The following is a 72089-nucleotide window of genomic DNA, read 5'->3' on the forward strand; positions in this document are numbered from 1 at the left end:
CCAAACACAACAGAGAACTCAGGCTCCAGAGCAGGAAAGGATTTTAAAGACCATCTAGTCAAAATCTTTCACTTTACAGATGAAGAAACTGAGGCTAACAGGTGAAGTGACTTGCCCAAAGTAACACAGGTAGCAGTTAGGATTTGAAACCAGATACTCTGACTCTAAATCCAGTAACCTTTCCACTAAAGCACACTGCCTCTCCCAACTTAAAAAAATAATAGATAGATTTCCTAACATGAAATTTGTAAACCACCTTTATAAAGAATTAAATAATATTCACAGAAAAACACAAAGAAAGAAGGATCCTATAGTTGAAAATCCTAAATTCCTTGTGAGTGTCTTTTCCATATTATAGCTCAAAATCCATTTTAGCATAATTACTAATGAGTATAGTCTGGGAAAAAAAAAAGCAATTTCAATGAGAAGCAAGCTCTCTTGGAAAAGGCTCTGAAAACAGCTGGGATACCACAGTACAAACTTATTTATTCTGTTAAGTGATTTCCTAGTACAACATACTTATATCAAACTGTTTACCATTCAAGTTAATGACAATTCAGGACAATATGATAGCCTTCTTGAAATTATTGTATATGTATCGTCAACTTTAGTGGATCAAAGTAATTAGTGTCTACCAGAAATTTAAATAAAAATCTCTTATTTTTTCAGTTTCCTAGGATTTTTGCAATTAAAAAATAAGCAATGATGCCTGCAGTGCCTACCCCCTTACTTTCTTCCTCAAGTGAAAGTCTGTTAACAAATGCAATTCAGAAAGTGCTAAATTTAGAAGTCCAAAATCCCAGTATGTTTAAAAAAAATTAAATTCCTTTTAAGGGAAGGACTTTTTGCTCAAAAGAAGTAGCATCCAATAAAAAACTATAAACAGCACACAAGAGCTGGTTTCCTTAGAATTAAAGTATGTCCCATTTGTTCTTGTAGTTAAAGAACATTTCTGTAATATGATGGAAACACCATGGAATGGTAATTTACAAATGGTAAACTGGTTTGATCTGGTTTTAATGTGCTTAATGTTAGAAATTGTGATTTGTTGTTGATCATCTGTTATTTTCTAATATGCTGATTGCTTATTACAAAACTCACCTATTTGTATCCACTAAGGGGAGACTAATGGTCAAACAGCTTAGATACTTGGGACATTATATAGAAACATAAGAAAGGAAGATCAAAATGGAGGTGATTTAAGAAATAAAAATGAAATCATAGTGAAGCCTTAAGTGGGTGGTGTACCAAACAAACCTTTCCCAGGAGTACAGACTTTTTGTAATTCATTAAGACCTGTTAAAGTATTCATTTTAATAATAAACTAAGACTGTTAAATGCATAATCATCATAGTTAATAAATATGTATTCTATCTCCTGAATTATAGAAAAGCAGTCTTTAGCAAAGGCCATAAAATATTCTAACAGGCCTCCACCCCAGCTATGACATCATAGATAATTTGATAACAAAAAAGAAAACTAGCTGAGATGAATTCCAACTTGGGACTTTTACCTGTGTTGATAAATATGTTTTATGGAAATTGTTAGTTTATCTCTCTCCAAAACAAATCATGAGAATAGCTATTAAAGATCACTTAAAACATACGTTGTAAATGGGATTTCCAAGTTAGGTATTACTGATACAAATATTATGAGTAGACAATTATGAGTAGGTAGGAAAAATTTTACTTTTGTTGGGTTAATTACTAATAAAGTATAAACTCATTATATTGGACGGATGCAAAAAGAGCAAACTTGTGCTTTATTAAGCTAAGATTCTTACTCATACCTTAGACTTAATTTAGATGTCAAACTCCCATAAGGAAATAGATATTTTTCCATGCTACGCCTAAATGTATTTTAATTTCACTGAAGCCCAAGGCAACAGTTGCTTAAAAGAATTTTTAACAGTCAAATGATAACTACATAGTACATTAAAAAATAAAACAAGGACAGTGATATCTGTATAATGTTTCAAAAATATACAACTGGGAAAAATAATCACTGTACACAACAACTTAGAGGTTGTTAAAGTGACCAATCAGAAGATTGAACAGTGCAAGACATGCTTTTCCAGTTACAAGTTTAAAACAGGAGTGCAAAAGAAATTAAAGCTTTTGTTTAAAGTTTTAGTATAAGGAAAGCTTGAATATAGTTATTAGTATTAAAAAGCTTCCCCTGACTCTTCTCCCTTCCCCCAATGAAACGATGTAAATGTCTTTTCATTGTACAACCATTTTCTTGAATGGACTTTCTTCACTGATGAAAGAGTTATACAGATAAGCAGTGTCCACTACTCAGTCATCATATTTTGACCTATGGGCTGACACAGTAGTGTGATAAGACAGTACGAGTAACCAGAGATCCTACATATACAGAAAGAGCCTGGAAAGTTGGATTTCTGCCTTAACTAGAGTACCTGAACTCGCCAGAGAATGGATAATACAACAGGCATCAGTACTGTTCAACCCTCATATAAATAGAGATCAAATGAACTAGTAGCATATTTCCCTATTAAAGGCCCAAGCTCACCTCTGCCTGCTGTAATGAGGGCAGATGTTAATTAGGGTACTAAGAACTTAGAAGCTTCTTTATTTATCAGTGGGAAATCTAGAGGTTCAAGGTAAACGCCAGTGCAAGTGCTCTTGAGTGAGCTAAAAAGGCAGTGCATGCATCTATCCATGCAAATGTAGGACTTGGTTCCATCAGAGAATCGAAATTATGTATATAATAGCTGGATGAGTCCCTTGCCAGTAGTCTATAAAAATATATAGTCAATACTGTAGAGGTCTCTTCTGCAGTCAATACTGTAGAAGTCCTTTTCAATCACCCATTACTTCAATACTAAAAAGCATTAACTACTTTTCAGACATTCCAGACAAAGGTCACTTGTAACAAAAAGTCGACTTGTTTTTTATACAAGATAGTGTCCATTTAAAAAGTAGGTCTTTTCTTTCAAGTGAACAGGACATCTGTACTTAAACTTAATTTCTAGTCTGTCAAGACAGGGTTTATTTAAGATCCTTATTTAATGTGCATATATGCAGAAACACAAATAAATTTACTTTAACACATCATCTGCACAGAAAAAAAGGTTAACTCCTCAAAACATGATAGAGTGTGAGTCTAGTTATAACAAATCTATTGCAAATTAAAAACATCCTGTGCATCAGTCCACCCAGACAGAAGGGGGGGAAAATGTCCCAACAATGAGTAAATGTCAAAGTCTAAGTTGTATTCTGAAGGCTGTGAAGCCTAAAGGACACCACGCTGCTAAACCCAAGTATCCATGTGAGCATGACTGCATGGGCTGCTAGGCCATGCCTTTTTGGAGCTATAAGCGAATTCCAAGTTATTTTCTATTTCGAAGGCGTTTAGATTTCCTAAGAGAGTCTATGGCTTCCACTGCCTTTCTCCGTTTCCGAGGAGACTCCTCATTTGGCCCAGACCCTGAGGAACTTCCTACTGCGCTTTCCATGACTTCCCGAAGCTTTCGTTCCAGCTCTGCCAAACGAGCATTCTGTTCCCCTATGATCTGGGTTTGCTCTAGCAGTTTCTGGTCCTGATCTTGAAGCTGTTTCTGTTGTTCCTGGACTTTAGTGCGAAGCTCAGAAATTTCACGCCTGAGTACAGTCACACCAGCACCGTTTGTTTTCACTTGCTGCTGAAGTTTAGTCACCTCCTGTCTTGAAGGGTTTTGTTTGGAGAAAAGCTGCATGGTTGTTAGGGCTGCAGAAGGTCCCGGAACTGTGGCAGGAGAGAATTATAAGAGAAACAAATTAATTATTTTTTAAAAATTAGTTTCTATAGAATTTGTACTTGATATAACCAAAACTCTTTGAATACTATATTCTACTCTTACTGTTTTTCTAGCTCTATATGCTTATATTTAGCCTATATAATGCAGAGAAGCTGGTAACCTGATTTTGTAAATTAATTTTTAATTCTTAAACTCCAAACTATCAAGGCAATATTTAGATTGTACAAAAACATTTAATTATATATACATATATATTTGTGAATATAAAAATTGTAAACATTTTTCACTACTTTAGTGATTGTTAAATATTATAAAAACTACAAGTAAAATTGGGAAATCACCATCTGAGAAATAACTATTTAGTAAAAGTAAAATGATTTGCTGAAATGGACACACAAGTCTTTAGCGATGTCTGCAGGATGCAATAAGAATTATATCTGACGACTCTAGCCAACTTCTAAGCCAAGTGAAAGGATATATAATGGACAAGTTATACAGGACCACAACATTTTTTGACATCTAGGGAGGTTTGGGAACACATTTTAGCATTGGAATTATTGTTATAAATAGGTGAATACCATAAAACACAAACATTACACTACTTTTATACTACATAATCTCATTTAGGTATAAATTCCATTAAACTATAAGGCTGCATTTTTACACAAACCTTTCAATTATGGAATTAGTGACTCTTAGGGTCAGATGTGACCTTAGAGAATACCTCACCCACACCACTCCTCTTATAGATATGGAAGAAGAGACAGGAGGGGTGAAGTCATTTATCTAAGGGCACATGGCTACTGAGGGAGCTGGGACCAAAATGTAGCTCTCTAAGTTTAGTACTCTTTTCCTGCTTACCTACATTGCTGTTTATGTAGACCACTTAGGTCAGGGAATGCTTTCTGTCACCTTTCTGAATCTGGTTAAGATTATATTCAATTCAGTAAGTATTTATTAAGCAATTGTTATGTGCCAAGAGCTGAGTATACAAACAACCACTGTCTTCAAACAGCTTTTTGCTTTTTATGTTTTTTAAGCAGAGTGAGGAGAACAACATGAAAACAAACATCACAGACTAAGTCTGGAAGGATGGGCACCAGTAATCCAGGGATGATAGGCTTCCTCTAGGAAGTACCCTTGACCTGAGCTTGGAAGGAAGCTGAGGCTTTCATGAGGCACTGATGTGGAGGGAGGGCAGACATTCCACAGATGGGGACAGGATAGGGGAGATAGGAGAGATGGGAAAGCAGTACAGAAGAAGAGCAAGGAGATCAGCTTGGCTGCAGCCTAGGAATACCTGAAGGGGAATGATGTGTAGTATACCTGGAAAGGGAGGCTGAAGGCAGACTGGGAAGGGTTTTAAAAGCCAAATTGGGACATTTGCATTTTATCTTAATGGAAATAGGAAGTTGGAAATTTCTTGGGCAGGAGAATAATAAGGTTAGATAAAAATTTCAGTTCGGTTATACCAATCAAACTACCATGGGATTATTTTGAAGAACTAGGAAAATAATTAAATTCATTTGGAGGGAAAAAAATGTAAAAAATCTGAAGAGGAATAGTGAAAAAATGAGGGAAGGGAGGATACTAGTACTAGATCATAAAATATAGTACAAAGCAGTAATTAAGTGATTTAATACTGGTTAAAAAAGAGAGGTCAATAAGTGGAAGAGATTAGGAATATGACACACTGAAGCAAACATGGGAGCATAAACCCAAAGAAGCCAATTACTCTTTGACAAAAATTTCTGAGAAAATGGGCAGAAATTAGGTATAGACCAACATCTCACACTAAAACAAGTTAAATTACAAAACGATACATGACTTAGATAAAAAAAAGTGACAATATAATCAAAACAGAGGGGCAAGGAATAAATTACCTTTCAGATTTTTGGATAGGGGAAGAATTCATGATTAAATAAGCATTAGAGAAGATAAAATCAACAATTCTGATTATATGAAATTTAAAAGTTTCTGTACAAAAAAATTTAATACAGTTAAAATTAGATAGGAAACAGGTAAGAGGGGAAAAATATCTCCTTAGCACGTTTCTTTATAAAGACCTCAAATCCAAGATATTTAAGGAACTAATTCAAATTTGTAAGACTAAGAGACATTTTTCTTGGATCAAAGGATATGAAGATGCAGTTTTCAAAAGAAGAAACCCAAGCTGTCAACCACCATATAAAAATGCTACAAATCACTAATAATTACAGAAACTTAAAGCAACTCTGAGGTTCTTCCTAATATCCATCAGATGGATGAAACTATCCAAAGAAGAAATTGACAAATGTTGGAGGGGCTACAGGAAAACAGGCAAACTAGTACACTGTTGGTGGACCCGTGAATTGGTCCAGCTATTCTAGAAAGCCATTTGGAACTATGCCCCAAAAGTTATTGAACTCTTCATACCCTTTGACCCGGCTATATCACTACTAAGCCTATACCACAGAGAGATCAAATAAAGAGGAAAAGAACTTATATGTACAAAAATACTGATAGCAGATTTCTTCATAGAAGCCTCAAGCTGGAAACTAGGGAATTCCACCTATGGGGAATGGATAAACAAATTATGGCATATGAATATAATGGAATATCATAACAAAAAATGATTAACTGGACAGTTTCAGAGGAAACTGGGAAGACCTGTGAAAAAAGGAAGAGTAAAGAGAAAAGAACTAGAGTAATTTATACAATAACATAAATAAAAACAACTCTGAACAAAGAAACACCATTAGTCCAAAGAACTGAAGATAAAACACACCTCTTACTTCCTGCCAAAGAGATGATCAAGTTAAAATGCAGAGCAAGATACACATTTCAGATAAGGCCAATGTAGGTTTTTGTTTTGTTGGACTATTAATATTTTTTATGAGGGTTTTTTTTAAAAACAACTTTCAACTGGGGGGAGTGAGAGAAAAAAGATAATAAATGTTTAGAATAAGAAGAAAAGGAATTTCACTTTGACAGTTATGCAGAGGATGGACTAGAAAGGAATAGACTAAAGGTGAGGAGAACAATTAGGAGCCTATTGAATTGTTCCGAGTGAGAAGCAATGAGGGCTTTACTTAGGGCAGTGACTTTATGAACTGAAAGAAGGGATGGATATGAGATATTAATGTGGAAGTAAAAGTGACAAGACTTGGCAACTGATTGGATGTAAAAGGCTGGGGATGAAAGAATGAAAAGATTGAGGATGACCCCAAAACGGTGAACCTGGGTGACAAGAAGAATGGTGGTGCCCTCCACCAAAATGGCGAAAATAGGAAGAGAGAGTTTTGGAGGAAAGATAATGAGTTCTCTTCTGGAAATGTTAATTTGAAATGGAACAATTCAGTTGTGGGTGTCCAACAGACAGTGATGTGGGAGTGGAGTTTAAAAGAAATGCAAGGCTTCTGTATGGAGATCTGGTAGTGATCTATATCAATGTAATAGCTGAACCATGAGAAATCATCAAGAGAATGAGGTCCATTTGGTGTTGTTTTCTAGCCAGAAGCTTGAGAATGAAACCATTTGTACATTAACATGACCTGCTAGCAAGAGCTATTATTACTATCTTGATTTACCATATCAGAATTAATTACTTGTAAGACAAATTGAGGGTAACCTTCTAGCACCAACTTTCTTTCCTTTCCCTTAATGGTATTCCTTTAAGACTTTTCTGAGTCTACTGTTATTCCATGGTCTACTTCCCTTCTCTTCCAAAAACTTCATCTTTAATAAATTTGCAAAAGCACTGAAGTAAAAGTAGCAATCAAAAACATTTTTCATGCTATTAAAATAAGTCCAGAACACTTTTTGGATTTTTACCTATTATATCAAATGTTGACCAAAAGTCAAAAACTGACAGTTGTTCTTTAATCAGACAAATCACTACACATTTACTATATATCTCAAGCACTGTGTTAAGTACTGGGATACAAAGACAGGCAAAGACAGGCAAAAACAGTCCGTACTGCCAAGGAACTCAAATGTTAACAGGGGAAAGCTTTAAGAGGGATTAGGGAAGGCTTCTTGCGGTAGGTGAGATTTTATCTGGGACTTGAAGAAAGTCAAGGAAACTAGGAGGCACAGCAGAAGAGCATTCTAGATATGGGGTATCATCCAGTGAAAATACAGAGTTTAAAGATGGAGTGTCTTGAATAAGGAACAAGGAAGTCAGTGCCACTGGATAGTAGAATATGTGAAGGAGAATAAAGTGTAAGGAGACTAGGAAGGTAAGAAGAGGCCAGGTTATGAATATATGGCCAGTGGTTACATTAAAATGCCATTTAGCTCTCTGCCCCTCCCCCTGCCATAATTAAATTCTAAACTATTCAAAATAATTACCTACCTTATTGTTATTATCATTGATGCTTAATACAAAGGTTGTTGTTGTGTTGTTGTTGTGTTTGTCCTTTGTTCTTGAAGAGGACCATGACATCAAGATGATGACATGACTTGACTTTGATTTGAATGAGGGAGGGCTGTGCAAAGTCACCAACCTCACTTTCCTCTCCTGAGCCATCTGGATCCAGTGACCTGATATTCATCAGGACAACTGGAGATGGCCTAGGATACAATGTGAGACCTTGGCCCTTTCAGGCTAAGGTCTTAAAGAAAAGATCAAGGTAGTGAAATGAGGAAACATTTTCATATTTAATGGTCAAAGCATGAAGGGTTAGATCTGATACAAGTTATGGGTAGATTCTATGAGGAGCGCTGATGGCTTAGTGGATTCAGAGTTGACCTTGGAGTCTGGAAGACCTGGTTTAAATCCTGGCAATTATGTACTGGTGTGTGACTCTTAGCAAGTCACTTAACCTTCCAGTGCTCTACGCAACTCCTCTACTGGTAGAGGAAATTTTCTTTCTTGGGAGTTCCTTATGCCAATGAAATCATAGATTCGATCTCTACTAAATCTCTAGTCTAATATTAATAATTAATGTCCAAAAGATTCTAAGTTGATTTGCTTTAGAATGGAATTGACCCATAGATAGTCTCTAGGGAAAACTGAATTAATAAAATTTTTGTTGATTTATTTATTAAGTCCTTACTATGTTCCAGGCACTGCTAGTAGGCTCTGAGAATATGATAAATAATCCCAAATCTCAAGAAGTTTATATTCTAATGAGAGAGACAGGTTATATAGATAAGTATACATGGGATAAATATAAAGAGAATAAATGCAAATATACACAAGGTAGTTAAATAGAATATACAGTGAGGGTAAAAAGATAGATCAGGGCTAAGTTATAAAAGGCTTTAAAAGATAAATGGAGGAAGTGATATTTTATCCTCTGGGCAATACTGAACCATTGAAGTTGTCTGAGTAGTGAGTGATATGGTTAGATCTGCCTGAAAGTAAAATTATTGTGACAGCTACAGAGAATAAACTAAAATGGTGAGAAACCTTTGAGGCAGGGAGTCCAATTAGGAAACCATTGCAATACTCTAGAGAGGAGGTGATAAACTGAACTAAGAAGGTAGTGGCTGAGAAAGGATCTGAAATACAAGATATTATGGATGAAAAATGGCAAGAGTTAATAAGTGAACTGAGAAATGGGGTAAGGGAGGGTGAGGAGTTAAGGACACCATTAAAATTACAAATCTTGAAGAGAAGAATAGGGAAATTTGCAAGAAGGAGGAGTTTAATAGGATAGATCATCATCATCATGGGTTCTGTTTTGGACATGTTGAGTTTGAGATGCATATGGGACTATCCAATGTCCAGTAGATGGTTAAGATGCCCAAGATTAAAGCTCAAGGGAAAAACTAGGGCTGCCTATATAAGCCTGAATTTTATCCTAAAGGGGATAACTAAATCCCATAGGAGCAAATTTGGTCACTAACAGTGAGAGTGTAATTAGAATAGACAAGAGAACCCAGGTCTGGGCCTTAGGGAAACCCATAGTTGACAGTAAGGATAGATTATCCAGTGGCACCAAGATAAAAACAGACGAGGATTGGGGAAAAGACTGTCAAATTTGTCAATTAAGAAATCAACGGTAATTTTCAAGAGCAGTTTCAGTTAAGTGATGAGTTTAGAAGCTAGACTGCAAAGGACTGAGAAGTGAGAGGAAAGAAAGTAGAAACAATGAGTGTAGACAAGATTTTCAAGGAGTTTGGGTGAGAATGGAGGAGAGATATAGGATGACAGCATGATAAAGATTTTTTAAGGTGGAGAAGACTTGGGCATGTTTGATGACCATATGGAAGGACCTAGTAGAAAGGAAGAGAAGTTAAAGATTAGAGAGAAAGATCAAAAGAGAATAGAAGTAATGGGGGACAGGATAGGATGGAGGGAAATATAGTTAGTGCTATACAACACAACTATTATGGAAGTCATTTGCAAAACTACACAGATATGGCCTATATTGAATTGCTTGCCTTCCAAAGGGAAGGGGTGGGGAGGGAGGGAGGAAGAGAAGTTGGAACTCAAAGTGTTAGGATCAACTGTCGAGTAATGTTCTTGCCACTAGGAAATAAGAAAAACAGGTAAAGGGGTATAGAAAGCTATCTGCCCCTACAGGACAAAAGAGAAGATGGAGACAAGGGCAGAGAGGGATGATAGAAGAGAGAGCAGATTGGTCATAGGGGCAATTAGAATGCTTGGTGTTTGGGGGGGGAGGGGATAAAAGGGGAGAAAATTTGTAACCCAAAATTTTGTGAAAATGAATGTTAAAAGTTAAATAAATAAATTTAATAAAAAAAAAAAAAAAAGATTAGAGAGAAAGGAGATGTTTGAGAAGGCAATCTGCTGGAATAAGACAGGAGGGGAGGGGATCAAAGGTACACATTTTGGGGTTGACCCTGCCAAGTTAAGAGGCTATCTCATTATGAGAAACTAGTGGAAAGGAGAGTAGGGGATGAAGTCAAGTGGTTTTGAGATGAAGAGGAGAAGATCATAAACAGCACATCACTTTTATTTTCAAGAATATCCCTTCCCACTCCCCTACGTAGAATTTAAGAAAAGATATAAAAAGGCAATTCAGCAAAATTAACAAGTTATCAACCAAGTCTTATTTATAATGGTCCATATCCATAGTATCTTCCCCCATCCCCAAAGAAGGGAGAGAAGTTCATTTTTTCTTCTCTGGGGCCAAGCTTAGTCATTATAATTACACAGCATCCATTTTGGTTTGAAAAGGCTGCTTTTAAGTGAAATTTTACAGTTAAATATTAATGGAAAATTTGATACAATATAAATAGTATATACCTGGAGGAGAGCCTATGAGTCGCCCAGACACATCTGATCCTGGTAACTTCTTCTTTAGAACTGGGACAATCTTCTCATCAAAGTATTCCATTGCCATGGAGGAAATATCCCTTAACTCTTGGAGGACTTCATGAGCCCGCTGTGGGGCTCTGGTAGAATTTACATATCTCAGCACACGATAAATTTCATCAATTACCTAAAATAATGAATTTTCATTAGTTTTCTAAATTAAAAAAAAATAAATTGAAAGAGAAATTTGCTCCAGAACTGCTAATGTGATTAATGGATTGGCCATTTATCATACTGTCACCCGCTAGTTTCCTTATTTTAATAAGACTGTGATAAAGTTATACTTTTAAATGAATTTGTGCTGACAGCACAAACCAGTTTTAAGTATTCAGAATTAGCAAGTATATTTCAAAGAATTAGAGGGTCACAGATTTAAAGTTGGAAGGAACCTCAGAGTTCATGTAATCAAGTTCCTTTATTTTACAGATGAAGAAACTGCGGACCAGAGAGGTTAAGAGATAACAAATTACAGAGCCAAGATTATTCTTTTATAGCAGGGATTCTGTGAAATGGTTTTAAAAAAATAATTGGAGAATTTTAATGTAATTGGTTTCTCTTGAAATCATATGTATTTTATGCTACATATTTTTATCATTCTGAGAAGGGACACCAGACCTTCACTAGATTGCCAAGAAGATTTGACACAAAAGGATAAGAATCCTGTTTTACAAGGGCATTTAAAATAAACGTGAGAAGAACTGAATGTGAACAAAAATTAATTTCAGATAAAGTTACAGGAAACTTATCAGATGTATATGCTATTTACCCTTCCCTACTCACTTAGTGCCCAAAGCAAATTTTATACAAACATTAAAAATTGGTATACTTCATGTATAAAATCAGTTGTCCAAGGATCATATGGGAAAGAGTATCAGAGATCATTCAAATGTCCTTGACCTTATAAATGAATGATATTCCTACTTTTTGATTTTCAAAATGAACATTATATATTTATGGAAGCTATACAAATTAGCAAGAGTTTAGAAGAAACTAAGCCAGATTTAGACGTATCAGCCAGTGTATGAGTATTAACAAAAATTAAATATAACCCACAAAGTCATTAGACATTTATTGGTCAGGTATTTATAGGTGTTTCATGTTTCTGCCCTTTAGGAGAGCCACAGATGCTGAGTTTTAATGTCGAGGAAAAGGAAAAGACTTAAAGATTTAGAAGAGCAGATGCCCTTTTTTTTAAAGAGACTTCCCCCCTGAAACTGAATGCTAGACTACAGGGACCATCAAATCTGACCCATTATGATAGTTCTTATGTTTTTATGTTCTCACCATTCAAGGCAGCACCAACCCTTCCAAAGCCGCAACTGAGAGGAGATTTTGGAAGGAAGGTCTGGGCTGCTAGGGGTGGGGGCATTTATGGCAAAGAGTCAAGAAGTATAAAGGTAAAATAAAGGAAAATAAATGATATCTGCTATTTTTACTTCAAATCTAAAGTATGTTCAAAGGCTTTAAAACAGTATCATAAACTTACAATTAAGTTTGGGGAAATAATTAACCAGAGTACTTTACCTACTACTATATATATGATACCATAAAATACAAACTATACCAAATATAATTTAATATTTCTTGCAAAAAGCATTTCAGGATCTTATAGTCTGTTCCTTAGACTTTAAGGATTTTTTTTAAAAATAAGCTTCTATATCAGACTTTTCTTGGCATTGGTGGGGGGAAACTATGGTCATTTGCCTCTCCTAAAAGCAGAGTATGAAGAAAAAAAAATCATTATTTGTGTTTACTGGCTAGATCCCAGATAAACTGAAATTGAAATTATTACACTGTTCTACTCTGGTAATTATCATTCCTTTACTTTAGCTTTCCTCCTGTTTACAATTTCCTTCATTCTACTGGAGGGCATTTTATGAAATATTTTATGATGCAAAGTAAGACAGCAATATAGCCAATTTCATAGGTTAGAATTTAGCATGCAAAACAGGCAAAAACAATAAAATGGAAATTCAACTTTACCACTTCAGTAAGATTACAGTTAAAACACAGAGAAGGGCAAAATAATCAAAAATACTCCTTTCCCACATAAGACTGCTAGTCTCAGGAAAAGGAGATTTGGGCAATCCTCTTTCACCTAAAACTTCCAAGATTTTTTACCCATTCATGTCTCTGGCATCTTCAAAGAAATGAGGAGCCTAAAGGTAGAGAGTAAATAATGCTGGGCCAGTGTATTTTAAAACCTTACATATCCTAGCCTATCTTTCTTCTCAGAATTCACCAAGCCTGCCAATCTTATCCCAGCAGGTCATCACTTGGGGTAGAGCCCTCTGGTGGCCAGACAGGATACAGACTGTCTTACGTTCCGCATCTCCCTCGTTCTTTGTTTTCCAGTTAAGGCTTATGTCAGGGCAACAGGGGCACAAACACTTTATTATCACCTCATGTAGATTTATCTCAGTCTGAGCAGGGCCCTCACCCAGAACCCCACAATTATGTATTGGGTAGCCTAGAAAGCGGTATCAATTCTATACTTTCAGTCAGCTAGACAAAAATAAATCAGAGATATTATAACAAGAGGGCAACTAGGTGAGAGTGAAGGCCCTGGAATCAGCAGGACCTGAGTTAAAATCCCGTCTCAGACACTTATTAGCTGTGTGACCCAGGGCAAGTCACTTAACCCTGTCTGCCTCAGTTTCCTCATCTGTAAAATGAACTGGAGAAGGAATGGCAAGCCACTCCAGTATCTTTGCCAAAAAAACCCCAAACGGGGTCACATAGACACAACTAATCAATTTCACAACAAAATTATAACAATAAAAAGAGAAAGATGAGAATGGTAAATCCCCAGATAGTTTACTATGATCCTAAAGTCCAAGAGATTCCCATGAACTCTGGGAGTTGTGATTTCAAAATACTAGTTTTATCTGAAGACCTCAAGAGTGAATTGGGCTTATAGTGAGCATTCTGTGTGTTCCTCTTATACCAGTCTAATCTCTGACTTGGGTGCTCTCTCCTCAAAACCCACTACCTTTTCCCTGGCCACTGTTCTGGGCACTCTTGCTGCTGCCCCATTTCATATCAGAAGTCTCTCTGCATCCCATTTGGCTGTTTTTAGAGGGGCCTGATTCAGGCCAGTCCCTTGGTATTTAGTTCATGTTTGATACTGGAACAAAATTCAACAGTCAACAAAATATATTACACAAGGCTCTGCCTTGTGGACACCTTGAGTTGAATCAGCTGAACGTCACCCTCCTGCCCAAGCTGCCCATCATTTAAAATTTAATTTTTTTCTCTCTTTGATATGTAAAAAGTGGTATCTTAAAGTTGTTACAACATACATTTATATCATTAGAGAAGTTAACATAGTAAGGCTTTGGAAGTGGAGCCAAAATAGCAGAATATCAGGAAGCAGTAGAATGAGTTCCCCACATAAAACTCCTCCAAAAAGAACTAGAAAATGCACCAGACAAAATTCTGATGGGGAAATCTGAGGAAAAAAGAAAATCATAGCGAATCCTCACAGATCAGAGATCAAAGAATGAAGAAAAGGACGCATTATAGGTACAAAATATTTATAGCAGCTCTTCACAAAGAATTTGAAACTGAAGGGATGCCCATCAACTGGGGAACAGATGAACAAATTACAGTATATGAAGGTGATAGGATAGAATTGTGCTGTAAGAAATGATAAAGGGGATAGTTTCAGTATTGGATTGTCTAGTACCATATGTTAGGTGTTTAATAAATGTTTATTGATTGAAAGAGAAGTTAATGATTTCATGAGATAACAAGAAATATTAAAACAAAGTAAAAAGACTGAAAAAAATAAAGAAAATGTAAGGTATCTCATAGTAAAAAAACAAATGACCTAGAAAACAGATGAAAGAGAAAGAAAAATCGAAGAATCAAAGGACTACCTGAAACCATGACCAAAAACAGCCTAAGATATTATCTTTCAAGAAATCTCAAAAGAAAATTGCTCAGATCTCTCAGAACCCAAGACTAAAGGGGAAATAGGAAGAATCCACCAGTTACACCCCAAAAGAAATTCCCTAATGAAAACTCCCAGAAACATTATAGCCAAAATCCTGAGCTTCCAGGTAAAAAAAAAATAATCCAAGCACCCAGAAAGAAAGAATTCAAGCACTGAAGTATAGTCAGAATTATCCACAATTTGGCAGCCACCACTATAAAGAAGTAGAGAGTTTGGAATGTGATATTCCAGAAGGCAAAAGATATATATTCTAGATAAGGATAAATTACCCAGAAAAATGGATATAACTCTATAGGGGAAAAAATGAACCTTGAGTGAAGAGAGGACTTTCAAGCATTCTTTATGTAGATATCAGAGCTGCATACAAACTTTGAAGTTCAAACACAGGGAAACATAAAAGAGAAAGAGGAAACACTAAAAAGGCAAACAAGAATGAACAATGTTTTTAATTGCTGACATTCTAATGTGGGGAGATGAAATATAGATCCGCTTTTAAACCTATAATCATTAGAGGTCACAGAGATGCAAATTAGACAAAGCCTCAGGGTAGTTCTGTTATGTCTTGATTATCATAAGAATAGAAAGAGAAGGGAAGAGGAATACATTAGAGGAGGGGAAGGAAAATCATGTCATAATTATCTCCTAATATTACATAAGAGTGCATAGGTAGACATCTATATAAACCATAAGAAGGGGATAAGGGTGCGAGCTTGGGAGCAGCAACCTCTCATCTATCTCAGAACTTTCGCAGCCTGACCAGCTATCCCCCCAGCTACCCTCCAAAATGGCATCAACTGTCAAGGATCAGCTTATCTTGAATGTTCTAAAGGAGGACCAGGTTCCCCAGAACAAGATCACTGTTGTTGGGGTTGGTGCAGTTGGCATGGCATGTGCCATTAGTGTCTTAACAAAGGAATTGGCTGATGAACTTGCCCTAGTTGATGTAATAGAAGACAAACTAAAGGGAGAGATGATGGATCTCCAGCATGGCAGCCTTTTCCTCAAAACGCCAAAGATTGTTTCTGGAAAAGACTACAGTGTGACTGCAAACTCAAAGCTGGTCATTGTTACGGCTGGGGCACGTCAACAAGAGGGAGAAAGTCGTCTTAATTTGGTCCAGCGTAATGTGAATATCTTTAAATTCATCATTCCTAATATTGTTAAATACAGCCCTAATTGCAAGCTGCTTATTGTTTCCAATCCAGTGGATATTTTGACATATGTGGCCTGGAAGCTAAGTGGCTTTCCTAAAAACTGTGTTATTGGAAGTGGTTGCAATCTGGATTCTGCCCGTTTCCGTTACCTAATGGGGGAGAGACTTGGTGTCCATTCTTTAAGTTGTCATGGATGGGTCCTTGGGGAGCATGGAGACTCCAGTGTTCCTGTGTGGAGTGGTGTGAATCTTGCTGGTGTGTCTCTAAAGAACCTTCATCCTTCTTTGGGAACTGATTCTGATGCAGAAAATTGGAAAGATGTTCATAAACAGGTGGTTGAAAGTGCTTATGAGGTAATCAAACTGAAGGGCTACACTTCCTGGGCCATTGGTTTGTCTGTGGCAGATCTGGCAGAAAGCATTATGAAGAATCTTAGGAGAGTGCATCCAATTTCCACCATGATTAAGGGCCTATATGGCATTAAAGAGGATGTCTTCCTTAGTGTCCCATGTGTTTTGGGGCAGAATGGCATTTCAGATGTGGTGAAGGTCAACCTGAATCCGGAGGAGGAGAGCCGTTTAAAGAAGAGTGCAGATACTCTTTGGGGAATCCAGAAGGAGCTGCAATTTTAAAGCCTTTGAATGTGCTGCCATAAAGAGAACAGGACAGGGGTTGAGGGGTTATGTATGATCTGCTTCTCAGATAGACCAAATCCTTCCTCTGATTAGTGACTAAACACCAGAAGTGTAAAACCTGTGAACACACTCTAGTTTCTTCCTAAAGTTAGAAATGGGGAATAGAACCCTGTTGTAGTTTGCATATGATGCTGAATATGACCTGTATAGTCTCAGTGGTTGGTGTCAAGCAGAGCCAGTGGCCCACAGGTATATAAACTACCTGCTTTGTATGTAGGTGCTACAAGTTCCCTTAGGTCCAGAAGACAACACTCCTGGATACAAAACACCATACAGTAGTAATTCTTTATTGATGCATTGATTACCTTTGTGCCTCCCCTCCATTAGGGCACTACAGCATGGCCCCCATGTATCACCTTTCTAGAGGACCTGATTTTGTCTGCCTATATATATATATATATATATATATATATATATATATATATATATATATATATCAATAGCTGTAAATTTCCATATTATATAAAAAGATCTGTATGTGTACAACAACACAACCAATTCCTCAAGTATCATACTAACCCTAAATACTGAATAAACAACAAATAACTGATAAAAAAAAAAAAAAAAAAAAGAAGGGGATAGGGAGGAGTGGCTGACACCTGAGTGAACCTCACTCTCATCTGAACTTACACACACACATGCAACACACACACACAATTGGTTAAGAAATATACTCACTTATTCTGAGTCACAGATTCAGGTGGAAAGGTGTGGGTATAACTGAGCATGGAGTCCTAGTTGAGTGTTGCGCATAAATTCTAGAAATTTAGCTGTGTGGCTCTAAGTATAAAAGCAGAACAGTAACTTGGTTCTAACCTCTCCCTAGATTATACTACTATGGAAGCCTTGAAAACTTGAAGGGTCTCAGAGTGAGTTGTGAAAGCAACAGAAACTCGGGCCAGATATCCCCCAGAAGTGAGCAGAGTTCAGTACTAACATAAAGTCCAAATTCAAGAAGGAGGCTGGAAGAATGGCAAATTAAAAAAAAGAACCTAACTATAAAGAGTATTACTATGGTGACAGGGGAGCTGAAGACTCAAATAGAAGGCTTGAAAATACTTACAAGCAAAGCCTCAAAGGAAAATGCAGATTGGATACAAACTGATCAAAAATTCCTAGAAGAGTTAAAGTGCTTTAAAAAAAAGAGATAGAAAAGGTTTAAAAAATTGATTTAAACCATACAAGAGTGATAGAGAAAAAATGGGAAAAGTAATGAGAATTATCCAAGAAAGTTTATGAAAAGAGAATGGTTTGCAAAAATATATACAAAACACCTCACCAAAAAAAGTAATTTCTTAAAAATAAGAATTCACCAAATAAGACCTAAGGAATTCATGAGACCTCAGGTGCCAGGCCTAGAGGCCTGTGGGCTACCCGAGTCTTCCCTTACCTCTATCGGAGGTCTTCGGTTGGCCAAACCGGATGCTCGTATGAGAGAAAGGACGTTCCAGAGTTGAACAAGGGTTGAGCTTTATTTCAGGGTCTAGTTACAAGTGCAGGGGAATTCTTCCTTAGGAGGGAGCGAAGAATCTCCCAAGGAGGCAAAGATCTTACAATAAGAGATTGGAAGTAGAAGTATAAGTGGGGAGAGAGGGGGAAGGGAGAGAGGAGAGAGGAAAAGCAGAGCCTTGTGTCCTGTCCGCTCTACGCCCCTCTGCCCAAGAGAGCTTTCAGGCTTTCCTGATCCTACTTAAGCTCTCCAGTCGCATAGTTTGCATCTGAATACCGTGCCTGTTAGGTGTGCCCAGATCCGGGACAATCTCGAGGGCGGGGAGAGCTCTCTCCCATCACGTTTCTCACGGGAAGAGGCGGAAATACACGAGATAGCTCGGTTCACCTCGATTCCCAGTCGTTTCCTGGGGGGGCCTTGTGAGAACTCTAAGATTTAGAAGTTCCCACCTTTACCCGCCCGAGACTGTCCACATGGAATTGAGCTTCCATCCCCAGCACTCAGGAAATAATAAAACAAAGTCAAAAGACTAAAAAAAAAAGAAAATATGAACTATCTGATAGGAAAAACAACTGACTTGGAAAATAGGCTGAGGTGAGAAAATTTAAGAATCACTGGTCTGAGAGCCATGGGGAAAAAAAAGAGACCAGACATTGTATTTCATGTAATTATAAAGGAAAGCTGCCCAGATATCTTAGAATCAACCAGTGGGCAACATGGAAAGTGAAAGAATTCACTGGTCACCAATTAAAAGAAATCCCAAAATGAAAACTCCCAAGAATATTTTAGCCAAAATCCAAAACCCTCGAGTCAAGGAGAAACATTACAAGAAGTCAAAAAGGAAGAATTCAATAATCATGGGCCCATAATCAGGGTCACACAATATTTAGCAGTCACCACTATAAAGGATATGATATTCCAGAAGGAAACAGATCTAAGATTACAAACAAGAATAAACTACCCATCAAAATGGAGTATAAACCTATAGAGGTAAAAATAGACATTTAATGAAATAGAGGACTTCCAAGAATTCCTGATAAAAAGACTGGAGTCAAATAGAAAATATGACATTCAAAGACAGCACTCAAGAGAAGCAAGAAAAGGTATATATGAGTGAGAAATCATAAGGAACAAAAAAAGTTAAACTGTTTTCATTATTATATGGGGAAATGATACATGTATATACCCTGAGAACTTTATCATCACCAGGGGTGTTGAGGGACCCCTAACTAAACAAAGAGTCTGGGTATGATTCTGTTTGAATGATCTCAAAAGAATAAAAGGGTGAAAAAGAAAGATGCACTGGGAGAAAGGAAAGAGGAAAAATGGAGAAAATTATCTCACATAATTGGGATATGAAAGGAAGAGATTATACAATGGTGAAGACATGGAGGGCGGGGGATGGACAACACTTGAAGCTCATTATCATTTGAAGTGGTCCAAGGAGTGGAGAATACATGTATATATATATACAATTGGGTACAGAAATTCATTTGACCCAACAGGGAAGTAGAAGGGGAAAGGGGTTTAGAGAAAGGAGGGGTAGAGATAAAAAGGTGGGTAGATTAAGGGAGACAGTGGTCAGAATAAAACAGATTCTTAAAGGGGGACAGGGTTAAAAAGAAAAGAATTTGTATAACAGAATAGGATGTAGGGAAATACACAGTTAGCAACCATAACTGTGAACATGAATGGGATGAACTCACCCATAAAATGGAAGAGGATATCAGAAGGGATTAAAACCAGAATCCAGCAACATGCTGTTTATAAGAAATGCACTTGAAAGAAAAAGATACACACAGAGTTAAAATAAGGAGCCAAAACAGAATCTGTTATGATTCTGCTGAAGTAAAAAAGGCAGGCATGATCTCAAGCAAAAGCAAATATAATTAAAAGAGATAAACAGGAAAATTACATTTTACTAAAAGGTACCATAGATAATGAATTAATATCAATACTGAACATATACATACTAAATGCCATAGCACCTAAATTCTTAAAGGAAAAGTTGAATTACAAGAGGAAACAGAAAGTAAAAACATAACCATGGGGGACCTCATTTTTACCCTTCTTAAACACAGATACATCTAACCATAAAATAAACAAGAAAGAAGTAAAGGAGGTAAATAGAATTTTAGTAAAATAGACATGACAGACCTCTGGAGATTACTGAATGGGAAGAGAAAAGAATTTACCTCAGCTGTACATGGCACCTTCACAAAAAATGACCATGTATGAGGGCATAAAAATCTCACAAGCAAATTTAGAAAAGCAGAAGATTAAAAGCATCTTCTTTTTCTGACCATAATTCAATAAAGATTATTCAATAAATAAAGAGCCTTTGAAGCACAGACTAAGGATTAACTGGAAACTAAATAATCTAATCCAAAAGAGTAAGTAGGTCAAAGAACAATCACAGAAATAATCAATAATTTCATTAAAGATAATGACAACAATAAAACATATCCAAATTTGTAGGGGAAAAACTATAACTCTAAACACGTATTAATAAAAGAGAGAAAGAGCAGACCAACAAATCAGGCATGCAACTAAAAAAATTAGAATGCCAACTAATTAAAAACTCCCAATTAAGCACTAAAATAGAAGTCCTGAAAATCAAAGGATTAACAAATTTGAAAGTAACACCAAATATTAAATAAATAAAACTAGGAGCTAGTTTTCTGGGGGAAAAAAATAACCTTAATAAATTAGATAAACTATTACCTAATTTGATTTTTTTAAAAAAGGAAAAACATTATCAGTATCAAAAATGACAAAAGTAAATTCACAACCAATAAAGAGGAAATAAAAGCAATTATTAGGAGCTATTTGGCCCAACTATATGCCAATGAAACTGATAATCTTAATGAAATGGATGAATATTTACAAAAATAAATTGTCCACAGAGAAAATAGGATACTTAGATAATTCTATCTTAGAAAAAGAAATTGTATAAGCCATAAATAAACTCCATAAGAAAGGACCCCAGCACCAGATGGATTTAGAAGGAAATTCTACCAAACATTTAAAGAATAATTAATTCCAATACTATATAAACTGGTTGAAGAAATAGGTAAAGAAGGAATCCTACCAAATTCCTTCTTTGTCATAGATATGGTCTTGACATCTAAATCAGGGAGAGTCAAAACAAACAAAAAAATCACAGATCAATTTTCCTAATGAATATTGATGCAAAAATTTTAAATAAAATGCTAGCAAGAAGATTACAGCAATAGATGTCAAAAATTATATGCTAGAACCAGAATGAATTTATGCAAAGAATGTAGGGGTGGTTTCATATTAGCTACACACTATAAGCACAACTGATCATATTAACAAACAAATATCATACAATTATTTCTAGACGTACAGAAAAACTTTTGACAAAATACAACACCCATTTCTTTTAACACTAGAAAACATAGGAATAAATGGAACTTTCCTTAAAATAATAAGTAGTGACACGTTAATCTAGAGTCTTTTCCAACAAGTTTGGGGGTGAAGCAAGGATGTCCATTATCACCATTATTATTCAACATAATACAAGAAATGGTAGCTATTGGAATGGAGTACTATAAAGACACTAAAGGAATAAGTATAGACAATGAAGAAACAAACTATCCCTCTTTGAAGATGATAGGATGGTTTACTCTGAGAGTCCTAAAGAGCCAACTTCAATAAAGTTTCAGGCTATAAAATAAACCCACACAAATGTCATTATTTCTGTATATTACTAATAAAAGCCAGCAGAGATAGAGAAAATCCATTTAAAATAACTGTGTGTGTTTGTCCTTCGCTGCCAAAGAAGACCATACCATCAGAGAAATAATGACATGACTTGCACTTGACTTTGTTTTGAGTGAGGGAGGGCTGTGCAGGTCACCAGCCTCACTTCTCCTCCACAGCCATCTGAATCCAGTGACCAGATATTCATCAGGATGACTGGAGATGACCCAGGATGAGGCAATTGGGGTTAAGTGACTTCCCCAAGGTCACACAGCTAGTGAGTGTCAAGTGTCTGAGGTGAGATTTGAGCTCAGGTCCTCCTGACTCCTGCACTGGTGTTTTATCCGTTGCACCACCTAGCTGACCTTATTTAAAATAACTATAGACAGTATAAAATACTTTGGAGTCTTTCTGCAAGACATACAGAGGAAAAAGAATTACAAAATACTATTCACGCAAATAAAAGACATCTAAGTAATTGGGAAAATATTAGTTGCTCATGAGTTGGCTGAACCAATACAACAAAAATGACAATACTACCTAAATTAATTTACTTATTCAGTGCCATATCAATCAAATAACCAAAGAATTTACTTTATGGAGTTAGAAAAAAATCATAACACAATGCATCTGGAGGAGTAATATCAATAGAATCAATAAAAAAAAGGGGAGGGAAGGAGGACAAGAAGTATCAGGGCTCAAACTATACTATAAATCTGTAATCATCAAAACAATTTGGTATTGGGTAAGAAAAAGAGTTTGATCAATAGAACAGATTAGGTATACACTATACAGAAACAAATAACCACAGTAACTTAATGTTTGATAAACCTAAAGATCCCAACAACTGGGGCAAGAACTCACTCACTGACAAAAACTGCTCGGAAAACTGGAAAGCTGGCAAAAAGCAAGCACAGACCAACACCTCAATATACATCAAAATGAGCTCAAAATGGATGCATGATTTAGACATAAAAGGTGATATGTGTTTATGTGTGAGTTTGTATACATATGTATGTAATTTAATATAACATGGAAGAAATTACCTATCAGATCTATGGATAGAGGGGAAGAGTTGACCAAAAGAGGGGGAGATAGAGAGGTTCACAGGAAATGAAATGGATAATTTTGATTATATAAAATTAAAAGGTTTTGCACAAACAAAATCAATGTAGCTAAAATTAAAAGATAAGCGGGAAACTGAGGGTAAAATCCTTGTAGTATATCTCTGATAGAGGTCTCATTTCTAAAACATATAGAGAACTGCATCTAATTAACAGTAAGAACCATTTCCCAACTGATAAGCTGTCAAAGGATAAGAATGAGCAATTTTCAGAGGAAGAAATCCAAGCTATTAATAGTCATATGAAAAAATACTCTCAACCACTAACAATTAGAGAAATGCAAATTAAAACAACAGATTGGCTAAGATGACAAAAAAGAAAAAGGACAAAACCTGTAGGGGATATGGGAAGACAGGTGCACTAATGCACTGTTGGTGAAATTGTGAAGCAGTCTAACATACAGGAAAGCAATTTGGAACTGTGAACTAAGCTAATTAAATTGTACTTACCCTTTGACCCAGTGATACTGTTACAAGGTTTTTTATTCCAAATAGATCAAAGAAAAAGGAAAAGGACTCTACAAAAATATTTATAGTAGCTCTTCACAAATAACTGGAAACTGACGGGATGCCCGTCAATTGAGGAAATGCTGAACAAGTTACAGTATAGGAGGGTGACAGACTAGTGCTATGTTATAAGAAATGATAAAAGGGATACTTTCGATGCAAAGTGAAGCGAGCAGAAGAGGCAGAACAATTTATACTGTAACTGCAATATTATAAAGATAATCAGCTTTGAAAGACTTAGCAACTGATCAACACAATGACCTATCACAATTCCAACAAACTCATAATGAAACATACCATCAATCTCCAGTTAGAGAACTTACGAACTCAGATTGCAAATTGAGTGCATATTTTTTCCTTGCCTTTTTTTTTAATAGGAGGTGAGGGTTTTTCTTCCTTTCCACTGGATAGGGGAAGAGGTAAGAATGTGGAAATGAAAAAGAAAAGTCTATATATTTGAAAAAAAATTAAAAATTTAAAAAAATTATCATCAATTCTGACCTAGTAATTCTGATCAACACAATGACCAACCATAATTCTAAAGACGCATGATGAAACATGCTATCCATCTCCAGAAAGAGAAATGATGAAATCTGAGTGAAGATTGATGTATATTTTCCTCTTTTTCTTGATTCTTTCTTATATTTCTTGTCTTATTGAGTCAATGTTTTCTGTCTGGCCTATTCTACTTTTCAGGGCATTCCATTTCTTTAGTAAAGCTTTCCATAATCTGTTCTAAGATGTCAAATTTTCCTTGCCATTCTTTACTCCCTAGTTTTCCCATTCCGTCTCTCTTGTTTCATTTCCTCCAGGTACTCCAACAGTCCCTGTGGCCATAATGCCACTGTTGAGTCAAGTTCTGAAACTGAACGGGCTGGGCAGGGCCTGCCTCATGCTAATTATAGTGGGCTAGATTAGGCCCTTCGACTCCAGGTCTACTCTGGTGTTGAGCTCTGCCTGGGGACTCTCTAGTCATAAGAGCTCTGGGACTCTCCCTGCTATATTATATTACATATTATACACAATATAGGAAGCTGGTCTTTCCATCAAGCTGATGAGGGGGTCAAGGGCTACTGTTGTGTTAGGTCTCAGTCACAGGCTCCAGTGACTGTATTTTGTCTATGTTCTTTCTCTTACAGCTATGTTCAGGCCACTGGTGCCACAATAAATACTAACTGGAATGATAAAGACTGTTCTCTTTGATAGGTTAGGACTGAGTTTAGGGGCTACTGTGCCTGGGCCAGCCTCAGGATCTGTTTGGCTCAGTCTAGGAGTGCTACATTGGATATGTCCAGAATGCCCAGAGGCTGCTTTCTCCAAAGGTGGGCTCAGATACCCAGCCACTGACTTGGGGAATGCTATTTGCTTTAGGCAGGGAGTGATGTTCTGGACTCACACAGAATACCTCAAGGTTGCCCTCTAGCAGCCACAGGGCATGTGAGCTCTGGTGCTGTAGAGTGTGAACAAAGAATGCTGGGACTTCCCTGGAAGGCTCCAGAGGTTGCTTATATTCTGCTCCCTGTGATATGTCTTCAATCTGCCCAGATTTGTCTATGTCAGGATCTCTCTGTAGGACTTTGTGGTCTTCTCTGTAGATTCCTGGGTTAAACAGGGAAGTCTATTGGTGATTCTTTCCATCCCTTAGATTAGCATAGCTTTAAGCCTTCATAGAGTATTTTCAGGAGATCAGGAAGTCTCTGAATTCTGTCACACACTTCCAAAAATTCTCCCCGTATTTCTTTGAGAAAAAGGTATTTTTCCTAATTTTTCTATTACATCTCCACTATATTTGTATTCATTAATTTGTTTAATTCTGTAACCTATGTTCATCGTTTGCTTGATTATTATGTTTTGATAATGGTCAGTGAGAAAAAAGCATTTATTATTTAAATTAAAATTTTTTAAATGAATAAAAATCTATGTTCTCCCTTTCACCCTCCAGTGGTAAAAAGAAAAACAAAACTCTTGTTACAAATATGCATAATTAGTAGATCAAAATAAATTCCATCATTCAACAAGCATTTATTAAGTAGTTAGAATGTTCTAGGCACTGTGCTAAACCATGGAGATCCAAAGAAAGGTAAAAACACAACCCCTGCCCTCAGAGATCACATTCTCATGGAAGGCAATATGCAAACAATTATATTCATATAAGGAATATGTAAGTGAGAGGTAATCCCAGAGATAAGGCACTAGCAGTGTGTGTATGGAGAACCAGTTAGGTGTGGACATTGCTAATAATGATTAATTTTCTATTTTTATGTTTTATAAAAGTGTAAGGTATTTTATGAATTTGACTTTGTATATATAAATTTAAAATAGAAAAATATTCATAACTATTCCTTTTTAGGATATTAAATACTATTTCTCAATGCAGTTTAGTTTGAATTCAACTTTACTGAATATCATCACTGTTACAGCCAGTTTTTAATCAACTATTATTACGACTAGCATTTCAAATGAACCTAAATCTTTTTTCATTAACAGTGAAACTTAGTCTGTTTACATTTAATGTTACAAATTTTAAATTTTACTTATCTTTTTTTCTATATTTAGCAGAAAGTAACATAACTTAATTTTACAACTGTATCTGTAACCAAACTTTTTTTGTTAAATTATGTCATATTTCAACTTCTCTGGTTTTTTCTGTTTTTGAAAGAATGGACAAATCTGGTGATAATGAATGATACTTGATATATAATTAATTTGATTTTTCTTCCTAGCAGCTCTAAGGATTTTCATTTGTTCAAGTCAATAAATATCTAAAAGTGCTTACTCTGTCTTATGTCCTGTGTTTAGTCCTGGGAATACAAAAAAAAGTAAAAAAAAAAAAATCTCTGCTCCCACAGAGTTCATATTCTCATGGGGAGAAAACATGGAAAAGAACTATGTACATACAAGATAGGAACAGGGTAAATGAGAGGTAATCTCAAAGGAAAGGCACTAGAGGGCCCAGGAAAGGACTGTTGTAGAAAGTTGGATTTTAGTGGAGACTTGAAGGAACCCTGTAAAGCCAAGAGGTGAAGATCACAGGGAAACATTCTAGGCATGGAGAACAGTCTGAAAATGCACAGAGCTGTGAGATATGGAAGGAATAGTAAGTAGGCCCATATCAATGGATTGTAAAGTGCATGGTGGGAAACACTGTAAGAATACTGGAAAGGTAGGAAGGGACAAAGACTCTGAGAAGCAAACAGAGGCAGTAATAGAGGTTTTGAAAGAAGAATGGACTGGACTTGGCAACAGTTTGGATATGAGGAATGAGAAAGACTAAGGAGTCTTTCAATTAATTACAATTGTAAGCCTGGTTGACTGGAGAATGGTGGTGGTGCCCTAGATAATAATAGGAAAGTCAAGGTATGGGGTGAGAGTGGGGATGGGAAGGGAAGATTAGTTCAATTTGGGGCATGCTGAATTAACAATGTCTATGGGACACTTGATAATGATGTGTCTGGGTGAGTTCAATTTTAAGTTTCTCCTACGAGGACTTCTGTGAATTCTTTCTTTTTGGAGTGTTATATGTTCTTTGTCAATAGCTCTGGAAGAAGTTTTTCTTGAATAATTTCTTAAAATATATTTATTTAAGGAATAAATGTATTACTTGAAATATATATTACTTGAAAATTTCTTGAAATGCAGTGGCCTGATTTATTTTCTTTTTTTGGCTGTGTTAAGGATGTATTGATAATTCTGACATTTGATATCTATAGATCTGTGACTTTACATATTTTTCCTAAATATTTTTTGTACTACAGTGAAATGAGCTCGTTCTTCCAACATACTTGGATTATCTTCTGGGTTTTCTTTTTTACAATTATTTTGCTCTTTGCTGTCTTCCCTAAAGTTTCAATGTCTTTTCGGGTATTTTCCATTTTTATACATTTTCTTCAATGTAGGCTGAGAAAAATGTCTTTGGTTATATTGATATCTTCCTAATTATTTTTCTTGGGACTTTAAAAAAATGAATCCAGTTCTTTAATTTTCAGACAGCATATATCTACTATCCAGTTTTGGGTTTTCTTGAATTGATTTGGTTGTTGCTTCAATTATACGTTTTTCCTGGTGATCTTTTTCTCCTTTTTCCATTAATATTCACCAAAATGTGTGTCACCATTCTTTTCCTTCCCATTTCTACCCCACTCTAGGTTTTCTTATTTAAATATATATGTATATATATATAAATATATATATTTTTAATTATACAATGCTTTTTGGTCCTTCCCATCCATTGTTTTATCTATTCTCTTTCTTTTGATTAAGATACAGACTGGTAAAGCTCTATTCTAGTCATCCCACTTACCATCCAAACCCATCCTACCAATTTTAATAGATATGCCTAAGGCCAAATTTACCTCAGTTACTAGAGTTAACTTTATTATGTATGCTTTGTGCATCTGTATATAAGCACCTGAGGCCATAGGTTTTACTACTGAACATCATAATAATACGGCATGAACACTGGATTTGGAATCAAAGGTCCTGCTTTGCCACTTACTGTCTGTATAATTTTGGGCAAATCACACAGAGTCACACAGAAATTAAATGTCTGAGTGGAATCTGACAAATTGTACTGTCACTTATCCATGAGTCATAAGAGAGAGAATAACAGATACAATTCACATTTATATAATCCCTAAACCTCATCAACTACTAGTTTCAACTCTTTTCCTTCAAAACTTTTTGCAAAAATTACAATAAGTGGCAAAATAAACTTCAACTTCATATCTGCTCCTTTTTTCCTCAAGTCTACCTGACTTTAGATCATGTGGACTTGAAGTCACAAAGTAATAATGATAACAATAACAACTAACATTCATATCCTCTGACTATGTGCCAGGCACTATGCTATTATCTTATTTGATCCAAGTGGGACAATTGAGGCAAACATAAGATACTTTGACTTCTGGGGTGTTTTAAAAACATATTAATAAAGGGACATGGTATATGCCTATTTCTATGTTAAATATCAGCTGGACTTAGTTTTGAATGTCTCAATAAAGCATTTCCCTCCCACAACTCCAGGTTTGGAATTCTGTAGTGTGACTTTGAAACATTTTTCCTTCTACTACAATATGAAAAAAAACATAACACAAGTTCTATTGAAAGGAACACTGATAAACTTAGGGACATCATTAAGCCTTCGATTACTTGAAAGATTACATACTTGGATAGTGACTCAAATATGTGTGTGTGCGCACACATGTACACATAAACAAACCAATTAACAGAAACTTAGAGTGACAGAAGAAATTTCTGATGAAAATGGCAAAATCCTGCATTTTGTCAAAAAAGTTTTACAGAAACAGGATTCACCATTTGGTAGTACTTAAGTCTCCCAGTTCTAGGGTAAGCCATTATTTTACCTTTCCTGGAATGAAGCAACAGAGATTGGAATCCACATACTTCATGAAAGTCATATTCAACAGTGAGAGCCTTGTTTCTACAGCAGCAAGGATGTCCGCATGACGAGCTAATGAATGATTTCTCCTTTCTGACTCTCTCCTATAATAGAAAAGGCAACCATCAATAGCACTATAGACTAAATTTTCCAGCAGCCTAAGTGCCTTAATGAAACAACCTTACATGTCATATTATTTAAAGAATAATGGTTTAAATTATGATTATGTCATCATTAATGTGTTATTGTAGACAAATGGTTAATATGGAGAGACAGAGTGGCCTCGCAGTTAGAGATGGCCTCAGAGTCAGGAAGACCTAAATTCAAGTCCTGCCTGACATATATGGGCTGTGTGCCACTAGACAAACTACCACGTATCTCGTTGGCCTAAGTATTTCTAAGACTATAACAGAACAACTGCTGATCTGCTTTAGGAAAAGGAGTTTGCTCATCAGAGTGTCTACACTTGTCAAATCACAGGTCCTCACTAAAATGTTTCACTACATCCATCTCTCCTAATATGTGCTGCCCTCACTGCCAGATTGTTACACTGACATCATCTTTGACTTCTCGCTCTCATACACTCAGTTACCAAATCTTGTTTCTATCCCTTGCATCTGTTCTCTTCCCTGCACCCAAACAGCTTCTACCTCAGTTTAGGCCCCGCAACTTCTGCCTAGACTCTTGCAACAGCTTCATAACTTGTCTCTTTGAGTCAAATTTCTCCTTTCCATAGCTGCCAAACTGATTTTCCTAAAATCTGATCCCATTATTCTCTTAATTAATATATTTCAGTGATTCTGGATCAAATATAAACTGTTTGTTATTTAAATCTCTTCATAACATATGCCCAACCCACCTTCCAGTCTTATTGTATATTGCTCCTCTCTACATACCCTGTGGTCTACTTAAACTAGTCTATCACAATTACAGATCTTTGAAAAAGGCTATTTCCCTAACCCACCTCACACCCATCTCTCAAAGTCCTTGGTTTCCCTCAAAACTCAGTTTAAGTGCTATGTTTCCTTGATCCCGAAGCTGCTGATGCTTCAGGACAACCCTAGGTCTAACGATCTTGCATCTTTTTTGTATACATATTGTTTCCCTGGCAAGACTGTAAAATTCCTTGAAGGAGCTATTTTCACTTTTGTCTTTGTATCCTTGGTATCTAAGAAGACTGGCACCTAAGTAGGTACTTAATACATGCACGTGGATAATTGGAAGAGAAAAAAACCCCACAACTAAAAAAAGAACTGTATTGCCTCTATTTCTCTAACCCCTTTTAGTGAACTTTAAAGCCTCAAACTAGAATGGAGGTGGTCCTGAGTTGTCAAGGTCTAGGCCTGAACTCGAGTTTTGAATATAGCCTTGGTACAGACTTCATGCCTCTTGTTTAGGCATCAATCTAGCTAAATTCTGAGAGGCTTATTCCAGGTCTGCCAAAAATGTGATCAAGGGATCAGAGATCTGGAGTTGGAAAGAACTTTAGTTGTCATCTAGTCTAGAGATAGAGATAGGGGCTGGACTAGTGATTTCACCAGCATAAGGAACTCCCAAGTGAGAAAATTCCTACCAATGAAGGCTGGCATTTTCTTTCCTTAGAGAGCTACCTAAAATACTTGAGAGATAAGGGATTTGCACTCAGGCCCCCCTTTCTCTGACACATATGGGCTGTGTGACCCATTCATCTGAGAACCAATCTTGTTAAATTCAGAGAGGTGTATCACTAGATTGATCAACAGCATGATGGCAAGATTATAGGTTTGGAGTTCAAAAGAATCTCAGCTTTCCTGGCTTCATGGCCAGATTTCTATCCACTCTGTCACTGTCTCTCTAGTCTAATACCTTCATTTGTCATGTGAGAAGTTAAGTGATTTGTGTAAGTCACAAAGAGTAAAAAATGGCAGAACCAGAATCTGAACCCAGGTCCTCTGACCCCAAATCCAGCAGCTTCGATGTCCCAAGTGAGTAGCAGCTGACATCTACAAATTAAGGCAGCTCACCCTAAGATCTTGGTCAGTAGACAGAACACCAGATGTTCCTAAGAAGCACTGAGCATGTTGGTTTTCTGGCTATGGTAAGGTGAGGGAGTCCATGCTGGTCTTGAATTTTCTGATTATGGCAATTTTTGTGGAAGGGTATAATCTGCAATGGTGTGAGCGAGAACCCACATCAATGAAATCACAGGTAATTTTTACTCTCATCACTAAAAGTTAATAGATGAAACCACTATTTTAAAACTTTGTACCTATTTACATCTTTAAACTGGATTTCATCCTATAAAATGTCCATTAACAACTTAATAGTTATCCCCTCTGTGTCTTCATCAGTGTTGTTAGAATGTGACATGATAGTTGTCTTCAGATATTTCATATAGAATCACTATCTTGTGGAAGAAAAATAAAACTTACTCTCTTTAGGTTCAGGGAAAGAACTAGAAGCAATGGGAAACATTTGCAGAGGCAGATTCTAGCTCAGCTTACAGAAAAATTTTGGAGTACAAGACAACAATAGATTTCCTATTAGTAGAAGTCTCCAAACATATGCCAGTTCTTTGGGATATTGTACGAAGTCAGTACAGGTTGAACTAGATGGTCCCTGAAGCCTTTTCCAACAGATTCTCTGGGTCACCGTCTATTAATCTTTATATGTATGTTTATGCTTTTCCTTCTACATCCACACAGATGGAGGTCACATGTCTTATAGTCTACTAGTTCCAATTCTTTTTGTTTTGTATTATTTCATAAGGCTTTAACTCTTCATCTTTATCTTAATGGCATTGTGACGTTCTATATTACACTGATGTACCATTTTTTAAAAAGATACTCCCTAATTATTAGAAACTTCTCTTTAGGCATGTGCCTAATTCCTTAATAATGCTAATTTTATTATTCAATCAACAGCTTTTATGAAGTACCAAGCACTGTGTTAGAACCTGTAGAAACAAAGATAAAAATGAAAGGTCTTTGACCTCAGAGAGTTTATGTTTTATCAGAAGTAACATGTGCAAACACAAGGGTATGTAAGTTAAACACAAAATAAATAAAAGTTAGTTTTTGGTGGGTGAAGGCACTAGCACCTGGGGTAATCAAGGAAGGCCTTATGTAGAAGGCAGTGCTTAAGCTGAGCTTTGAGAGAAACTAGTGATTCTAAGAGGCAGAAATGAGGAGAGTACCTTAAAGTCATGGGGCACATTCCTTGCAAGATAACCTATGTGAGGTTATATTGTTATATTATAAGTTTCATGAAGGGAAATAATGTATATTAAGGCTGGAAAGGGAGATTGGATCCTGGTTGTGAAGGATTTTAGGTACCAACAAGGGAAGTTTGCATTTGATTTTGGAATAAGGATTCTTAATTTGGGATTTGTGGACTTGATTTCTTAATATTTTGCCAACTATTTCAATATAATTGATTTCCTTTGTAATCCTATGTATTTTATGCACTTAAAACATTCTTCTGAGAAGGAGTCCATAGGCTTCATCTGATTTCTAAAGGGGTCCATTATACAAAAAAATGTTAAGAAGCTTTGTGATAAAGGTAAAGTAAGAGGGGAAGATGTGGTCTACACTTTAGGAACATCACTTTAGCAGTTATGTGGAAGGTAGATAGGTGAGGGCAGAAATTTGAGGCAGGGACACCAACTGTCAATAACAGCTTATCAGTTATTCCCTAGATATCCTTATCAATTTTCTTAGGGGTGAAAGCTGTATTTGAATCTAACCTCTCCAAGCTCTGTTTCTGACTCCCTGGACTGCATCACTATGATCCAGTTGCCTTCCCATCTTAGAAGTTCCCTCATCCTCTGTGGCCTTCTCATCCTGGCAAATCACTGCCCCATTTCCCACTGGTGAGTTCTTTTTGGAACCCCATTTTAAAGAAGGGCTGAGGCCAGTCATCCTTCATTCCTCTCCTGCTCTTCTTCTGACTCTCCAGATTTCACCACAATGCTCCCAAGTGAGTATCCCTGCCCCAACTTGTCAGGTCGCTTTTATGTGTTGTCTTCCCTCATTAAGAGTGTGAACTCCTTGATGGCAAGGATTCTCTCTATTTTTGCTTAGCACAGTGCCTAACACGTAGTAAGAGCTTAATAATGCTTATTGATTTGACTTGTTATGTGGAAGAAGGCTTGGACGTTTTCTGCTTAGCTCAGAAGGAAAGAAAAAGCAATGGGGAAAATTTGGAGAAGTAAATTCTAGCTCAGTGTAAAGAAAAATTTCCTAACAAGTAGCAAGGCTATTATAGTAGTCCAGGCAAGAGATGATGATGGTCTGAACCAGAGTGGTGGCTGTTCGAGGAAAGAAAATGGGATAGATGCATGAGATGTTGTAGAAATAAAATCAATAAACAAGACTTGGCAAAGGAGTAAAAGTAATATTTTCTAAGTCTTGTAGTATGCCTCCATATTGCTCTCCAAAAATACTTCACCAGCTATATTCTTAACAATGCTCTTTTTTCTACACCTTGTCAGCATTAAATTTTGCTGCTTTTAGTGGTTTTTGCTTATGTAGTAGATTAAAAATGGAATCTCAATTTTTTTTAATATTGGTTCTTTCGATTTTTAGTGAGTTTGAATGATTTTTTTCAGATTATTTACAATTTGTGCTTTTTTCCTTTCTAAATTGTCTGTTCATATATCTTGACCATTTATTTGCAGTAGCCTGGATTGTACTCTTCATTATTATCAGTTCCCTTCAAATTTTAGATGTTTAAACTTTTACATGTTTCATTTGCCACAAATTATTTTTCTCAATCTGCTTTTTGTTTTCTGTTACTAAAAAGCTGTTTTTATGTAACTCATCTAATTTGTTCCAAACATGTTATATCTCTGATAGATAAACTTAGATAAACATCTGTCCTCTATAATATATATGTGCATGTGTACATATACATAAATAACACACACACACTCCATTTTCTTCCATGTTTCCTATGTTTAAATCCATGATCCAGATTAAATTTACTAAAATATACAGGATGAGAAAATGACAAGAACTGCATGAATGGGCTGATGGATGAGGGATGTATCTAAATTTATTTTCAACCACACTGCCAACTCCTTTTCTCAGCTATATTTATTAACAGATCATCCTTTTTTCCTGATTTCTATTTTCTAAAGCTTTATTAAACACTCATTATTTGGTTTTATTTCAGGTATATTTCTTTTTCCAGTAATTAGCCATTGTTTCTCCTAGCAACAGCAAGTTTTGATTACAACTGTGAACTGATATGTTTTAAGGTCTGGAAGTACAAGTCCACCTTTATTAGTTTCTTTTGCCTTCTCTATATTCTTACTTGCTTGGTTTTTCTTTAAAAAAAGAAAAAGCATTTTATTGATGTTTTTTGTCTTTACATCAGTCATTTTTACCCTTCTTCAGACCAAACCTTGTGAAAAAATGTTAAGCAAAAATATCTTGATACAGAAATTGTATTGTCCGTTTATACAAAATGCTATTCTGGTAGTTCTCCACATCTCTACCACGAGGGAGAAAGTACTTTTCATTATTTGTTTTTCAGGATCTTCACTGATTTTTCTGTTATTCAGAGTCTGACGTCTTTTCACTGATCTCCATTTACTTGGCTGTGGTCACTGTGCATATGTCTCTTGGTTCCATTCTGTACCAGTGCGTACAAATCTTCCTCAGTTTCTCTGAATTCCTTGTCACTGTGATTTTATACAGCACAATAATATCCTTTTTTTATGAACATCTAATTATAACTTTTATAATTCTATAAAGAAGTCCACTAATAATTTTATTGGTATCATATTCAATTTGTGTATCAATGTGGACTACATTATCATTCTTACTCTGTTTTTCTGGTTCAACTAGGAACAATGAAAGTTCTCTAATCCTTAGGCCTTTTTGCTTTTTAGTCAAAAAGTTTTATGGTTTCCTTTATAAAGGTCAAGTTAATTACCAAATATTTACTGTTTTAGGTTGCAAAGTGAATTTCTTTAAAAACAAACAATGTTTTATTAGTCTGATGTGGTAGCATGTAGAAGCACAAATGATTTTTTATTTTACATGCTATAACCCTGATAAACTTGGTTTTTTATTTTTTGAAAACAGTGAATTTTCTAAGTAATCTATTATGCCAAAGTACAACAGTTTTAGCCCTCCATTTTTCCTAATGTTATGATCACTAGTATTTCCAACACAATGTCAAATAAATATGGTAACTTTTATTTGAACAAAGACATCCTTGTTTTTGATTTTGGTGGGAATAATCAGTTCAATCACCATTTTGTCATTGTTTCAAGCAGATTCTTTGTATTGTGTTGAAGGAAAGTCACTCTTTTAAAAATATCAATGAATGATTTTTTCAAAGACTATTTTTACATCTCTTCATATCATCATAATATTTTTCTGAGTTTTCACATTAATACAATAGAATGATATGTAGCATGAGTGAAGAGGTTCCCAAACTTATTTGGCCTACTGCTCCTTAAAAAAAAAAAATTACTCAGTGCCCCTCTGGGGTTAGGTTAACTCTTATTTTTATTCAACGTCCCCCAATTGCACCTGAGATATTAACCCCCCCCTCCACTGTTTCTGCATCTGGAGGGGGAGGGTGATACTGCCCACCTTGGGAACCTATGGTAGTGGAAGGAGCATTGGGTTTGGAATCACAAGACCTGGGTTTGAACCTCAGTTCAGTTACATATTACCTATCAATGTGGCCTTGAGGAAGTCACTTAAAAGATCTATACCTCAATTTTCTTATTTGTACAATGAGGAAGTTGGACATTGAAATGGCCTTACATATGTTATAAATCCCTCTTAGACATGACATATAATTTTTATGTACTATATTATTCTGTTAGCTAATCTTTTTAATAGCCATAGTGCCTCTATTTACTAGATAAATTTTCTCAAATTTCTTTTTCAATTTTGTTTTTGTCAGGTTTAAAAAATATGGAATTCTTTGTTTTGTAAAGGGTATTATGTAGTAGCCTTCTACATTCCTCAATGTTTATGAATAATGTACTTATTAAAGGAATTATTTCACCTTTAAATGCTTGAAAAAAATTACCTCAGGCACTTTGGTCTAAGTACTTAGTACTTAGTAGGTAAGGGAATTCACTGATACTTTTACAAAGGTTATGCCATTAGCGTGAAAGCTCTGATAGGATACACACCAAGTTAGAATAGCTTTAGGTTTGGATCTAGCAACAGACCATGCCTATTCTTTAAAGACCAGCCTAGCTATGGGAACAGATAGGGCTCACAACTATCATGTTAACCACTAGGTGTGGAATTCTTTGGCCATGGCAGCCCATGAGGAAAAAAAAACAAACAGAAATAAATGGCCTTCAGTCTTTAGAGTGGGGAACAGCAGGAAAGGGGGGGCAGAAGATGCTAAGGCAGAACAGGGTATAAACTATCTATCAATATACACATACCTGTTGTTACTCTAAATGTGAGATCTTTGTCAAACAATTAACAACCTGCTAGACTATTATATGGACTGAACAATATTAATAGCACCTCTCTCACAATAAATGAAACCAAGAGATAAATAAGTACATCTTAAATGGAAAGATGGCTCAGATTCTCCTTGAAGAGGCCAATAAATCAGTTACAACGATCATGTGCCCGAGAGAACACAGATAATTTATGGGACCATACAGTGCTTATGACTACCATGAAGATGACTACAGCTTGGGTACTCACATTTAATGAAGGGAAAAGAGAAATTCTACAAAGAATTTGACAAGATTCTCCAAATCAAACCAATAGATAATTTTGATATTTGTTGATGTTAATGCAAAGGTGGGCATATAGAAGGTCAGTGAAAAATGTGTTGAAAAACAGGGATCTGTCTCAAAAATAAAAGAGGTCGAACAGCTGCAGACTATGCAGACTTCTCTCTCCAAATATCATAAATACGTTCTTCGGTAGACAAAGATGGAAGGCGCTGGAACATCCTAAAAAATGAAACCAACTACATCTCAACAGAGAAGAAATTACTGCTTAGTGATACTGGATTTATTTCTGAGTCAATCATTGGTATGAAGTTACATAACTGACTAGTTAGAGCAAAGGTCAAAGTCAATACCGAACTAGAAGAAAGAATCAAAAAGAAGGCACTGCACATAATTTTAGCAAGTCTAATATGATGTATTTAATTAAGATACTGACGCTGAAAATTAAGACAAGGGTAAGGTTTAAGTCTCTGTTTATCACCATTTCATACAGAAATTTGAATGAGGTAAAACGATCTCTACAGCAAAGAGGCCCAAACATTCTATAGAAAACTTTAGCAGGCAAATATTTGGCTTCCCTGCCAAGGAGAGGAATGTGGAAGCTGGGGGTAGTGCTAGTTTAGAGTTCATTTTCAGGACATTATGAAGGAGAATGGAAATTTTAGCATTCCTGCTTTGTTAAATGGCAAAAAAGAGAGTGGAAAACATGCCTATCAAAGGCGTGGGGTGAGACTTGAGGAGGCCAAATCACCCTGAGTAAATTTATAGACGAAAACAAAAGGAGGACAACAAACATATTACAAACAGAACATACACAGTCATTTCGACTCAAATGCCACAGTGCTTGATGTGCTACATGAACAGGTAAATACAGCACTTAAGAAGGTGAAGTCAGGAAGAGTCAACCATGCAAATACATACAAAAGGTATTGGTGTTGGAGGCGACAATTTTGAAAGTGCTAAGGGATTGATTTTCAAGCCATCCAAGGTGGAAGGTATCAACTGAATGGGAAAATAATCATGGATGGCATTGTTATGAACAAAAAAGGTGATGAAGAAAACACCAGCAATTATCAACCCATATGCCTGCTTTCTTCTCTTTATAAAATCTTTATGAGAACAAGCTATGCACGTCTCAGAAATAGCCTTAACAAAAATGAGACAGGAAGTAGGATAATAACACCACAGGTCTGAAGCTGGAATTGATCTTGGAGATCATGTAGTTCAGCCCCCTCATTTAACAGAGGAGGAAACTGAGGTCCCCAGAGTTCAGGTGACTTACCAAAGTCACACAAGTAGTAAAGAGTAAAATAGTAAAAGCTGGGACTTGAAATCTGTTCTTATAATTCCCAAGGTTTTTTTTCCATTTCCATTGTACTGTCTTACCACTAAAGATGACTTTATATAGGAAAAGACAACCTTAAAGGCACAATGACTGAATGGTATAGAGAGTGTTTGTTGTTCATTTAAAGTTATCTTTATTCGGCAGAGCAAAAAGAAACCTTAAAGGGACTTCTGCAACAAACTATCTACCGTGGACATGTTAAGAACATAGACGATTCCTTGATAGGTACAATCTCAGAAATAATTTTGTTCAGTGACCACATAATTATCCATATCAAGTTAGGACAAAACAAGGTAACATGAGGGTGTTCTTTGCAGAACCCAAAATGAAAAGATACTCTCTATGGATGGTATATTTCTGTAGGTACTCCTATTTGATCCTATTTCATGAAATTGTGCTAACTTCACTAAACCCCAGCATACTACAGAACTATTTCAATGAGATCCATAGCCACTCAAAAGAGACATCAGATTAAAAACAAAGTGAGTAAGGAATGCCTATTGCCCAGAGTATGAATGCAGTTGGATTTGCAGCCTATAGAGTTAATCCATCAGTACATTAATGTTTTGCAGTAATAGCAAGGTGACAATGAGTTGGGCCCAGAATTGAGCAGGAGGAGAAAAGCAGGCCAGACTTTGGGAAACTGCAGTACTTTCAATGACACCAAGGTACTCTGATACAAAAACCTATTTAAGCAATTATTTAAAAATTATAAACTACCAAAGAAAATCATCAAATACAAGAAAAATGGCAAGATCTTAACTCTAAATATTAAGACTTCTAGTGTTTAGCAAGGCAGAAATAAATAAAAGTATAGAAAGTAAACATTTTTCAGCTTTTAAAAAAATCAATATTTTCCCAGTGGTTCTTTACTATTGTAAATCACAGAATAGCATGATCTCACAAACCTAAGGGTGATGGAGAACACAAATAGTCTGAAGCACAGTACCAAGAACCACTTTCATGCAAAAAGTGGCAAAGAGGAAGGTCATCATTAAGAAAATGTGTGATTGGTAAAGATGGTGGCATGGCTAATGAATAGCCTACGTACCACACTCTGATACCCAAGAAATTTTAATGCCTAGAAGAACTTCAGCTTGCTATATGATTCTTCTTTGGAGATAATGGGAAAATATGGATAAAAACTGTTTACAATATGAAGGTAAGGATAGTTTGCCATCTATACTAGTATATGGAATACTACATGGATAAGATCAGAGCCACTGAAAAATTTATTGATAATGTCTTATTTCTTCCTCAAAGATTGGAATACTTAAGTTATGAATATCTGTGTCAGTTTTGGTAATTTATAGTCTTGTAAATAACTATCCATTTAATTTGTCTAACTTATTATGATTATGGTTGTGAGTAATGAAATGTTGATTTCTGAGAAATTATAGTTGAGAATCACCCAAAGACAATGGTAGGCCTAAGTAAGTTGCAACTCATTACCAACAAAGAATTGCAAGGGAGAAGCAACTTAAAAGGCATAAGGAGGGACTTTTCTTAGTCCTCATTCTTAATAGCAAGTTCCTTTTTCCATGTTCGGGGCAGTTAGGTGGCACTGTAGAAAGAGCAGTGGACCTGGAATCAGGAAAATCTAAATTCAAATCCAGCCCAGACACTTACTATGTGACCTTGGCTAAGTCACTTAATCTCTGCCTCAGTTTCCTGAAATGTAAAATGAGGATAATGATAGTACCTACTTCATAGGGTTGTTGTGAAGGTCAAATGAGATAATATTTGTAAAATACTTAACACAGTGCCTAACACATAGCATTATATAAATGCTTATTCCTTTCTTTTTCCTTCCTGGTTTTCCTTCTACCTGTCAGACCACTCTTATCAGTACCCTAAGTCTATGGACCATTCTTTATGTGCAAGTACATCTCACCTGTTGTCCTGGGGTTCTCTTTTTTCTCTATAAACTATTCTCTCTTAGTGATTTTTATCACTGAGAGCTAATTCATCATTTCTGTGATGACTTCCAAATCTACATATCCAGCTCTCATCTTGCTCTCAAACTCCAACCTCACATCACCAACTAGTAGACATCTTTACTATATGCATCTTAAGTGGTGCCCCTACCCTAGTCTCCAACTACTCCCCCTACCCCCACCTATGCTCCACACAGCTGCTGAAGTGGTATTTTTAAAGCAAGACTTGACCCTCTGACTACTTTGATCAAGAAATTTTACTGGCTCCTTACTCTCTCTAGGATAAAATACAAGTTTTGTGCATAAAGCCTTTCATAATCTGGTTCACGTTTCACATTATTCCCCATCACATACTCTGTGTTCAGCCAAATAAGGTTTTTTTCCTGTGTATGTCATGTTCTCCCTTCTCCTTTCTGATTCTTGGCTCATCTAAACAACCATTTTCTATACTTGTTCATTCCTGATCTCCCCCCTAGCCCAGCTGTTAGTTTTCCTCTGTTTCCCTGAATTTACTCTGTATTTATTTTATTCATTTGCATGCATGTGTTTCTCCTCAGTAGGACATGACTCCATAAGGGCAGAGAATGTTGTGTTTTTAATCACTATCTCTAGTGCCTAAAGCTTTGTACCCTGTAGGTGCTTAATAAATGTTTGTTGAATTATAAAGAATAAAGGATGTCATCAGAAAAACATGACTGAAAAAGGAAGTGGACTGATCATGCAGTAAAAATAAGCAATTACCAATGGATAAGCAAAATTCTTCATTTATGTTCATGAAATGTCAAAAGGGAGAGAGGCAGCATTCTTCTGAACCCTTACATAAGATTTATAACAAAACATGGACAGGAGTCACACAGGACAAGAAGCCATAAATAAATCTTGATTTGTGCTGGTGAAAATTGTGTTCAAGTCAATGAGATCACAGATCCAAAGAAATTTATTAGACTATACCTGTACTTAATATTTTCTGGTGATATAAATCTTTTTTGTGTTTGTTTTCTAATCTTGATGATTATGTTTTCTTTCACCTTTTAAAAATTACTTTTGTTAATGGTTTCATAAATGTTATCAATCTTTTTGAAAACTGAGCTCAAATGCATTTATCATTTCAATTTTTTCCTACTTTATTTCTGCCTTTAACTTTATCATCACTTTTTCTACTTTTCTTTTGACTACTTGTTTTCTTTTTTTTTCCTTTTTAGTCACATATATCTATTAACAGTTTATTTAATAAATTCAGATATATGATTTCTTTATTAGTCTTTCCATTAGATTTGTCATACTTTGACATCAGATGATAAACACTGACACAAGCTGGATGGTGTCTAGAGGAAGGCAATCAGTATGACTGTAAGATTGAGGTTCATGCCATAGGAGGATCAGTTTCAGGAACTGATTGAGACATTTATCCCAGGGAAGAGTAGATTTATGGGGAAAATGATAGTTGCCTTCAAGTAAACAAAAGGCTATCATGTGAAAGAGATCAGACTCACTGTACTGACTTCAACTGGGCACAAGAAGGAGTAATGGGTGGAAGCTGCAAAGAAGAATATTTAAGTCTGATAAAAGGACAACTTTACTAACTTTATTAACAATCAGAGCCATCCAAAAGTGGATGGTTACCTCAGGAGGTAGTAGGTCTTCCTTCACCAGAAATTGGATAGTATATTTTAGACCAATCTCTTAATTTAAATCTAGTTATCTGTATTTTTACATTAAAGGTGTTTACTATAGGTAGTAAACTGATGGGTTTATTTTTTAATCTAAGACATGACTTTTTATTTCTTGGAGGCAATTGGGACTTGCCCAGGGTCACACAGGTAGCAAATGTCTGAGGCTGGATTTGAACTCCGGTCCTCCTGACTCTAGGGTTGGTGTTCTATCCATTGTACCACCTACCTGCCCACATAACTTTCGAAAGGTAATTTAGGTCATTCAAATTTAATATCTGAAATGTTAAAATCAATTGTGTCTTATTGATTTTTCCTTTCACCTATTTTTTCTCAATGTCAAGGTGAAATGTAATTTAATTTTTTTCTATCATAACCATTTTTATATTTAATTATAATTAACTTTAATTATATAATTAATTATACAGTCAATTCAATTATATAATTAATTAATTATAATTTAGTTATAATTAATTAACTTTAACAAAACTCTTGTCCTTTAGAATACCAAGGCTGCTTTATAATTCTTTGATGTTTTACTTCTTTTTTGGGTAAAGGCAGGAAGTTTGTTTTGGGGATAACCAAGACCTTTCTTTTCATACTTCTCTTATTATTTTATACTTCTTTACTTGTTGTTTATAAGTGGCTAGGTGGTACAGTGCAAAGAATGCTAGACTTAGAGCCAAGCTTTCTCTAGCTTTCTTGTCTCATTCTGCACCAGTCACTCTGTGAGGATCAAATGAGATAACATGTAAAATGCTTTGCAAATCTTAATGTGTTATATAAAGTTAGCTGTTATTATTGTTTGTCAATTAAAAATTGCTTTATTTGCAAATATGGGTATTTAATTCTATTTTTTGTTAATTCACAAATACTAATTTTTTACTATTTCACTTATGAAGGCTTATTATATCTAGTGATTTTAGCTATAGGCAATAACAGTTATTAACATATACTATCATTTTTAATATCTTATCACTGAACTGATTTAGTACTAGAGGCTAAACATTAATAGGTATTTAAATATCAATAAGTATTTTTTCATTTTAGGTTTTTAGCAATCAACTTATTGATGACAGTTTTTGAATGTTAATCTCTTATCTTCAAAATGACATGTTCAAATTTTCAGGAAAAATTATTTTTAAAACTTTTATGCCTTTAGACTTATATATGATGATATTTCAATTGGTGGTTTTAATGGGTAATTTTGTTTTTCTTCTGCAATTCGAAGATTTAACAATTACATTCCCAAGAAATCTGTATTTTGGAGCCTTCCACACTGTAATCTTATGAACTGTTTCTAACTATATATTTTTCATTCATTTGCTCTAAGTATTCTCCAATTACCACATGTCACCGTATCACAGATTTTATGCCAAATTTTTCTGTAAGGGTAGGTGGGTAGGGGTTTGACCATTATATGAAACTTTTGTTTTTTAAATTTGTGCCGGTATTACTTAAAAATCAATAATTACTAAACTGTCTTTGGTGCAAGATTAGGATGCATGGAATACTTGTGAATAAACGTTAAAATTGGGAAGATGCAAGTCTTACCATATCATGTAACTTACTCATGGCAGCTTTGCCTGCCCACCTGCTCCCCTTGTGCTTAGAGTGACAATACGGTTAGTACTGCAGCACTCTAAACAAACCAGTGTGTCGGCGTTCAGAAATATACTGACAATATGCATGCACTGAGAATTCCAGGTTTGAGGCTCTCAATGTGTGAGGCATAAATGCGTACCCATATGCCACTGGTAAATATATTACTGTTTTGTTTATCTTTTAAATGGCATGATGAACAGATGCCATGCAATGATTACATGATGAAAGGCTATAAACCAATTTTTGGACTGAAAAAACAAAACAAAACAAAAACAAAACAAAAAACAGGGTGCAACAATTATGCCGTGGCAAAGAAGATGAGGTGAAATACTGTAGTTCTTTAAATACCATGCTTAACTCTTTTTCTTGAAAAAATAATTCAGAGAAATCTAAAGTTTGATTTTTTTGTTTTGTCTTTATTTTGGATCGTTTGTCCACTAATTGCTCTTAATTTGTTATGTTATATTCTGGGATTTTTCTTTTACTTGAATTCTCTACTGATTTTTTGCTTAAGTATATTTATTCTGCTTTTTTGTTGTTTCTGTTCGTAGTCTTATTTCTTTCACATTACTTTGGTCTTTTTATGATCATTCTTTCATCTCTTTCCATGCCTTTGGTTGAATCAGTCTTAGTCCAATTTTTTTCTTACATTTACATGTAGGACTTTAAGATTTTACAAAATACTCTTCATACAAGCTCTCCCTTTTATCTTCATATCAATCCTGTAAGGTAAGTACTATGGATGGGATTATTATATCACCAAACATATTATTAGATTTCTTCCACTCGTATTACCTGCAATGCTCCTACTATTGATGTTTCAGTCTACATCACTGTAGAAATTTTATCCCTTGACATTTTATCTTATAATTTTTTTTATCTTATCAGCATTTTTACTTAATTTGTTCATTGCTCAATAAATTTTATTCTTGTCCTTCCTAGGGTTATCCTTTCATTCCATTCTCTTTCTTGCTACCTTTTCTAACTTATAAAAAAAAAGTTCTAAATGAGAGAATGTAAGATCCAAGTTCCTGATAACTTAAGAACCAACGATCATTGCTCTAGTAGAAAAGGACACTAAGGTACTACATTGTCTGCAATCTCTTGACCTTTGCTTTGAAAGGGAGAATAAATTATAGGAGTTCCTGCAGGAAATGAAGGCATGATTTTTTTCTGCTATTTCTTTTGATCTCCATTTAAACTCTTCCTTGCTATTTTCTCTCTTTTTTTTTTCCACTAGTTCCTTCCATCTTTTTCCAAGATTCAGTGATATGGTAGTGCAGGCTGCTGTTATTACCATTCATATAGGCTATTAGAAACCAATCCATTCCTACCTGTTTTTTGTTTTTCTACCTCATTAGCTTCAACAACCCATTATAAAGAATCAAAGTAACTGAAACCCACTGATAATTGTGGAAAAATAAACTCATTTGATCTTCCCCTAATCTAACTAGATGAGTTGCTAACAATTAACTAAAAGAAAACATAAACAAAAAAAAAAGACAAAAGAAAAGAATAGCCCCAAATGGATAAATAACCCTTAAAGAGGAAAGAGGTACCTATGTTGGGATAATTTATGTGATGTTTAAAACAAAAAGGTAAAGAGGGTTTTTCAGTCTATTTTTCAGCCTACTATTAGCCTTTTTTTAAGTCTAGTTAGCCCACTAAAATAATGTACATATATGGAAAAATATATACAAACCAACTTTTGCTTGCCTGTTTACTACTTAATAAAATCCTTAATGATCAAAGATCAAATATCCTGAGTTAGGAGAAAAATAATTAAAGCTTTTCCTCAATCATGTTGGACCATGGCTGTCTGATTAAAAACCTATTGAAAAAGAAAGTTACTTAGGAACTCTGATCAATACAATGACCAACCACATTTCCACAGGACCCATAAACACTCTTCTCATCACTTACCGAAAGAGAAGAAGGTGCGTGAAGACTGAGATACATATATTTTTGGACATACCTAACGTGGAAAATATTTTTGCTTGACTAAACATTTGTTACAGGGGTTTTTTTCCCCTTTTAATTTAGGAAAGAGAAAAAAATTGTTAATTGAAAAAGATGAAGTTTAATTAAAAAAAGAAAAAGCCCAAACAAAAGCAGAAATTGCTACTGTAGCCTTTGTTAGAAAACCTTTGAATATTACTCCTTAAACATACAGACCTTTGCCAAGGCCTAAAAAACCATTAAGTCTGCTTTACTCTCTACGTACCTTGGAAGTTGTGCTTTAACTTGTTTTTGACACAGGTTGTGATATCTTTCCACTTTCAGAAATCCCTGATTCAACATTCTCTGGCAGACTAAGTCCATTCGCTTACAAATCTATAAGATGGAAAAGGAACAAAGGAAAAACAAATGTTATTAGTTCAGATTCAATACGGGACAAAAAAATTCTTTCATACTTTTCCAGTCCGATTCTTTACCAATTATATGGAAGCAAACCCTCTGCCATATACTCTTTTCACAACACTCCAAACATAATTCCTATTTGTTTGCAAATAATGTTAAGATAAAATTAGTTTTTATCTTTCAGTTCAATTCACCAAGCTTTATTTAAGTCCCTACGATGTGTGCTAAATTGGAGATACAAAGACAAAAACGAAACAATCCTTGACCTGCAAGGAATTTTCAATTTGTACTGTAATATCCTGAATGTGTCTCTAATGGAGTCATGTGGCCTAAATAAAATCATTGTAAAAGAGAAGTAGCTTTTTTATACATGTGGAGACATGGTGATGTACAAATAAACGGTTGCTAAATGATTTGATTATAGAGTCCTAAATTTAGTCACAGGTTCTAATAGGATTGAACAAGATCATAAAATCATAGGTTTAGAACTGGAAGTGACCCAGCATCTGGTCCAACTCTTTCTTTTTATAGATGAAGAAACTGAGGCGAAGTTTCTTGCCCAAGGACCTGGCAGCAGAATTCAAACTCTGGTCTTCTGACTTCAAGTTCAGTACTTTTCTCATTGCATTGGTTTCTTCCAACTCTAAATACTATGAACTTATACTGGAGAATACTCTTAAGTCTTGTAAGCATAGAAATTACATGGCAATCAAAATGACCAAAGAAGACATTTGAAAATGTACCCCTCATTCTTTGCATAGATGGAAAACTATGTGAAGATTATATGTCAAACATTATAGAAAATGTTGGATTTGAATGATATCTTGGTTAGTTTTGCTGAACTTTCCTCCCTCCTCTTTTTTTTATATATTTGGGAGAATGACTTCTATTTTTCCAGTAAAGTATACAGCTAGGTCCTTATCCAACATTGTGGGGAGACTTAAGAAGACATCTGAAATTATCTTTTTGAGGAATTCTGTAGCCAGTTAGCAAAAGAGTAAAAGAATTGCTTGGCATTGGGGACCTAGTTGAGATTAGGAAACATAAATTTATAGTGAGCCTTGAAATGCCTCCCTCTCTCCCTACTCCTGGGCTGCAGGAGTGTTTCCTTAGGAATTCCATGAAGTGATCAAGCTGTCTGACCTCCCTGGCTTCTTTCCTAGGCATAGATGTTGGTTGAAGTTCTTGAAACTTCCTATCCAGATTTACCTGCCCTGGAGCAGTGCCACAATCTCCACTTGTGTGATATGTCGCTGATGTTCATTATTATAATGTCATTTCTTTTTACTATTTTCCTTCTATCTAATGAGCTTTTCCCCTTAATTTACCCAATTACCCTGAGGCTTCTGGCTAGAGCCTTGAAATGCCTCCTCTCTCCCTACTCCTGGGCTGCAGGAATAATTTGTATACATTTACATATATTATACATATATAATATACAATTATATCATATATGTAATTTATATATTATTTATATATTTGGAAATGTATACAATGTAAAAAAATCAATAAAAAATTTAAAATGAAATTTCCTATTAAAGGTAAGATCTTATTTAAAATTTCTCAGTCACTGTTATTATGATTGTTAGGAATACTGTTATTGTTAGTGCCATAATTATTTATTTACATAGAACTTTAACAGCTCTTTCCACTCATCCCACTGGGGCCCTGTAACAACCCTGTGATGAAAGTAGTGTAGTTATCATTAACCCCCCATTTATACACGAGGAAACTGATGCTCAGAGATTAAGTGACAAGCCCAAAGTCATACAGAAGGGACTTAAACTCAGGCCTTCTGACCCCAGTTCATATACTATCAGCTTACAGCAGAGCCTTAATTAATAAATAGACATGGGAGAATAGTATGTTCCCATTAATTCAATTTTCTTAACTTAGAAATTAGCTGGGAAGTCCTTTGTTTCACTCCTTACTTAGAAAACAATACTTCACATTTACATAATCATTTAAAACTTGTAAACTTTTTCCTCAAAAGAATCCTGTAGGATATCAACCTCATTTTGTGGTTAAGGAAACTGAAATTCCGAGAAGCTAACTTATTTATCTATAGTTGAACATTAAACTTGTAAGTGGCAAAGTTAGTATTCAAACTCAATTCCTTTAGCCAGAAGCCTCAGGGTAATTGGGTAAATTAAGGGGAAAAGCTCATTAGATAGAAGGAAAATAGTAAAAAGAAATGACATTATAATAATGAACATCAGCGACATACCACACAAGTGGAGATTGTGGCACTGCTCCAGGGCAGGTAAATCTGGATAGGAAGTTTCAAGAACTTCAACCAACATCTATGCCTAGGAAAGAAGCCAGGGAGGTCAGACAGCTTGATCACTTCATGGAATTCCTAAGGAAACACTCCTGCAGCCCAGGAGTAGGGAGAGAGGGAGGCATTTCAAGGCTCACTATAAATTTATGTTTCCTAATCTCAACTAGGTCCCCAATGCCAAGCAATTCTTTTACTCTTTTGCTAACTGGCTACTGAATTCCTCAAAAAGATAATTTCAGATGTCTTCTTAAGTCTCTCCACAATGTTGGATAAGGACCTAGCTATATACTTTACTAGGAAAATAGAAGTTATGTCCCAGAACTCCCTGTGTTTCTCTCATTCTACATCTCAATCCCCCCGAGAACATCCTCCGTCCTTTCTCTCTTTATTTCAGTCTCTGATGCAGAGATGGTTTTTCCTCTCAACAAGGCTGACCTCTCTACCTGTTCCCTTGATCCCATCCTCTCTTAGTCTTCTCCAGCAGACTGCCACCTCTCAAATCATCCCTTCTTTCTATTAAGAAACAAACAACCCCCCCCTTCCTTTTATACCCCTTTTTTAATTATAGACTTGTCAAACATCAACAAAGAAGAACATTTCCTTATACAAAGAACAGGAAATGAGGACGGTATATGACAGTGTGATCCTCTAATATGTACATCCTGTTTTTTAAAAGTATAAATCAAATAGCTCCTAGGTTCTCCTACCTGTCTGACTCCTACAACACTGTCCTTCTCAGTTCCCTTTTGCTCTCTGTATATTTTAAAAATGTTTCGCTGACACTTTTTTTTGGTCTCACTATCACCATCTGTGATTGCTCTCCATTAACTCCTCTCTCCCTAACGCACTCCCTTGTAGAAAATAAGTACAGTCAAACAAAAACAAATCCATCCATAGACTGTGTCTGAAAATATGTATCACATTCTGCACCTTTAGTGCTTGGAAGCTCAGTCAAGATACGGGAAGTAATATACAGTATTCAAACTCCGGTATTCTGAAGTCATGATCGGTCACTGCATCGATCATGGTGCCTAACTCTTTCACAGTTTTTCTCCATTATGATGTTGTACTCACTGTACAAAATGTACTCCTGCTTTTGGTCACTGTACTCTGTACCACTTCATAAAGTCCTCCTATGTTTCTAGGAAATGGTTCCTTTTATCATTTCTAATGGCACAATAATATTGTTACATTTCTGTATCATAACGTGTTCAGATGTTCCTCATATCCTCTTAGATTCCAGTTTTTTTTTCTTTTGCCACAAAAAGAGCTGCAGTAAATATTTTTTTAAACATGTGGGTCCTTTCCCTCTATCTTTGATCTCTTTGGAGCACTGACCTAGTAGTATTAGTATCATTGGGTTAAAAGGTATTCACAGTTTAGGAACTTTTGGGGCATAATTCCAGTCTGCTTTCAATGACTGGCCCGATTCATAGCTTCACTAAAAAGTATTAGTATGCCTATTTTCCTACAGTCCCTCCAAAAATTGTTATTTTCTGGTTTTGTTGTTTTTGTCAATCTGATGAGAGTTTGAGGTGGATGTTTTAATTTGCATTTCTATTATTAGTGATTTGAAACAAATTTTTTTTCAAATGATTATTGATAATTTGCTCTTCTCCTTAGAACTAACTGCCTATTCCTATCTCTTGACTACTGATCTAAAATCTTGTTTTTATATATTTTATCAATTCCTTACATGTTTTAAATATCAGACTTATGAGAGACAGATAAGCTACTTTCATTTTCCACAACAGACCTCTGTCAAAAAAATTTGCTGCAAGAAAATTTTCCCAGCTCACTGTTTCTCTTCAAACTGCATTGTGTTTGTAAAAAAATTTGTGAATAAAAATCATCCATTTTATCTCTTCTGATCACTTCCATACCTTGTTTGGTCAAGAGTTCTTTCCCTATGCATGATAGTGAAAGGGATCTCCTTCCTTGTTTCTTTAATTTGTTTTGATATAACTTTTTCTATCTAGGTTATGAATCCATTTGGAACTTAATATGGCATACTGTGTCAGATGTTAGTCTAAAAATAATTTCTGCCAGACTACTTTCCAGTTTTCGTCAAATCATGAGCCCTTACCAGAGTAGTTGTAATTCTTAGATTTAACTAACACTGCTACTATGTTTGATTGCTTCTGAGTCTTTCTATCTAATCTTCTTCAGTCTCTCCCTAGCTAATCTTCTTCAGTCTCCCCCTAGCTAATCTTCTTCAGTCTCTCCCATCTTGCCTACAAACACATTCAGATCTTCCTCTTTAAAAGAAACCAAACCAAACCAAACCAAACCAAACCAAACCAAACCACTTCACTGTTTTGTCCTACACCTTTACTTCTTTTCTTGGCCAAACTATTGGGAAAAGCTATCTACTTTTCCTCTCCTCTCACTGACTACTTAAATCCTTGCAATCTGGCTTCTGACCTTACCACTCAACTGAAACTACTCTCCCTATACAAGTGATCACCTAATGATCAAATCCAATGGCCTTTCTCAGTCCTAGACCTTCTAAATCTATCTGCAGCATTTGGTAATACTGACCCTCCTGCTAGACACTCTCTTCTCCCTGCATTGGGATTTTTTTTTTTTAAGAAGTTCTTGCGTTATTACGAAATTCCAAGTCTACCAGAAAAAACTCTCGCACACTGTGGTCGTTGCTGTGCACTAAGTTCTCCTGGTTCTGCTCCTTTCACTCAGCATCAGGTCATATAAGTCCTTCCAGGCCTCTCTGAAGTCTTCTTGTTCATCATTTCTTATGGCACAATAGTACTCCATTACATTCATATACCATAATTTATTCAGCCATTCCCCAATTGATGGACATCCCCTTGACTTCCAGTTTTTGGCAACTACAAAGAGTGCTGCTATAAATATTTTTGTACATGTGGGACCCTTTCCCATTTTTATGATCTCTTGGGGATACAGTCCTAGTAGCGATATTGCTGGGTCAAAGGGTATGCACATTTTTGTAGCCCTTTGGGCATAGTTCCAAATTGCTCTCCAGAATGGTTGGATGCGCTCGCATCTCCACCAACAATGAATTAGTGTTCCAACTCTCCCACACCCTCTCCAGCATTTATCATTTTCTTGTTCTGTCATGTTTGCCAATCTTATAGGTGTGATGTGGTACCTCAGAGTTGTTTTGATTTGCATCTCTCTAATCAATAGTGATTTAGAGCATTTTTTCATATGACTATAGATATCTTTAATTTCTTCTTCCGAAAATTGCCTGTTCATATCCTTTGACTATTTATCAATTGGGGATCCACTTTAACTTAGTAAGTGTTGAATAAGCCTTTCATGAATAAGCCTTGGGCAGGTCACTTTCCTCTCTAGAGTCTCAAGTTTTTTTCTCAGTAAAGCCAACAAGCTGGATCAGATGATCCCTAAAGTCCTTTCAGCGTCAACACCCCATTTTGTGAGTTTTTTAGGGGGCACAGGAAGGTTGGCTTCAAATCTTCTTTCAGTCCTCTACTCAAAATTAAGTTTGCTAGCAAAATGAACACTCTACCTTCTCCCAATAGTAATCAAACTTCTTATATGCCCAGCTTGAAGAAACTACTGATAATTCCTAATAACTAGGTGATAAGGTACTAATGGCCCCCCTCTTTTCAGGGTAGTTTCCTCAACAATGAACTTAAAGTGTCCTAAGGTTTCTGCAGATTCACCCCCACCATTGGATGGTATCTGCCTCAACAACAATTGTGGGTATCTTTCATGCTGTTCACTATGGGTATGGTTTGCCCTAGATGTAAAGAATTCCTATTTATGGTTGTGCATCACGCAGATTATGATTTCAATTTTTTTTTCTCAGAATGATTATAGTTTTGCCAAAGAAATGATAGTAAACATGAACATTTCAGAAGAAGTGTCATGTAGCACCTCTAGCCATACCTGTAAAATACAATAAGTCTATAGTGCAATGAAACAGGATGGTTGGGATACACTGTCAATGAAGAACTGATATCTGATTAATCAGATGAATATTATCAAATGATCTCTTTGCAGCAACCAATTTTAAGTATATGAAATAAAAATGAATTTTATTTAGGCTGGTGTAACTTTTAGCTTGATCTCCTTTCGTTATTTTACTAAAAGAAAGAATATAGCATTATCAATTACTCAAGAAGCATTTATTTAGTGCTTACTATTTATCAATGTATTAAGAACTGGGTATACAAAGAAAAACAAGAACAGTCCCTATTCTCAAGTAGCTTACATTCTAATGTGACAGATAACATTTACATACATGGGGATGTATATATAACATATGTATTATACACACAAATGGTAGAAATAAATCAGGGCTAAGGTTTAGCAAGGCATAAGCAATGATAGAACATGAAAATAAAAATAAGAGAAAAGGTGGAGGTAGTATGAAGTAAATAGGAATGGAGTTGGTGCGTGTGGGTGTGGGTGTGTGTGCACAAATGCACACCTGCAAAAATAATTGTTCTTTTGCAGTCATGTCTTTAGCATCACTAGAATGGGGTTGGGAGCATGCTAACCACTAGGGAATGAGTCCAGGGAGAGTATCAGTGGCCAGGAAGAGATGCTGTTCTACCTTGTGGCAAATGGTGTTGCTGTATCCTTCAGGTTGTCAGATAAGTCAAAGCACAGAAGGTAGGAGCTATGTTGGTATGCTGGCAAGCACCATACCTCGAAGCTGAGGTAGAAGGTGGTAAATTCTCAGAGGAGACCCACTTGAGGCAAGCAAGAAAGTGGGGGAGAGTATGGAAGCATAGCAAAGTGGTAGGAAATGGTATGTCCTGGAAGCTTGGCCAGGAGATAGGAGTTGCTGAGCTCTTGGACCCTGATCCCTCAGTCTGCAGGAGCTAAGCCCAGACTCCTCCTGGAGGACTCCTCCCTCCTGGAGGAATTATAGCCCAGGCCACCCCAGTTCATTTTATGAACACAGCTAGGAAGCAGGAGGTAATGTATTCAAGCATGTCAAGAAGGTGTTATATCCTAGGGCCTATCTCTCATCAGGCTAAAAGGTAACCTCCTCAAGGGAAACAAGAGCTTTAGGGATGCTGGGCATCTAGAGAGGGAGCAAGAGGTGATGTGACCATGGGCTTCCAGCCTATTCATGATTTCAGGCTTTGACTGACTACTATATTTTGCTCTTTTTTCCTTCTTTAAGAAATCTCTAAATATAGAAATACCTATATTCTTGTGTATTAAGTAATCTCTCCAAATCATTTTCATTGCACCTGTCTTTTTGACAAAGCTCCATAAATAAACCATTTTTAAAAGATTTTTTTTTTATAATTTCTAAACTCATTTTTAAAATATGGTAGCCATCTTTGAATTACTCTTTTAGTTTTGAAGGAATCTTCTAAATAAGGCAGAGGTAGTCTAATTTGTAAGCACCATGGATTATAGTCCTATCTAGAATTGTTGAGGGGTGGAGGTTTCTTCATAAATCAAAATTAAAAGTAATATAGTATTTTTATAGCAAAAATTTATAATTTGGATTCTGTAACCAAAGGAATAAATGTAGAGATACCCCAGACTAATACTTTGGAGTCAACTTCAATTAATTTGTCTTCTTTGCTACCCACATTCAATCCACTATTTCCCAATTCTTTCAAGAAGCATTCTAGATAGAACTGCTTCTAATACAGTCATACCACCTTAGTCAGGTAGCAATAATAATATTTCATTCCTTGATTACATTTATTCGAGGTGGTAACATTATCTCACATCTAGTTTTACAACAGCACTCTCACCCTGCCCTCAATCTCCCCTTCTAAATAGCAGAAAAACAATTTTTTTTTATGTTTTCTCCTCCTGTTCAAGAATTTATAGTGAATCCTTTGTAAAATCTCCAAGAACTATGATGGTTACATTTTTCAAAGATTAGGATAAGAACTGTTTTATTGCTGAAAAGAAAGGTATGTACTTCTCTGACCTAAGTGCTACTGACACTGGCACTGAAAATGCTAGAAAAAAATATAGGATTAGGAGTTAGGAGCCCTGAGTTGTAGTCCTGATTCTGTCACTCACTAGCTGTGGCTGAACAAGTCAAATCAACAAACATTCATTAACTGCTTAGTATGTGCCAGACACCACGCAAAGCACTGAGAATACAAAGAAAGGTTAAGAAATAGTTCTTGTCCTCAAGGAGTTCACAATCAAATGAAAGAGACTGCAGGCAAACATTTTACATACTACAGTTAGACTATATACAAGACAGGTACAGAATACCTTGGAAGTGATCTCAGAGGAAAGGCGCTAGCATTAAGAGAGAGTGGGAAAGTATTCTTGAAGTGGTATTTTAGCTGAGACTTAAAAGTGAAAAAAGTTACTTTATTCTCTGGGTTTCAGTTTCCCTATGTAAAAAGAAGAAAATTAGATTATTTTTGCAGTATGCCTAGGACCTCTGCTTTTCCCAAACTAATCTGTCCCTACAGCGGACTTATATAGTTCTGACCATCTGTGCATAAGCCATTATTACCTAGAATGCTTTGCTACACTACTAATTCATGAGCCTATCCTTAAAAGTCTAGGTAAAAACTCACTTACTAAAAGCACCTCTCCATAATTAACCACAACTGACTTTCCCCAGAACTTGCATACTCATCTCGTTCCTTTGCATTTGCTGACACGATACTTTGCAAACATGTTTAACACATGTGTTAAACACGTTTCAGTGTTGTCTTACTCTGCACACAGTAACTTCTAAAGAAAAATACTCCTTAATAATGTGGGATGATTAAAGCTGCTCATTTAATCACATTTTACAAATGACCAAAACTGGCAAGAATACTGAAATGGAGTCAACATGTAGACTTAGTTCTCACATTTTTTTACTTTTAAATAAATGTGGGTATGCATATCAAATATGAATGCTTATAGCTGATATATAATTTATGTAAAAAAAGGCCAGATGTAGAAGTACTAGCCTTTAATACTGTAAAAAAGCATAATGTCTGTTGCATATGTATGTTATTTACATACAAATAATGCCATTAATAAAACCCTTCACTAAAGTTCTACCCAGGTACTTTATTGTGAAGTGCAACTGGATTCTCAAAAAAGTATAAATTCTGTTACATCTTTCCAAGATGAAAAGGCTGCAAGTATGGACTTTTTGTTGAACTATTTGAATGTGGTCAAAACCAATTTCTATAAATGTTCAGATACTGACCCAAACTCACAAAGTTGGTCAAATTCTTCTGTTATGTGAATATACTTGCATAATATCTTTACTTCAGAATTAAAGTTTTTAAAGACCACAATTGAAAAGAACAAGGGAAAAATGGCAGGCACACACATGTGCATGCACACACATAGGTGCACACACAGCTGTTGAATTTAATTATCTATAGAAATTTGAAATCTGCTCTCTCAGATATTAACTTAATTGGATTTTAGGCCACTAATAGTTCAAGACAAGAAGGGAATGAAGTATAAAACTGTCTAAACATATATTATCTTTATGTTCCCCAATGCTTTGTTCTATGCCTGCACATTCCTCCATAACCCAAAACAAAACAAAAAAAAAACTACACTAAGAAATACAGGTCTAACAGAAATTCTCTATAGCACATTTCTATGAAATAAACTTTCCACATTTGCTACATTCTTAAATGGGTCAAAACATGGTATATTTGGATTCATGATTACAGATTCAAAATTAGTTTCCATCTTTTCCATGGACCTCAGTCAATTGTTTCAAAAATGGATGACCAAGTACTTGTCAGGGATTCTGTTCAGTTACAGGTTGGTCTACATTGCTTCTAAGGTCACTTTTTAACTAAGAGATTCTATGTAGCCCACACGGCCCTGTTCTGTCCTCCATCCCAAGAGAACAGATAAGAGTACTGAGCAGCGCAAAATCTACTAGGTCTATTAGAAAAGCAATTCAAAGTATATGCCCTACTGATAATGAATGGGCCATCCAAAAAATCTGTGTGTAAGACAAATAATGTTAAATGCATTGAGAGTTGGATGGTGGGGGGGGGAGAGAAATACTCTTTAAAAGAATGCTAGGAGGAACACTGAATAAATCTGGATTTCTATATAAGAAGGTATATTTAAAGCAAGGGATATCTATATGACAATAAACAAAATGTTTGTATAGCCAAGATTTCTAAGGACTAGGTGCAGTTAATGAATCAACATCCGTTACAGCTTAACGTCAACAGTTATTCAGTGCTTACTAGTACAGAACACTGAGCTAGGGAAGGTACAAAGATCAACTAAGGCAGTAACAGTCTTGTGGTATTTATAACTTCATAAGAGTAGTAAAGATTCACAAGCAACCATAATACAAATATTATCTCAAGTGAGACTATGTACCTGGCACTGTGTAGGTGCACATGGTAGCACAGTGGCTGGGCACACAGAAAAAATACTTGTTCCTCCATTCCTTACAAAAAGATGCATTCAAGTAACAAAAGAGAGGTTCAATCAAGTGCTATTTGAGGTTCAAAGGGAGGAAGAATTACTGATGGGAAAGGGGGAAAGAGAAAAGAGAGAAAGTAGCTTTTGAGCTGAGTCTTAAAGGAGGGTCTGATTTCAAATAAAAAAGGCAGGGGAGAGAATTTGGGGCAAAATAATAGCACAGATACATATGGGGGGCAGTGAGTACTCCAGTTTGGTATACTTGGAATTCTATGAGATAAGGCTCAAAAAGTATGATGGAAGGCTTTGAATGACAATTTAAAGAGCTTAGAATTTATTTAGTATGAAACAAGGAGCCAATAGATTTTCAGAGGAGGAGAGCAATGTGTTCTGAAAAGTCCATAAGGACAATTAACCTGGCAGCAGGATATGCTGGAGGAGAGAGCAGAACTGAGAAGCTTACAACGGCGGTTGAAGTGTTAGGGCCAGTACTGGAGTACTGGCACTGGGAATACAGCTGAGAAGATGACAGGAGGTCCTTCTGAGGGAGAGGGTAAAATCAACAATTATAACTAAGTTTCAAACCCTGGCAGCTGGGTGAATGGGGGCATTATTGACAGAAAGTCAAGGAAGAAGAACAAGTTTCTGGAGAAATATGTTTAGTTTTGGACATTGAGGATTTTGAGTTACTAACGGCATATTCACATGATGATTTCGTATAGAGTCTGAGACACGGAAAGCAATGAGAATGGATGGGGAACATAAAAGAAGTCTGAGTATAAAACTGTGGGGAATACGAAGATTTAAGGGGCAGGGAAGAAGAGCTAGTAGAGACAGAATGGTTACAGAGATAGTAGAAGAACCAGGAAGAACATAATGTCCCAAAATTCAAGGGAAAATAGACACTAACTGGGGAAATGGTTGATCAACAGAGTCAAAACCTGCAGAGAGTTCAAAGAGATGAGGGATAAAAAGGGAGGGAAAAATGCTTTTGGATTTGGCCATTTGCAGATCATTGCTGACATTTGAGAGGCTTTCAGTAGAGTGGAGGGGTTGGAAGAGCAATAATGTATCTCAGTACAGATAGCTTTTCCCAAGAAGCTTGGTATTCAAAGGGAGAGAGACAGTATGGTAGCTTGATAGAAGAGTTAAGGAAATGTTTTTTTTAGGATTAGGGCCTCATGAATGTGTAATAGGTATGTAAGAAATCAGAAAGGAAGAACCTGAACATATGTGAGAAAGCATGATTACTAAAGCAAGGTTCTAGAGGAGGGGAGGAGAACAAGCACACAAATGGGGGGAATTACAACAAAATCCCAATATAATTAAAGAGTCTCAACAATTTTTTGGAATTCATTGCATAAACAGTCAAATCTCAATAATCCAGGGTATGGAGAAACAAGGAAAGTCTGTCAACTTGTTAAATTATACAAATAATGCCAAAATTTCCTTTTAGCAATTTCAACCTCTTCTATCAGGTCTTCTAAAGGGCATGGACATGAATAATAATCTGAATGTGGTTCCTGTCAGATTACCATCTAATTAGGGTGCTAACTACAGTACAATTTCCAAAAAGTGGCAAAAGAGAAGAGCCATAATAACCCATAAAAGACTGTTAAAATCACAGAACAATAATTATAAGGAAGTTATTCAAAACAGGCCAAATATTACACAGTTAAAATAGACTTAATTCCTCTCAAAAAACCCTAGTTTACAATACAAGGAAACACGTACCAACACATATAATGAATTTTTTATTATTTGCAAACTAAGCTTATTGTATAAATTGTTACTTTAGTTGAAAAGGCAAATAAAGCCTATCACCAATTAAGTATTTTCCTGCCAATTTCCACAAAAAGAAAGAGATAATAATCAAGGTAGTGCTGACATCTACTGGCAAGAGAAAACCTCCTTTGAAAATGGTATGGGATCATGAGTTAAACTAGAGGCTCCAAACTAAAGGCCTATACCTAAAAATTCACCTCAACTTCCCCACAAAAGATAAATCAAACGGTGAGCACTATGCCATATGTTATATGCCATATGAATAAGAATGTGTGAAGACTGGGGAAAAAATACTTTTGCTGATAGATGTGAGAAACTGGATGCAGAATTTTATGGGATGAGGAGGGAGGGGAGAATTCTTATATGCAGATCTAAAGACTAAACTTACCAATTAAAAAATTAAGAGAGTATGAGTCTGTAGGTTTCATATCACACTGCTCACTTCCAGTGATTGTGAGATGTTTTAAGATTAACCTCAAGACAAATTGCTTTTCCCCTCTAAAGATGTCTTACAATCATTCCAAACTTTTAAAATTCCTCCCTTTCACCCTGTCCCTCCATTTGAAAACTGACGGCAATACACATTTCCAAAGCACCGCCCATTTTCAGAAATCACAAAGGTACATGATCCCAAGCAAGAATTCCCATTTTGGAGGAAAAACAATAAGGGATATTTAAATATTATAAATTTACAGCTGACATTTCCTTGAACTTCAGCTGAAGAATTTTGTGTCATGCAGATACTGGTACAGCTTGCTAAAGCCGGCTGTCACTCACATCAGCACTCCTTCTGTGCCTTCATAAGCTTTCTTCCTCAAATCGGTACGATTTCCAGGAAGACAAAATTCTAATCAATTTTCAAGCGCCCACAGGCAACTTAATCTATCCCATCCCTGCAAAAGAGAAAGCGCCCTGCAGCTCCAGCGGGCTGTCTTCGTCTTCTCGAACAGACTGCGGCAGGTTCCGCTCGTACGTGGTTGTGTTGGACCACACGCCAAGAGGCCCACCTTCTTCAACCTGCTCCTATGCCACTCTCAGAGAAAACCACTGAGAGGAAGCCGGGCCGGCCCGCGCGCAGCCAAGTTCTAAGGACGGCGTGGGACGGAAAAGGTTCGGAACCAGAGGAGGGGAGAGGAAAATGACAGAGGCGAGGAGACGCCGCAGAGGGCAGCCGGGGGACAGCGCAGGCCGAAGCCTGGCTTTCAGGGATGCCCCACGGGGCACGAGCGCGCGCGGCGTGGGCTGAGTCGCTCCCAAGGTTCTGGGCAAAGGACAGGGGCGGTGGGACCCGCCCGCACCGGCCCCGGGGATCGCGAGCGGAGGTGGGAAACAATGAGGCCGGCCAAGCCCCGCATCCGGCGTGGGGAGGGCGGAGGAGGACGGAGGGACTGGCCCTCCAGCCCCGACCCCCGAGGCGCGGGGTGCGCAGACCCGGTGCCCCCTCGGCGACGCTCCTCCGGGGGCTGGGAAAGCGCGGCCGCCGGCCAGCAGAGGGTCGCGTCTCCCCAGGTGGGGGTGGGCCAGGAGGCAGGGGAGAGCAGGGGAGAGCAGGGGGAGCCGGACACGCCCCTCCCTCCCCGCTCTCGGTGGTTGGACGCCGGGCCGGGGGTGTGTGGGGGGTGGGAGTCCCTCCCCCGCGGCCTGCCGGCGGAGGCGAGGCCGGCGTTGGGGGAGGGGGCTGGGAGGGCGAGGGGGAGGGGGAGCCTCACCAGGCGGAGCTGGCTGATCTCGTCGTAGGACATGAAGCTGAGGATGTTCTCGATGGCCACGATGGGCAGCGCCACCAGCGTGTTGTTCTGAGGCAGCTGGTCCAAGGCCAGGGCCGGCGAGGCCGGCGACTGCGGGCCCAGCAGCGCTGGCTGCGGCGGGGGCAGCGGCGAGAGCCGCTGGGACGCCCCCGCGGCCAGGGAAGAGCCGCCGCCGCAGCTGCCACCGCCTCCTTCCTCCGCCATCCACTCCTCCGTCACCGCCGCCATCTTGGGGGGAGGGTTTGATGCCTTCCCCCTGCTGCAAGGGGAACAGGGACACTTCCTGTACGTCATATCCTCCTCCTCTTCCCTCCTCAGCTCCTTCTCCTCCGAGGGCGGGGGAGCGCCGCAGGGAGAGACGGCGCCCGGAAAGGGGCTTCCCCTGAAGGCGAGGTCCCCTTGGGGGGTGGGGCCCTTCCCGGGCCTGGGGGCTCCGAGGGCCGAGCCGCCCCCTTCATTGGCCGGGCGGAGAGAAGGGGCCGTCCGCCCTAGCGCCCCTCCCCGCCTGGGCTGGGGCAGAGCCGGGGTTTGAACCGAGATCCTCCGCCTCCGGCGTCAGTTCAGTTCAAAACCATTATTAGGCGCCTGCTGTGTGCCAGGCCCTGTGCGAAACCCTAGGGACACAAGAAGGGGCAAAAGGCAGGTCCTGCCTTCCAGGAGCCTGCAGTCTGCGGGGGGAGACCCCCTGCCGACAGCTGCACACAAAGCTACTAAATACGCGATGGCCAGGAGATAACGGAAAGGGGGCACCAGAGTTGGGGGGGGAAGGTTCCAGGTGGGGGCGGGGCAGCTCATCATTCCACGACCTACTCTCTGAGAAACTGGGTGTAAAATAGCGGATGAGGGCCTGGCATCAGTCAGGGCCGGTCTGACGCATACTAGCCGTGTATCTGTGGGCAAGTCGCTGCCCACAATCACCCTGGCAGCCGTTCTCTTAGGTTTAACTCTGGGAGGGTTGGGGGGTAAGTGGGGTTGTTCAGCCACGGTTACTTCCCTCCCCCACCCCCGCCCTACTACTAACTCAATGCCTCTGGATTTCCTACCACATGGGCCGCCTCTCTGCTCTGTCCTGCAAAGACTATGTCATTCTCTTTAAAAAAAAATTCTTTTTAAATCTCTGGCAAAACACCTGTTGATTAAATGTCTCTCTGTTCCCTGGGGATGCTACCTGCCCTCCCCCCATTGCCTTCTCCCAGTAAATATACTCAGAATAGCAGATGTTTATAAAGACGAAGTAAATTCTTAAAACAGAGGCAAATAGACTCTCCTACAAGGGGAAAAGCTTCAGGGTCCCAGGAGGGAGCCCAAGGAGGGAAAGAAGAGTCACTGTTGCCCCTGTGGGGTCTGTGGTGGTGGTGGGGTGTAGTCACTATCATCTGTCTCAACACTGTTCATGATTGTTTGGTTTACACAGCCTTTTCCCCTGAGCCTTGGACCCACTCCTTGAGGAGGCTGTCATACCTATGTTTCTGCTTTCCCCACTTCTTGGGCTTTCCATCCTCTAGCTCCATACATCTATCATGCATCTCATCAGGAAATGAGTTCCTTAAGTCTTGCTTCTTCGTAGAAGTACTGGAACTGATCGACTCTTGAATTGGATCATCCCTTAAGGGTCACGTGAGGGTGTGGCTAATCATCATTTGTCTAGTGACATTACCCTCTAATTCACTCCAGGGATTACTTAAATCCCCTAATAAAAAGATGTCCTGAAGTGGCCACCTAGTTACAGTTAGTTTAATATTTCGTTATTAGCTCCTTTTTATTTTGCTAGGTCTTAGGCTTTTAAATACTAACTCCTTTAACTCTCCCTAGTTACATATTTGCTCTCTCCAGCAAATCATTTGGGATACATGTGGGCATATTTTTATAAGCCCAAAACATAAAATCCTGGATAGCGCTATTGGATTGAAGATCTAAATGATGTTTCACATGTACATGTCACAGAAGTATATCTGTATCCATAAGCAAATACATATTAATCAGTAAAGCAAAGCAATGTAATAACATCAGTTGATCTACATAATAATAGACTATGCATAAACAATAGTACATATAATCAAATATGCAAGCAGAAAAGATTGTGCATGGATAACAGGAAAATTAAGGTATGTAAATATGAAGTGATTACCATGTTCATCAATGAACATATTCAGTTACATGCAAGACATATCTTTCACAGTTAAACACTATTGTCATCTGGTTTCTATTATCTCTATACAGATGACTCAGATTTCCAGACTTATGTCTGCAACTGCCTATTAGACATCCTGACCTAGATATCGTTTAGACATCTTAAACTCAACAGGTCCAAAGCTGAACTCATTATCTTTCACACACACATATCCCACTTCCTGACTTCTCTTTTTCTGTGAAGGGTGCCACCATCTTCCTACTTACCCAGGCTCCCAAACTTGGTGTCATCCTCTGTTCCTCACTCTCTCTCATCTCCCCCATCCAATTAGTTGTCAAGTCCTGTTTTGACTTTAGTAAACATTTCTTGTATACATCTCTTCTCTCCTATTATACTGCAACCACTTGGTGCAGGCCCTCATCACCTACTGCATGAGTATTGTAGTAGTTTGCTGTTTGGTCTCCTGGTTTTGTCTCCTCATTCCAACCCATCCTTCCCTCAGCTGTCAAATTGATCTTCAATCACCTCTTTGGCTTTAAAACCCTTCATAATGTAGCTTCTTCCCACCTTTCCAGTCTTCTTACACCTTACATTGTGATCCATTGACACTGGCCTCTTTGTTATTCCTTACACAAGACACTGTCTTCTGACTGAAATTCTCTTCTACTTCATTTTCGTTTCCTAGCTTCCCTGGCTTAGATCAAATCTCAGTTAAAAGTCCATATGCTGCCTGAAGCTTTTCTCAGTTTTCTCTTCCCAGTGCCTTCCCTCTGAGAAGACAATTTATCTTGTATCTTATTTGCACATAGTTGTTTTCATGTAATGTCCCCCATTAGACTGAGCTCCTTGAGAGCTGATGCTGTTTTTGTTTTGTTTTGTGCCTATTCGTACCCTCAGTGCTTTGGGGCAGCTAGAAGGTGCAGTAGATAGAGGACTGGACCTAGAGTTAGGAAGACTCATCTTCCTGAATTCAAATCTGGCCTCAGGCATTTATTAGCTGTGTGATGCTGGGCAAGTCCTTTAAGCCTCTTTGCCAGTAAAATGAGCTGGAGAAAGAAATTATAAACCACTCCATTAACATTGCCAAGAAAACCTAAGATGGGGTCATGAAGAGTTGGACATGACTAAAAACAACTGAACAGCAATAAAAATCTTCAATGCTTAACACATTGTCTAAAACAGACCTGCACAACATACAACTTTTGGACCATTTGTGGTCATCCAAAGGATTGCAGGTGGTCCAGGAAAAATGTAAAGAACGTCAAAGAAAGTAAATTTGTAACAAGTTGCTTTGTCCGTGCCCCGCTTAACCTACTTTCCAGTAGGCACTATTGTGCCCATCATGTAACTTGGCATTTGGGATGCCACTGCAAATATACTCCTGTTTGTCATGTGACCTGCAGCGACCAACCATTGTCAGTCTGTCTCTAGTCTGAGAGGAGCAAGAGTCATATGTGATTTAGGTTGTTACTGGCATTGAACAGGGACAAAGAATGCAGTCACACACCAACACAGCTAACAACCACTATGCAATGAGTGGCAACAATGCAAAGGCTTTTTCTCCTCTTTGCTGTATCACTACCCTCCAAGTTATATGAGGGTCTGGTGCTCTCCCCAAGGTAAGACGCTCAATTCAGTATTTCTTTGTATGTGACTGGTTGCTGTGGAGATTTTTTGGTTCTAATGTTAAAGTTTTTGAAGTAACTTTGTAAAATAGGTGATAAAAAGAAACAGAAGTTTGAATCAGAACACAGTATTTAATCTTGAGTGGACAAACAGACATTTATTTACTTACATGAGAGACAAAATATTGTGCCTTGTTTGCCAAGAAGTAATAGCTGTTCCAAAGGAATATAATCTTCGTAGCCATTTCAAATCAAAACATCTCCATTTAAGCAAATTGGACACCAATGAAAAACAAATTAAAGCATCTAAATTGTTGAAAAATCTCAGTGGGGAACAGCAATTTTATAAGCAAGTAAACTCAGAAAATGAGACTGATTACTAAAGTTAGTTTTATGATTCAAACATGATTCTAGGGTATGATAAACTGATTGCTGACAAGAATTATAATATGTCCCATTATCTAAATGTAAACAGTAAGAAAACCTGAAAAATATATTAAAACTTGTACCACTTAGCAAAGTAATTTTAAAATTTGATTTAATGATAAATAAAAATCGAATAATAAGTGTAATTAATTGATATTAATTGAAATTTCCCTTTTTTAAAAATATGGTTTATTTGTAAAATAGTTTAATTATTAAATATAACTTTATTTGGAAAGTGAACCACTAAAAACCCATCTATGGCCTGAAGAAGTATAGCCAGGTTATACAGGTCTGGTCTAGAACATAATAGGCTCTTAATAAATGCCCATTGACTGACTATGTGTATAATCATTTTTCTAGTTTCCTCTCTAATGCTAATGATAGTCTAGTCACAGGTTGGATATACTTAGGTTTCTTATAACCTACTAATCTATCTGCCAACATACTTGAACTAGTTCATGGTTTGGACTGATCATAGGCTCATTGGAACTGTAGTTCTATATTTCTAAATCTGAACTTGTAGAGAATTCAGGCCGCCAAGCAATGTCTTTGTATCTTAAGCTGATATTTGTAGGCAGGATAGGTACTGCCTTTGGCTTTAGTTCTCTCCCTTATTTGAACTGGTTGTTGGGTCCACCCACAGTACGCTGTCTTTTTCACACAAAATGTCTGTTCTGAGCCACTGTCTGACCCAGATGGTCTTTGAACACCTGGTAAGTCATCTTTTAACTTTGAGTATCCTGAGTCCTTTGGTCTCTATGTCTTCAAAGGGAATCCAGCCACTTACTTTTGGGCAATAAGTGGTTATTCTGTAAATAAACAAGTTGCCAAACCTTTTAACAACTTGGTTTGGAGTAGCTTTCCTTGGATTTGCTAATTTGTGCCCTATGAATAGCAAGCTTCCTCAGCAAAACTACATCTCCTCGTTCAAGATCTTGACTACCAATGTGGTCATCATATTGTTTGTCTCTCTCAGCATTCTTTGGAGATGAAGTTGCAGATGGATAATCTTATTGGAGAGATTTACTGTCTTCAGTCTCACCAACCTCAGTGACTCAAAAGTATAAATAATAAATAGTCATGGTTCTTGCTGAAACACTAGTATGGTTTAAAGCCTCTAGTGTCACTCTTGGTAGTTATAAGACTAGATAAGAACAAAACAGTTGAGTTGTGAACGAGGGTAATTTACCCAGCAAAGTATTATCCTGAACACTGCCCCTCCCCCACAAAAGGACATTTAATGAACTGAAAGAATTTCAGGTATTTGTGACACAAAGTCCAGAACTTATTGGAAAATTCAACATATAAGATCCAAGAGAAATGTAAGGTAAACATTAAATATAAGGTAAACAATTATAAGGTCAAACTGTTTTCTTTTTATATGTGAAAATATTATCAGTACTCTTATGACTATTATCACTACTTGGGTAGTTTCAAAGAAAAGCTTGGGCTGAATTGAACTGGGTAGGGAGAAGATAAATAGGAGCAATTATCTCATAAAATGAGGCATGAAAGGAAGAACTCATGCAGACGAATCAAGCAGGGGTGGAGGACTGGTAGTGCTGGAACCTTACTCTCATTGGAAATGGGTTAAAGAGGGAATGATATATACATCCAGGATATAAGAGTTTTGTAAATTTAGAAAGAAATAAGAAGACCAGCAGATAGGATAAGGGAAAGACTTTTAGAAGGGTGTGTAGGTTAAGAATTAGGAGGGCAGGGAAGATGGTAAGAGAGGTACTCTTAGAGAGGTGGGTAGATTAAGGAATAGGAGGGCAAGGTAAATAGGTAGAAAAAAATTAGACTTGTGAGGAGGGATAGAGTAAAAAGGGTGAAAAGGATAGTGAAGAAAAACTGGATGGAGGGAAGTACACAATGAGTATAACTTTGAACTATATGAACTATATCAATTATAACTTTGAATGGGAAGAGGATGAATGTATCCATAAAAGGGAAACGTAGTAAAATGGATTAAAAATATGAATTCAATAGTATGTTGCTCATAAGAAACACACACACACATAAATGAAAGATACACACAGTCAAAATAAAGGACTGGAGTAGAGCTGATGTGAAAAAGCAGGTGAAACAATCATGATTTTAGACAAAGCTTCAAAGCTAAAATGGATTTAATTAAAAGATGAACAGGGAAACGTGTCACCAGCATTATTCAAAATTGTTTTAGACTGTCAAAATATCTTGGAAATACTCTGTTTCCCAGAGCTAAGGCTCAGCAGGCAGATTGTGTCCTGAGCTTGGTATAACAATAATCCTTTGCACCCTAGAATGACCTCACCCTCTGTCAAAGTACATTGATTGGACCAGCACCAGATGTTCACTGAAGCATTTAGCTCCCCCTGTTTCCCAGGGCCATCTATCACATGTTCACAATTCTTGTTCTTTGTACTGTACTCCTGTTCTTGTCACAGAACTCTGGTTCTGTACCCAAGAATAATCACGACTCTCAAGACCTGAGACAATGACTATTTCCACGGGACCCAAGAAAGAACCTGTATTGTCCCAAGGATTGCCAACCATGGGAACATTAACTCAAGACTTAAAAATAATTCTGTCAAAGTTCAGTCTGCTTTTGGTTTTTATGTATATAAGACCTGTCTTTGGTCCAGCATGTTACACCCTCATTCTTCTGCCTATATGTGTCATAGTCCTCACTGAAATTAATTAAACTTCTAGTTGTATCCTGACACACTTGTCTCTAGCCTGCTCTGTTTTGGTTCTGGCCACATGCAAGTTAGGGGTTGGTTCCAGTCCATTTGACATGACCATTTAAGATAACTGTAGATAGTATAAAATACCTGAGAGTATACCTGCCAAAAAAGACCCAGGAACTATGTGAACATAATTATAAAACTCTCTTTCCAAATAAAGTCAGATTAAGTAATTGGAGAAATACCAATTGTTCATGGGTAGGCAAAGTCAATATCATAAAAATGGCAGTTTTACCTAATTAATCTATTCAATGTCATCCCAATTAAATTACTTTAAAAAGTATACTACTGAGGAAAAATAATAACAAAATTCATTTTGAAGAACAAAACGTTAAGAATTTCAAAGAAACAAACCGTATTTGTTTCAAAGAAACAACCTATATTATAAGGCAATAAATATCAAAACTATCTGGTACTGGCTAAGAAATAGAAAAACAAATAAGTAGAAGTGAGTAGATATACAATGCACAGTAGTAAAGGATTGTAGTAACCTTGTGTGGAACATATTACCTATTGGACTCATGGATAGGTAATGGACTCATGATATATGAAGAAACGAGATAGAGATCATTGTGAGTTGTAAAATGGAAAATTTTGATTATGTTAAATTAAAAAGGTTTTGTATAAATAAAACCAATGTAGCCAAGATTAGAAAGAAAGGAGAAAATTGGGGAAAAAAACTTTTATAGACAATCTCTCAGATAAAGGTCTCATTTGTCAAATATATAAAGAACTTTGTCAAATTTATAAGAATACAAATCATTCCTCAATTGATATTTATCAAAGGATGTAAACAACAACAAAAAATTATATAGTCATATGAAAAAATGCTCCAAATTATTATTGATTAGAGAAATGCAGATTAATACAACTTTAAGATCTCATCTTACACCTATCAAACTGGCTAAAATGATAGATGCTCTTCAACTGGGGCATAAATAACCAAGTGTTAGTATATGATTATGATGGAATACTACTGTGATTTATATCACATTTTTTATAAAATGATGAGTTTGTTGATTTTAGAAAAATATAGAATGACGTGGACCTTTGAAGAAAGATGCTATCCACTTCCAGAGAGAGAACTGACAAATAAAAATATGTCTAATATGGTCTTACACATATGTATAATATACATATATATACATATATATGTATGCAAATAGATATGAATGTATATGTGTGTGTATATATGAATATATGCACACACACATATATTCATGTTTAATTATAGCCTTCTCTACAGCGTGTGGCCTTCTTTAGGGAAGGAGGGAGAAAAAATAAAATACCACACAGCAGAGAACAAAATAAAATTTAGAGGGAAACACAAAAAAACTAAGTAGTTTTGAAAACAATGTGTAGTATTTATTACATAGGTTTTTTAAAAAGTATAGTTCGAAATGGTAATTTATTATTTTATATTGAATCCTTTATATCTGCTGTATATAGGGAATTTTTTCCTTTTTTCTTTTGTATTTGTTTAAAATGAATAAAAAATTTTAAAAAATACTATATAAGGCATGCCGTGTGTCCAATGAGATTTTTGTTCTGATCTCATTGCCTCTAAAATGTTCACTCAGGCTGTGAATCCTCTTCAAGGTGCTAAAGTGTAGTGCTAAACTCCTGAGGCCAGTCAAAGCTATTATCTCTGAGTAGTTTGCTTTTAAAGTCTCAATCTCAGTCAAAATGAATCCTGGAAGTCCATATACTGAGAAATCCTTTTTCTAAGATACTTTAACAGTCATGAAAGCTTGCTGGTTTCCAACTGGGTGTGCCTGCACACTCCTTACTGAATTGCTAGTCACCATCAAAATATGACTTATTTTCTATAAGCTACCAAAGATATATACTGTTTTTGAATCGTTTCAGTGGTGTCCTACTCTTTTTTGTCCCATCTGAAGTTTCCTTGAAAGATACTGGAGTAGTCTGCTATTTCCTTCTCCAGTTCATTTTACAGATGAGGAAACTGAGGCAAACAGAGTTCAGTGACTTGCCCAGGTTCACATAGCTAATAAGTGTCTGAGGCTGGATTTAAACCTAGATCTTCCTGACTCCACTTCTGGTACTGTATCCACTATATCTCCTACCTTTTCCCAGCTTTACTATGCACTAGTATATATGTACTATCACCTACTAGAGGTAGAAAGTTGATACAGGCAAGTGCCTAAAGTTTACTAGTGCATATATCCTCCAAATACAAGTTGGTAGCACTTTATTTTTCACACAAGAACAAGTCTCACACTTCTTAGTGATATCTGAATCCTGGACCAATAAAATTTGTCCATTAGTAGCTCTAGCAGGCTTTTTATCTTATGCTGTTTGTCCAAAGTCATCATGAAAAGCCCTTACAGCCATAGTACAACATACTCAGAGCGATACCAACTGGGTCCTGATGCTATGAGTATCACCAGTGATGCTCCAGTGTAGTACTGCACAACTCCAACCTCTACCATTGTGTCAATAGCAGGGTGTCTTCTGGGCACTAGAACTTGAGTTCTCCAGCAGCATTGTCTTGATTCTTGCCTTGTGTCATGTTTTCTAGTACCTCTGCATGCCAGTCCCTTTAGGGAAGGTCATGTTGCAAAGGAGGTGCTGATCTATATCAGTGAAGGATATTTCCATGGCAGGAGGAGGTGAGAGGTCATACTTTTAAAAGAACAATTTTGTACCCTTGCCCCCATAGCAAATGAATAAAAGGCAATAGCTAAATCTTCCTTATCTATGAAGAATAAATTAAACTGATGATCATCATATATTATTTTTTCCAAACTTGGATAGGTACAAAGAATCTATGCACCTTAATCAAGACAGACATTATATTGCCTGTGTGTCCACTGAAGGCTTCTGGCCTTTACTTCAGTATCTGATTAGATTTATCATAAAAGAAGTGACTGCATGTCACAGAGAAGAGAATTTTTTTGTCATGAAAGATGCGCATATGTATAAAAATTGTCTCTTGTATTTCTCTTTGTGTTAGTCTCTAGGCCAGGAGGCTGTGGATTGCAATGTCTTTGGTTTTTAGATTAAAATTCCTTGAGATCAGGCATAATTTTCTGTTAATTAAATTTATTCCTACTATGCTTCTTGTCAACAGATGTTCAGTAAATAATAACGATGATAACTCAGATATGTATTGGGTTTTAATTATTTGGCTAAGTGTTTTGAACTGTTTTGCTTCTTTGTACCCTATTTTGAAACAAAGTTTGCAAAACAATAACAAAATGCAGTTAGACACAACTGTGTCCTCCTCTGGGAAGAAAGTATAATGTAGCCTTTGCTTGTAGGGTGTTCATTTTGGATTCCTGGAATAGTGTCAGAAAAGCAATGTCTGAAAGCCCACAGAAGAAGTAAACAAAAAGCCATAAAAGTCATGGGGGGAATAGAACATTGAAATGCTTATGGGACAAAAGAGCATGTGAAAAAATGGGTAGAGAAAATTAATTTGAGATGGCAAGGTGAAGAAAGGTCAGGAAATAAAGAGACTTAATAAGATTGGGTTCAGAGATTTGGCATTCTTTCTCCATTGACTGGGAGGGCAGTTAGGTTGTTCAGTGGATAGAGTATAGGCCCTGGAGTTAAGAAGGCCTAAGTGAAAATCCAGCTTCAGACACTTATTAGCTATGTGACCCTGACAAGTCACTCTTTGCCTCAATTTCCTCATCTGTAAAATGAGTTAGAGAGGGAAATGGTAAACCACTCTAGGTGTGGTTGTTGTGTTCATCCTTCGTTTTCAAAGAAGACCATGACATCAGAGAAATGATGACATGACTTGCACTTGACTTTGATTTGAGTGAGGGAGGGCTGTGCAAGGTCATCAATCTCATTTTCTTCTCCTGAGCCATCTGGATCCAGTGACAAGGTATTCATCAGGATCACTGGAGATGGCCCAGGATATGATGGGAGACCTTGGCCTTTTTAGGCTAAGACCTTCTCAGGTACCCACTTAGAATGAGATAGCGCCCATTCAGTGAATAGGCCTCCTTAAGAAGTAGACAGGGAATGGCCCCTTTAATGAGAAAAAGAAAAAAATAACTAAATCAATCGGGGAGGGAAAGAGAACCAGTTACATTTGATAATCACTCTAAGCCAGGAGGGTCCAGAAAACAGCCATTAAGTGATGCTTGGACAGGGACCTATTGTTGTCCAGTCTATGGGCTTCAGAGTGTACTGAGTTTACCCAGGTGGGGTCACAAAGACTCAGACTGTAACAACTCAATAAAAACAGGTAAATTAAATTTCTATAAACAGAATCATGCTTTATATGAACAGTGGAGTTGTCTGTATGGAGTCTCTTGGAGAATACTTTGGTAGGATGAATAAATTGCAACCTAACTTCTCTATTTTGTAAATCCAGATTTTTATATCTAGTATTGAGTTTGTTAAAATTTGGAAATGGAAATTGCCTTGAATGAGTGCCCTGTCCTATCCTTAGCTCTTCAGAAAACAACATTTTCCATTAGTTAGCGTGTAGGTTCCTCTAAACAATGTAATGTAACTTCAAAAAAACCCCAACAACTTGAATAACTTCCTGTGGTTCAATCTCTTCAGCTGTTCTGTCTTTGTTTGTGTTCTAGGCTAAAAGGATCTGGGTTTTCTATTTCTCAAAGAAATCAGAACTTATTTTCCCCCCACTAGAATGTTCCAAAGTCACTTTCTTTCAACTGTTGAAGCCAATGTTTATTTTGTAAATGGCTGACAAAACAAAATTTGCAGTTTTAGCAGTTCTGAATTCTAAACAATATTTGTCTCATCAACCAACCTGAGCCCCCCTCACCTGAGAAAAACCTAAAACCTGGATTGGTCAGTCACACAAAACACATTTTTGGCCCACTCTGAGTTTAACCTATCATAATGCTTTGTGTGCTCTGGTATAATAGACGTACTTTGCTTTGCTCTCTGAGTGAACTCAAGCTCTCTTACTGGGCTTTGCTGACTAGGAACATTTTTCTGCCAAGAACCTGGACGACCAGACATTTCTCTTATGTCATCTTAAATTCTATGACTCTCCTTTGTTAGCCACTATCTTAAGGAGCAGCCTCCTTTTTTTCAATTGGTTATGAGCACTGTTATGTATATTGTGTTATGTTTATGATAGAAGAAACACAGATATCCTGAAACTAGAATTTCAATTGACACTTTGACATTTCTCTTATCGTTTTACAAAACTATCCTATTAAGAAACTCCTTTCTCATAGTATAGTTAAATATATGGGAACTGCAATTTTGACTGACACAGGCATCCTGAGTCAGGAAGGAGGAGGGGAAGCTTACTGACTTTCCTTTGGGGGTATAAATGTTCCTACAAATGATTCCTTCAGGGAGATCAGAATCAGTCTGACCTTCCA

General features: G+C 36.8%; 1 protein-coding gene and 1 pseudogene across 2 annotated transcripts; one reads left to right on the forward strand and one right to left on the reverse strand.

Annotated features, from left to right (window-relative positions):
• Positions 1-2978: 2978 nt before the first annotated feature.
• FBXO28 (F-box protein 28) lies at positions 2979-60234 on the reverse strand. Of its 2 annotated transcripts, XM_072647733.1 has the most exons (5): positions 59795-60234; positions 45531-45640; positions 29007-29145; positions 10962-11157; positions 2979-3747 (listed from the first exon to the last, which is right to left on the reverse strand). In XM_072647733.1, the coding sequence occupies exons 1-5, from the start codon at positions 60125-60127 to the stop codon at positions 3353-3355; spliced, it is 1173 nt and encodes a 390-aa protein (XP_072503834.1). In that variant the 5' UTR covers positions 60128-60234; the 3' UTR covers positions 2979-3352. The 2 variants fall into 2 exon arrangements, with proteins under 2 accessions (XP_072503834.1, XP_072503835.1); XM_072647734.1 differs by lacking the exon at positions 10962-11157 and having other exon boundaries at positions 3596-3747; positions 59795-60229.
• LOC140529231 (L-lactate dehydrogenase A chain pseudogene) lies at positions 15684-16943 on the forward strand (annotated as a pseudogene).
• Positions 60235-72089: the final 11855 nt, after the last annotated feature.

Source organism: Notamacropus eugenii, chromosome 2 (genome assembly GCF_028372415.1).
Source record: "Notamacropus eugenii isolate mMacEug1 chromosome 2, mMacEug1.pri_v2, whole genome shotgun sequence".
Classification (NCBI taxonomy): Eukaryota; Metazoa; Chordata; class Mammalia; order Diprotodontia; family Macropodidae; genus Notamacropus; species Notamacropus eugenii.

What these genes read in the sequence shown, in the direction of transcription:
- FBXO28 (XM_072647733.1), bottom strand. Translation starts at nt 60,127, where the DNA reads ATGACGTACAGGAAGTGTCCCTGTTCCCCTTGCAGCAGGGGGAAGGCA. An exon ending in AGATCAGCCAGCTCCGCCTG is followed by an intron (nt 45,641 to 59,794) that starts GTGAGGCTCCCC and finishes TCCATCTTATAG; the next exon opens with ATTTGTAAGCGAATGGACTT. An exon ending in GTTGCTTCATTCCAGGAAAG is followed by an intron (nt 11,158 to 29,006) that starts GTAAAATAATGG and finishes TCATTATTTTAG; the next exon opens with GTAATTGATGAAATTTATCG.